This window comes from Lytechinus variegatus, chromosome 1, assembly GCF_018143015.1.
Source record: "Lytechinus variegatus isolate NC3 chromosome 1, Lvar_3.0, whole genome shotgun sequence".
NCBI lineage: Eukaryota > Metazoa > Echinodermata > Echinoidea > Temnopleuroida > Toxopneustidae > Lytechinus > Lytechinus variegatus.
The window spans coordinates 23,083,141-23,155,229 of record NC_054740.1 but is presented as its reverse complement, the minus strand read 5'-3'; the positions used below and the strand labels follow the sequence as shown (position 1 = coordinate 23,155,229).

The window sequence follows — 72,089 nt, the reverse complement described above, 5'->3', positions numbered from 1 at the left end:
AAAACATTTTCCTCATATTTCCAATAAGTGGGATAATAGCAATGTAAACGAATGTGATGTGATTTTTTTAAAAGATTGAAATAAAAACAACATAATGATTTGCACACGTCAGCAACCTAATCGCTCTCATATCTCGCTATATTTGTGAAGAGCTCAACTAACCAGTTACATTTTGCCTTATCTTTCTCATCAAATCTTATTGTATGAACTGTCATGTATTATGTAACCTATTTCTTATATGCAATGAGAGCTCTGATTTTAATCAGTCTGTCACTGCATTGAATTAGTCATAACATTTGTGAAGTGGAATAATTGGTGAAATGGCTTGATATTCCTTCAAACGCTTGTCTTCTGAGAATGAATTAGGCTTTAGCAAAACGATACACAGTATGAGGCCTATATTAGGCGGGTTTACCTTGGTGTTCAAAGGTTGCCAATAGCAACCGTCTACTCCTTTGGATGCGGTCTTCATTTGGGTCATAAGCCCCAGGCCTCTGTTTCGTCTTGTCTTTGAGCGGGGGAGGGGGGGGGGGGATGGGAAAGAAGGGGGGGGGGGGTGGAGCGAGTCAGAGTAGTCCGCATGATAGATTTTTTTTTATACGTGTTTCCTTTCAAAAGAGGAATATAGAAATAAATGCGTTTACTGCTCTTAACATCTTTTAACATTTTCATTTTTTCATTATTTTATTTACCACTCCCATACCTTCTAATATAAAAATTCTTTCCTCACTCCTACAATTCTGTCGTACTAGTTCCTGCCTTATGCCTAAAAAGCTGATTTGATTTTAACACTTAAAAATCAAATCAGCTTTGTGACATTGTTACGTATAGAAATGATGCATATCGCATTAATTGTTTTACAAGAAAGGTGGAAACGACCATACACAAATGATTTATGACACTTTATTGAAACCATTACAAAATTTAGTTCTTTTCAATTTTAATCCCGATGAAAGATAGTTAGATAGATAGATAGATATATAGTTAAAATGGTTTATTAAAGATAATCGCAGTCAAAGGCCGAATAGCGATCAATTTTACAAACATGCAAATTCCATATAAAGTTCTCATACAAAGTATCGTAATATTTTCTCAAATGATACACAAACCTATTATGTAAACTATGTGATCTTAGAAAAAAGTGTCAGTGGAGAAAAAGAAAAATGCAGTGGTAGGTGAGCGAAAAGAAAGAAGGAAACTAGACAAATGTAAATGGAAGTTGTGAAGGTGTAAGGGAATAAATGGAGAGAATGGAAAAGAGAGGAGAGAAAGGGAGGAGAAACCAGGAGGAAAAGAGGAGAAAAGAACAGATCACGTTCATCACATCTTGACATGTACATGTACACACCATATCCTATCACTTAGAGATGTTAGCAGGAAAATTGCAGTGAGGTTTAAAAACAGTAAAAACGTTCAATATATTAACATAGAAAATTAGTAAAATGATGATAGCAAACGATGTAATTAAACTGCGGAATCGTCCACATACCAGTGTTGTAGTCAAGGCTCAAACCTCCAAGGCCAAGGCCAAGGCTTTAATACCCAAGGCCAAGGCTTCAATAACCAAGGCTGAGGCCAAGGCATGGAAACCCAAGGCCAAGGCCAAGGCCAAGGCCTGAAAACTTCAAGGCCAAGGCCAAGGCCAAGGCCAAGGCATTTCAATTGTACAATATATGGAAAAAAAATTAGACAACAATGCTTAGGCGGCATACATGACACACAGGACCAAATGTATAAAAGGTGTGAGCGAGCAAAATTTTTTACCCTTGTACATTTAAAACGAAAATAATTTCATGATAGATCATGTAGATTTAGACATAAAATTAAAATAAATATGTAGTTACCTTTGTACATTTAATTATTGTTCTAGGCGATTCACATTGCAATAATTATTATTACCAAGGTGATCTGATCCTGGCATGCCCATTCTCAACATATGTCTTTCTCCTCTACCTGGGACAGGGGAGGCAGAATGTTTTTTTTTTTTGGGGGGGGGGGTCAAAGCCAAAAATGCACTTACAGTATAAGTCAAAATGAGAATTTTGGTGCAGTTCAGTAAAGCTTTTTTAAGTGATTTCTAATTGATAAGACAGATATTTTGATTTAGGCTTTAATTTCCCGCTATAGAAGCATAGCGAGCAAGTGGTTTTGAAAAAAAAATCAATTTTGAAGTTGTAAAACTCGATTTTGGGTCAATTATGGTGCTAATCACTGTTAAAAGGGCATCCTTGCGAGATGTTGTAATAAGATGTAATAAGAAATGAAATTTAATTATTTCGAGCTGTTTTTGTAATCATGAAAAGGTGTGCATCTTACTAAACAAATTAACGCGAGCACAAAACACAAGCTGAAATTTTTACTGACCAGAAAAGGAAGCTATTCTGGATTGCATTTAGTGACTCATAAACAGGATACATAACTCACCAATCAAATAATGCGAGCGCAAAGCGCGAGCTCAAAAATTTGTAATATTCCGACCTAAAAACTAGACATACTAAGCATTTTTTTGTGTAAATTGAATGCGAACCTTACTTAACAATAATTTATGCAAGCACAATCCAAAATTTGTTGATTTTGAAACCTAAAATTTTGCTCTGTATGCCATGCTTGGCCCCTCAAAATTTTTGGCTCATCATGCCATTGATGCCATAGCCCATTTGGAAATGACGAAATTGAAGTTTGTGTTCAAGTTTACCGAATCTTTTCAGAATATCATTAAAACTTAAAACATTCTTGTTGGTCAAAGAAAATAATACAAGGAAAACCTAATGGAATAGAAATCAACCTTGTTATCATTCTTTAGAGTAAGCTATTTTTAAAGTATGAAAATTGTTGTCAAAATTGCAGTCAGATCTGTCAGAATTATTCCTGTCATAAAATCACTATAATCAGTGGCGTACCATTGGTCACGGCATTTGGGGGGCACCAGTAAAAACTTGGAATTGCCTAGTGAGCGCGCGAAGCGCGCCCAGTTGCCAGGTGACCTAATAGAGATATTTTTATAAGGACAGTGCCAATAAACGGACATGTATCTCACTAGTCAAATAATGCGAGCGCGAAGTGCGAGCTTAAAATTTTTGATATTAAAACCTAAAAAGGGACATTACAATCGATCTTTTGTAATCATGATACGTACCTGTCTCGCTAAATAATGCGAGCGCGAAGCGCGAACTGAGATTTTTGTAAATATTGACCCCAAACAGGAAGATTTTAAGGACTATATTTTAGGAATCTTATCTATTAAGATTATACACATCTCACCATAGTCATCTAATTGGAGTGCCAATAAGTGCTTGCTGATTTTGTTAGAATTACATCTAAACATGCACATAAAGCACTTGTAATCATGATTAACATACCCATCTCACTAATCAAATCTTGCGAGCGCGAAGCGCGAGCTGAAAATTTCAGAAATTCAGACCTGAAGAGGGGCATTTTAAGGCTTGTTTGTAGGAATTCAAGAAGACCTTACGTAGTTCACTAACCAAATGATGCGAGCGCGAAGCGCGAGCTGAAATTTTTTGATATTTAGATCAGAAAACAGACAAAGGGACATTTTAAGGACTCATTCTAGGAATTGATGGAGAGCAGACATCTTTCACCAATCCACTACTGCGAACGTAAGCACGGACAGGAAATCTTTTATATTAAGACCTGAAAATGGGACAATCACTTAAAGTATTCATGAAAAAGAAGCATACTATTGTACATGTAAAAGAATAACTCGAAGTGCGAGGAAATATATTTGGTAGTTTGGTGTATATTGACTTGAAAACGGGAGGTTTTAGTATAACAGGATTATATATCTCGGTAAACAGACAATGGGAGCACCAGGAACAATGAAGGCATATGCCCTGAGCAAATTATGTTTCATTTATATGAAAAAAAAATGTTTCTTATGTAATGTAACATATCATAATTATAACATTATAATGAACATTAATGTCTTCTTACCCACTACGTTTCTCTTCCTTTCTCCCCCTTTTCCTCCTTTTTTTAGTCAGCCGATGGGGGGGGGGGGCATGTGCCCCCATGCCCCCCTGTAGTTACGCCACTGACTATAATCCTAATCATAATTATTATCATTATTATTGATATTGTCATTATCCTTATTAATCATGATTACACATATTACCAATAAATAATATTAATTTTCATCACTTCTCTTTGTTACATAATTATGTGATGATAATTGCAATTGATGGCACTGCAAAGTACACTTACTGCTTCTGCTGCTGCTGACTGGTAGTATTTAGTGTCATTAGATGTACAGAACAATTGAAACATTTATAATTACTTGTATAAAACAAATGAAAGTACAAAATACAAAATGCCTTGAAAAAGCCTTGAAAATGCCTTGAAAATGCCTTGAAATTTCAAGGCTCAAAATCCTCAAGGCCAAGGCCAAGGCCCTCTCAAGGCCAAGGCTTGAATGTTCAAGGCCAAGGCTTTGAAAAAATAGGCCTTAAGGCGCCTTAAGGCCAAGGCCGAGCATCAAGGCACTACAACACTGCCACATACAAAGTAAAAAAATAGATTTATTACATGTTATTCAAGAGATTAACAAAGTATGGAAGAGAGCTACATTTTGGAAACGTTTAGTTTTGCATTTATTTTGTTGATATTTCAACTGTGATCTTAAAACATAATTACAGTGCTGAGAGGTAAACTATTTGCAAATTGTGGATGCTTGGCAAGAGAACTCGCAAAGTCAATGCATAACTGTTTTTGTCTTGCCTCATCACGCATAGATGAGCTAGAATTGTTTTGAATTTATCAAAATCAAGTTGACTGTTCAAAATTTGTAAGCGTACGACGACAGAGCCTCAATGGGGCGTCTCTTTAACGTTTATTGTGCTAATTTCCTTCACTAATCTCTGATTGAGTGGAGGAGTAGGCCTATAGTCAAAGCGCAACAGTTTCCCCGTGAAGTCTCATGTTTTATTGTTTTAGTATGTCATGCGAATCGGGTATTTTCTCAAATGAAAGAGAATATTTCACGATTAATATCAGTGACAACTGAAAAATCAAAACATTCTGTAAAATTATTATTGTAATAATATTCGCGAGGTACGCGAGGTATAATCCAGGCCATGTCAGTTCAATTTCACTTCATCACATTCAGCACGGGCCGTGACCATTTCCGAGAAAACCCCCATCCTTTTACCATATGTATGGTTTATAGAGATTAATCGGTTTCCATGGAAATTGATGTTGGCGCGAGCCGAATGTCCAATTAATATGAAGCTCGCCTTTCCAGCGCACGCTTCTATATTGTAATTGCATCCCCTGGAAAGGATAAACAATATTTAATGAAAGGGAGACATTTTTTCCGTCTTTCTTTCTTTCTCTCTTTCTTTCTTTCTTTCTTTCTTTCTGTCTGTCTGTCTTTTTTTTTCTTTCTTTCTTTCTGTCTGTCTTTTTTTTCTTTCTTTTTTCTTTCTTTCTTTCTTTCGTTCGTTCGTTCGTTCGTCCGTCCGTCCGTCCGTCCTTCCGTTCGTTCGTTCGTCCGTCCTTTCTTTCTTTCTTTCTTTCTTCCTTATTTTTTATCATAAAACTACTACTGCTACTACTACTACTACTACTACTACTGCTGCTGCTGCTGCTGCTGCTGCTACTACTACTACTACTACTACATCATTACTATCACTTCCTTAATTTTTTGTTCGTTGAATATCCGAATAAAAGCACAATGATACATTTCAAAATCACTATCATCTTAGCTGGCAAATTGACAAATGTGACAATTACAATAAATATCATGTTTTAATCAACCCAGTGTTCTTCTTGATGCTTTATAACTGTTTTATTAGTATTATTATTATTCACATTCTTCAAGGGAATCAAACCTAAACATTGAATTGTACAGTGCACCCCCCTAAAAAATTTCTTATTTCCCAGTGATATTTCCCAACATAGGCAAATGTTTTATGGTATTTTTTTTCTACATTATCATAAAATCATTCTTTGTTTTAGCTTCATAATATGATATGGAGAGCTTTTACATACCATGAGCAAGACAAGTTTGAATTAATAATGCTAAAAGCAAGTCGCGCAGAAAAATGGGTCGATATTGCGTAGGAAAATGGCTTGTAGTGATCGAGAGTGGATTCAGATTCACCAGATAAGAGAGTTTCTGCGCAAGTTGTTTCTCACATGCCTCAGTATTTACTGTTATTCAGTCGTACCACTGGCATAATTCCGGTCTGGGCAGTGGCGGGATCTGATAGCAATATATTGACCTGAAAATTCAAACATTTTGGGACACCCTCACACCAAGGGCTATAACCATGCATATTAATACCACCTTTCACTTAAAGGCCTAGAACGATTTTTGTCTCGCCTGCATAGCAGAGCGAGACTATATTAGCGCCGCTTTTCTGACGGCGGCGGCGACGGTGGCGTCAACACCAAATCTTACCATGGGTTTAAGTTTTTTTTTAATTACACCATATGAATCTAGTTCATGAAACTTGGACATCAGGGTGATAAAGTATTAATGAACATCCTGCCTTGGTTTCAGGTCATATGATCAAGGTCAAAGGTCATCTAGGGTTAATGAACTTAGACCATGTTGGGGGCATCAATATCAAAATCTTAACCTAAGGTTAAGTTTTTGAAATGTAAAAAGTATAAGGTTTCCAGTTTCAGGTCACATGAACAAGGTCAAAGGTCATTTAGGGTAAATGAACTTTGGTCATGTTTGGGGTATTTGTTGAATTTCCATCGTAAATTAAAAACTTTGAAAACTACATCAATTACAATAACTTATAAGAAAAAACAAGACAATAATACAATACTCTCAAGAGATCTATTTAAGCGTCCACTGCATGGAAAGCCTTTTAATGACGTGTAGTTTGCCCGATATATATAGAACACCTTTAAGCATAGAAAGCACATACACAATAATTATATAATTTTTCTCTCATTTTGTACATTAAATATTGCACAGATAATTGCATGGAAAAACAATGCACCTGTATTAATACAGTATTCAAAGAAAAGTAAAGCATAAAGCAATAATGATACAATGATAACTCAATACAATTATACATACAGTAATTTTCAGGATTTCAACTTGTGTTATCGAGTGTGTACTGCATTGAAGAAACACATGTAAGGGAGTGCACATTCTTCTGATACACACTGTTCATTTCTAAATTTCATTTTTATATTTCATTTCTACATGGCAAGTAGACATAACAAGAATTACTTCTGACTGAAAAATCAGACTCTGAGACTACGTCAATAATGATAAATAACATGAATAACGCTTTGCTTTTATTCAAACATTTGAATCTTACAAAAGTTAAAGGACAAATCCACCCCAACAAAAAGTTGATTTGAATAAAAAGAGAAAGATCCAACACGCATAAAACTGAAAATTTCATCAAAATCGAATGTAAAATAAGAAAGTTATGATATTTTTAAAGTTTCGCTTATTTTCACAAAACAGTTATATGCACATACCGGTTGGTATGCAAATGAGGGAACTGATGACATCACTCACTATTTTTTGTATTTTATTATATGAAATATTCTAATTTTCTCCGCACTGTCCTGTGGAACAAAGTTTTATTTCTCCCTGGACATGTGGAATTACCATCAGGGGCGTAGATAGCGGGGGGATGCATCCCCCCAGAATTTTAGGTGGGGGGATGGTGTGTACAATCATCCCCCCCAGGTTTCTGTGGGGGAAGAAGCAAAACTATACAGTAATAAAGCAATGAATGCTAGTTAAAATCAATCAATAATAATAGCAGTAATAATCATAACGTACAGCAATGACAAACATGATCAAAATTGGACTTTTATTCAGAGTCAATCATCTTATATGCATTTACAACTTGCAAGTTTTAAGTAATAACAACTGTCTTGCGTCGTCATATACATTTAAGGATCGTTATTCAGAGTTTCACCAAGTACATTTCCTTATAATAATTATGTATTTGCAAAGGAGATAAGTTCAAAATATTTCATTACAGATTTAAGAAAGTGTCGCTTAATCACTCCCTTTCAGAGCAATTGCTTTCATAACACATTAACACTGTTCAAACGAATTAATAAGAAATTACCTATACACATACACTGACCCTTTTCCCTGCTGGCCATGTCCTCAACCCCTACTTTGCAAAGGAAAGGTGAAAATTTTCAGTCTCTAAGGAGCGAATTAGTAAATGAATGATTTTGGATTTTTTTTCACTCAATATTCACTCTTTCATATATTCACTCCTTAAAGAGTGAACTATTTCACTAATTTTTTCAGAGTACTTTGCGCTTTTCAAAGAAGGTAGAATCATCCAATATATAGACATGCCTTAATTCACGAAGGCAGATTGAATCAATCCATGGATAAGATTAATTTATGGTCTAAGATCACAGAACAAGCCTAACTCGACCCTCAGCGTGTTCATTGTCGGACCTTTGACAAAAAACATAATCATCTCGCGCATTTACGCGATAAAAATTTGACTAATTTCTAGACAAGATTCAATTCAACCTTGTGAATTTCGGTCAATGTAATGACGTAAAATTGTCCAAGCATGTCTATATATATATATATATATATATATATATATATATATATAAGTATGACCCAGCTAGGGATCATCCCCCCAGGTCTAAGGACCTGTCTACGCCACTGATTACCATTCTTTAACATTTTATGGTTCAGTCAAGTTGGTCTTTATTTCCAAATCTGCAAAAATTGAAATATTGTATAATTCAAACAATAAAAAACAAAAGAAATAGTGATATCATCGATTCTCACATTTGCATGTGACTTAATTGTGCATGTAACTATTTTGTGAAAAAAAGGAAACTTTAAAATGTCACAACTTTCTTATTTTACATCCGATTTTGATGAAATTTTCTGCACTATGCTAGTCTGATTGTTCTCTATTTATTCAAATCGGCATTTTCCTGGGGTGGACTGGACCTTTAAGAATCCATACATGCTCACACTTGTATGGATTCTATTGAGTTTGACCACTGAACAGAATTAGTACCCTCTTGTGCTCTCATTGATGCTATTTTTCTTTTAAACCGCTTCTTTGACAACCAATCTTGTATATTGATTTATTGTATGTATAAAAACTACATATATTGAGATCGTATTCTGAAATGTCCATCCCATTTCACAATAAAGAACGTTTTACCCCAGATTCAAGAAAAATAACCCCATAAGGGACCAGGACCCCATCTTACAAAGAGTTACAACTGATCCAATCAACCTCAGCTGTATGGATATCCATCCATGTCATAATTTCTTTTCTACAGGAACTTTGCAGTACATTGTAAATTAAAGCCTGTGTATAGCTTTGGTAAAGGGTCAATAATGTGATTGATAATCGAATATCATCTAATATGACAGTCTTACTGAAGCGTAGAGACCGTTAGATATTTTTCCAACTGCACTTCTCTGAGAAAATTTCAAATATTCAAATCTTGGATATATAGCGCCCTCTGTCGGCGATGCTTATTTTAAATTAAAAAAATGGGCATTCAAGCACTTATCTTATAAATTTAGTGATTAGATATCCAAAAGTTACAAAGAACATATCTTGAAAGTTTCAGCCCATTCCATGATTTGGAATATGATTTAATTGAAAGACAAAAACACACAGATATTTTAATTTGATCGGGTGACCCGATCAAGTTAAATTTCCATGTAAAATCGCAAAATTTATCCTGTAAAACACATTTTCATTTCATATCCTCCACATCATAACTGTTATAGGGCATATCCATTCATATTAGCTAGCAATGAATTGGAATAGTGATAGGTGCATTTTGGTGGATTTACCAAAACTATACACAAGCTGTAAGAGGAGCACACTGAATTGTAAAAAAACAACAAATGTATGAATAATACATCATATCTAGAAATATTTTGAATAAACACACATTTTAGATGTTGACGTTACTGGCTTTCCATAGGTGTGATTGATCGGATCAATCACTATTGTTTGTCAGACAGGGACCTGGCCTTTAAATGAGAGTTTTAGAGTAGATTTTACCCACATATATAATACCACATCATTAACGCTATAAATGTTTTGTTGTAATCTTTGTACCTGACAATTGAGTTATATTTTGGAAATGATCTTTAGTACCAAAACTAAACAAGAGTGTCACAAAGGCGAGCACATAATATGCCCGCCTGTAACATGGAAAATGGAGTTATTGGTTAAGCAAGAGAAGTGGAAGGTGGCGACTTCACCTTTGACCTTCTGACCTCAAAATCAATAGGCTTCCTGGGATCCAGGCTAGTATCATACACACCAAAATATATGAGCCTAGGTTAAAGTTAAACTGAAGTTATTGTGTTTACAAGGACTGCAGAAGGGTAAGATGAAAATATGTCACTGTGACCTTGACCTTTTGACCTCAAAATCAATAGGCTTCCTGGGAACCATGCTAGTATCATACACATCAAATTATATGAGCCTAGGTTAAGTCAAACTGAAGTTATCGCGTTACAAGGAAAAGTTAACGGACGGACAGATGGATGGACACCGAGCGTGACACCATTATACATGTACATCCTGTCTCGGTATAAAAACAGTAGTCTCTGTATAAGTGAACATTCCATAATAAAGTCCAATAATCAACCAACTCCAGCATTACAATGTATTTCAGACCAGAATATGCAAATAAGTTATGTTTCACTAACATTAAAGGTCAAGTTGACTCCAGAAAAATGTTTGATTTGTATCAATAGAAAAAAAATCAAATATCAAAAGGTCATGAAAATTGGATGTAAAATAAGAAATTCATGACATTTTGAAGATTTATTTTTCACAAAACGGTTATATGCACAATTCAGTGACATGAAAACGAGATAGTCAATGGTGTCCCTCACTCACAATTAATTTTGTTTGGATTTTGATTTTCATTGATATGATATTAAGGGCCAACTTGACAGAACCATGTACTGTTAAAACAATGGTAATTCCACATGTTAGGAAATAAACTTTGTGTCACAGGACAATAGGGAGAAAATTAGAATATTTTATATAATGAAATAAAAACGAAATAGTGAGTGGGTGACGCATTCAGTCCCCTTGTTTGCACACCCACCAGGATATGCATGTAACTCTGCTGTGAAATTAAGCATAACTTAAAACAATTCAGAACTGTTTTTTCTTATATCCGATTTTGATGAAATTGTCAGTATTATGCTTGTTTGATTTTTCTCTTTTTATTCAAATCAACTTTTTGTTGGAGTGGACTTGTCCTTTGAATTTGAACATGTTCCTATGGTCCCGAGAGATTGGACTTATGGGCAGAGTTGTACATACTGAACATAAAAAGGACACCTTGGAGTGATTTTGGCCAATTTGGAATTGATTTATGCCCATAATTAATAAATAGCAAGTCAAATTTCTCACATTCTAATAACAAACATGTAGTGACTATACACTAAATATAAGCGCACCAACATGCATTTGAATACATTTTACCATCTCTTCTAATTCATGTTGATTCTAAGTTTATGAGTTATGAATTTAGAATAAATAGCAGTACTGCGTAATTCTAAAGAAACGTTTCTACAATCATACCAATCACCTAAAGGACCTGTCAAATCGTTCCGTGCAACCCATGCGGGTGATTGCCCGCAACTCACCTGCAACAAGGTTTTAAGCATGTTCAAAACATTTCTGCATGGAAATCAGACTTACGTGCGCTTCTGCGGGCAACTGCGTGTGAGTCACGTGCGAGATACTGTCAATGCAGGCGTCCTGCGGGTAGCAAACATACTGTAGTTACCTGCATATCACACGCAACGCTTGCATGGAAGGATATGAGAGTGCCTTGATAATTCAATGTATATGTAACAGTATTAGATCTTAGGCCAGCTAAGACAAAGTCAATATACAGTGCGTCCCAGAAAAAAGAAACCAGGATTCCCATGCCTTTTTTTCTTCAAAGGCAAATCAATTAAAATATCTCATTTACATCATCATACAATTTAATAATTCCTCTACATTTTGATAACTAATGTGAGACAACACTTTACGCATTAAAGAGCAAGACGAGTCTGAAATTTTAATGTCAAATTCAGATTGCGCAGAAAAATCAGACTAGATTGGTTCGTGATAAGACGACCGTGCTTATTACACGATTGGCTCATTAGTATTTCTTTTGTATTCTTTGTTCAGTTTCTCTCACAGATCCCTGAAATGAGAGTGGATTCAGATGCGAACGTAGGTTTCTGCGCAAATTGTGTCTGATATGCCTGAATATATATCGTTTGTAATCTCTCATGTGTGAACGATTTGCTATGCTGTCGGTCTCAAATTAAAGGGGAATCCAGCCTTGGCCATAAAATGGTGTGTTGGGAAGGAGAAAAATAAATTACACAGAATGGTGAAAGTTTAAAAGAAATCGGACAAGCAATAAGGAAGTTATTGCTGTTTTAAAATTGAGATCACTAATACTTTGTAGATTTCAAATTGGCAACTGGGTAAGTAAATTATGACAAGGGGCAAGGACAACTTTCCCATAGGCCATGTACTTTATTATCAGGGATTTTTGGTTTTATCCTAAGTACCCATTCCCCTGGGGCAGTAATCTAAATATGTTTTATGTCCTCATGAAAGAAAAATATAATTTGAAATAAAACTTTTGGGAAAAATGACAATTTAGCCATAATATGTATTGGAGTACATGGAAGAGTAGTCCTTGCCTTACATCACTATGACATCCCATATGTGGCCAATTTGAAGTCTCCATGGGTATAGTGATTACCAATATTTACAACTTTTAAAAATTCTTAACTTTCTTGTTGTTTGTCCAATATTGTTCAAACTTTCACCTATCAAATTGTCTGATTTTTCTTTTCCTTATGAAAACAAGTTTTTATTTGGGTTAGATTCCCCTTTAAAAATGAGATTCCACTCTTACCATAAGTATACATACTTATGGTTGTAGGAACATATTCAATAATTGTGAAATCTATCTCTGAAACAGGTTTCTTTTTTTGTAGGACGCACTGTATACACATGGAGGTATATGATAGCCAGTTTCACCAATTCACAAGTAATGAATGACATACTTTTCTGTACCTAATGGAATTCAATAATAAAAAAAAGGAAAACTGAGCATGAATGAGAAGTATGCTCAGATAAAGTAGTGTAATGATATAAAAAAGTTATCATTGATACTGCATGGTAACTATAGTATACATGTAACTTTGTTATCATCACCAAATGAATAATTTTACACAATACTATTAAAGGGGAAGACCACCCCCAGAAAAAAAGTAGAGTTGAATAAAAAGAGAAAAATCACCCAAGCACAATGATTAAAAACGGATGGAGCCACCTTCTAAATTTTGCTTGTCTGCTGTGTCCTTTATGCATACGTTTTGTGTCCATCAGTCAGTCGGACCAGGCCTTTCAATGAAAAAGTTACGACATTTTGAAATTTTGCTTATTTTCATAAAGCAGTTATGCAAATGACAGACTCAATGATGTCACCCACCCAATCACTCACTATATCTTTTGTATTGTATTGTAAAGGTTTCACTATTTCATTCTTTTACAGATTTGACAATGATTAAGGCGATTTAATTGAATCATAAGAGGTTCAACTGTGGTAATTCACCATGGTTAGGGAGGAATCACACTTTGTTTCAAATCATATTCAGGTAAATATCAAAACATTTAAAATATATAATAATAGTAATAATAATGTGACTTATAAAGCGCCAAATCCACTCTGTAGATTGCTCAAGGCACATAAAGGGCTACGAGTTAAATAAAAAAGTTTTTAGAAGATTTTGAAAGTTTCGATAGCGGTAAATTTTTTATATGTCTCCAAGAAGGCTATTCCACAAAGTTGGGCATGCAAAAGCAAATGATCTTTCCCCCCAAGTTTTTGAAACTTTTGGAATAACAAGGAAGCCAGAAGTGGATGAGCACAAAGACCTGCTTGGTCTGTAGTAATTGTTAAATGAAAGACTGTATTGTGGTGCTGATGCAAGAATACTATGAAAAGCAAGCAACAAAATCTTAAAGATAATCTGATTTTTGATAGAGAGCCAGTGCAGCGAATTCAAGATGGATCATTTATTTCTATAATTGAGATACATCCCTTTAACTATTGCTATTCATGAATAACTAACTGAAGACAATAACACACACGAAATTCCTTGTGCGGTGTCCCGGCCATCTCCCTGACCCGAGCATTACGCCCTCTTTTCACTTTGTGTCTTAACCGAGTAAAGACATTCAAAGCTAAGTCTCTCTCCAACATTAGAATTTTAATGCTTGGAGACTTTCTTAATTGGCGTTCTTGTTTTCTATATGGATCATTTTGTTGTTATATCAATCTGAGTCTAGGTTTAGCACACTAGCGCAAGTTTTCGTGTAGACCTTTTTGGTCTTCTACATTTGAGCTTGTTTTACTGTCACACGCCGCTTATACATCAAAATACAAAAAGAAATAGTGCATATGGGTGACATCATCAGCCCCCTCATTTGCATACCAACCAGGGTTTGCATAACACGGTTTTGTGAAATTAAGCCAAACTTTAAAAACATCATTGCTGTCTTATTGAACATCCATTTTGATGAAATTTCAGCAATAAGCTTATTTGATTTTTCTCTTTTTTTTATGCAATTGAAATTTTTGTTTGGTGGAACAAATCCCTCATGACCAAAACTCAAATCTACAGAAGTAGATCCTTTATTGGAAGCAAGAGAAAAATGAAATCTTTACTCATCACAACCAAACCTATCATAATAATGTAACAGTTAATTCAGAGCCTGTTTTGTTTAAGTAAATACTGTAGGAACTCGGCACTGCAGCTTTCTGCTGCATTAACTCCAAGCTGGTATAAACCAAATAGGATACATTTTACATCTAAGTTGAGCAGTCATAGTGGCTGAATTTATTACTCTCTTGCACCCATTTGGTCAAAGTGGAGATAATGGCAGAACAGGGATTTGAACCCACAAACTCACAAACAAGAGTCAAATGCCTTAACCACTAGATCATAAGAACCCTGTATTAAAGATATAATCTACAGCAAATTCAGAAAAAATGTCTTTTAACTGTTAATGACAATAATAATGATCCGCTTTTATAAAGGGCTGAATATACATCGGAACGACATCCCCAAGCACTTTAGAGATAATCAGTCATCGGATTCTGGCATGCCCACATACAATGCATGCACCTTCTCCACCCCCTGGGGAGCATTCCAACAAGAGTTCCAAGACTCAATTGCTAGGCATACTATATAGGCTTTTGCATCCTCCCGGGTACCCATTTAACACCTGGGTGGAGAGTGGCAAATTGTGGATTGACGCCTTGCCAAAGGACACTAGGCCGGGGTGGGATTCGTACACATGACCCTCTGATTACAAGGTGAGAGTCAGAACCGCTACACCACGATGCTTCCACATGATCCTTATTAACCAATCATTCCTGGTTTTCCAAATAAACAAAACAAAACAGAAGTACTGCTCAAACATTAATACTGGATTGGGCTTTAAAGGAAGTACTCACAAAATATAACAGAAGAAAAGAGAATTTTGAGATCACACACATAGATAATCTTGTACATTTCATAGACATCTTGTATATCTAAAAGTTGCGTGACACTTCAGACAGGACTAGACATCTTGTCCTCTTAGAAGTAGTGCCACACATATAGCCCTTCAGATATTTTAGGTAGTCTACCTTCAAGTCACCTCACACCTTACGATTGGTCTGACTGTGACTCAATATTTGGAATTATACGTAAAAATTTATGTGAATATTGATATATGGAACATCTGTTTGAAGTTGTAAAATTATTGTAAGAATACTTATGTTAAAATTTGTGATGATGCTACTATCCTATACTAGAATAAAATTGAAAATCAAGTCTTCATGATGTCATAGCAATTGTACGATTGGCTATGATTTGAAACCAATTTGGTCTTTACTCCAAAATAATGGACAGCAATCTTCTAAAATTGCTATATAGTATTCTTACGGTTAATTTGAATCTTGTACACATTTTCAGAAAATAAGAAAAACACCATTTTGTTCCAAAATCAGATCGTGGACCAATCTAAGGTGTGCTGTGGCCTCTCGAAGATATGCTAGATGGGTTTCATCCACTTTTACAGAGGTTGCTGATAAGGTCCTTGGAACGGACAATATTTCCTTTAGTTAAAAATGAGTTTCATTCAACATCCCAAGTTGGTCACAGACTGTCAACTCGCTAGTTCGCTCTTCGAACAGAAAATGATCAATGAATGGCACATAAGTTTCATGCGATACCAAAGATAGCAAGAACAAATTGTGGAACAGAAAGTACTCGCTATAGTTGAAATTGAATACTAGTAATTCGAGACTAAGGACAAAATCACAATTGTCACAAGTCTGCCCTTAGAAAGAACTTGCTATGATTCCATTGCAAATGAGTTGAGAGTAACATTGAAATAGCAAGAATGAATTGACGATTGGCCACACTACTCTGCCCTTCAAGCAGAAAGTACTAGCTTCAGTAAAAAAAATTGATCTATCAGTAATTGCAAATATGCAATCAATTACAAGTACATCTCATGGAACAACCTAAAAGATAATAAGAACATTCTTTACCTACTTTCTTTGTGCTTTGTGAGAAATAAATCAATGCATTTTATGTTTAAAGGTACTTCAAATGGGTCCTTTATCAAATATATCACAATCTATATTTGCATATACTATATACAGCAGACATCGAATATAATTGGTAATTTGTAAATTCCCCAAAATATGTACGTCTGAACCTCTATATGTTCCGACAATAAAACTGAAATTTGTATGCTGTCAAATTGCCATGAGGGGAACACAGAGAAAGTTTTATATCAGGCCATATTTGCCAAAAACTTGGAAAAATGTAACTTCATATTATCTGTTGTGTCAGAGGTACTATATGTAGCCGAGTATCAATGAAAACTTGGTGAGTTGCTCTTTAATATTCTGATGAAAATGATTTGAGTTGTAGTATTGACGATCTCTGAATAAAAGCCCTCTAAATCAGCTTAACTTTTGTTTATACATGTAGACACTGGATAGGCAATACAAAGATTGTTTTCAGAATATGTGTAGATGCTTTTAAACATTTATTTATAAAAGTCTCAAAATTGCCAAAAAGTGAGTTAAGTCCATCTGAAGGTGTCATTGATAACTAGATACCAAAATAACTACGACCATAATGCCCTTCTATTAGTAAAATGTGGCTCAGAGGCAAGAAGGCAGATACAATATTTGATTAAATATATGACACCTGTTGCATGTCAAAGGTGTGTGATATATCTAATTTCTAGTGTACATATCCACACGTCAGTGAAATTTTCATGACGGCATACATGTGCATGAATGGTATCAGAGTGCATATACAGTGTGTACATATACACAAAACAAGCACACGCACAAAGCTGTATTCAGTTTTAATACAGTGTCTTCAATGAAAAAATGATAATCCTCAGTTTCATTTTTTTTTCTTTTGGAATGCTCGAGACAAAATTTAGAAATACTTTTCACTCTTCACCTACTCCGACTGAGCTTAACAACAAACCAGACTTGCCAAAGCTACATGTATAGCTGTTTTTTTTTTCTATGCATGGCATAAGCATGATTATAGAGAACAGAATACATTTCCTGACATACATGAAAAGTGGTAAAACACATATCCTTTTCCTTCTTTTCATGGACTTGTTGGATCCTTGCAAGTAAGCGCATTGTTAGTGTTTAGGGGCCTGTTTCATCCAACTTGTTATAACAACAAATTTGAAGTAACAGTTAAAAGCTACTGAAATCCTTCAACCTAATTGGCTGATGGTAACCTGCTGCAGAACTTATGCATTTGTTATTAATAAGTCTTCATGGCACAGGACCCAAAGCATGGATGACTAGGGAGTTGTAGGGAATGGTACCTTCATACTACAGCAATTAAGAGAAAGAAATGTGTGTACCTAGATGTATGTTCAAAGGTTATATTCAAACCTCAAGTTTCCATTGCAGTGATGAAGGAATGTATGCCTGAACAAAAAAAAAGGTGTCTCTTGTCCTTTTTTTTCTGGGGGGGGGGGGGAAGAGCCTCACATCCCACTGAATTGAAAAAAAAAATGAGTGTAGCTGCTAAGCTCTGTCATGCAATGTTGAGAAGAGCCTCCAGTTTATGCAGAAATATTCACAACCTAGCATATCAGCCGATTCATGATTTTGTGCGAGCTTCATTACAGTAGATTGTGGGGGTTTTGCAGACTCCATTCTCGTTACTAAGCAATGGACGTACCAATGACACTCACTGCAAGGTCTTGAGCTGCTGAATACAGGATGAACAGGGGCAGCCACAGCATTTCACAGCGTCTCGTTGCAATGCTGGATGCCGGCGCAGTAGTGCAGCATGAGGTTGGCCAGCGTCTGCATGCGCTCCTCGCTCTGAGCGAGGGCACCCTCCAGCGCCTGCTTCTGCTTGCGGCGCCTGGACATCTGGACTTCCTTGGCGAGCTGGAGCTGGCGGTCCGCCTCCTCGTCGATCTCTGTCTGGAGCTTCTCAATCTGTAGAGGGTCATGGATAGAACAACAGAGGAGATGTAATGGGCAACATCAGAGTTGAGTTCTACAAAGATTGAAGGCTGACTAATAATTGCACTAATTCACACATTGCGTATTGTATTCATGATGCATCTTCACCTTGGTTTAGTAGATAAGAGATGCGCACTACGACATATCAATCAATGAAAATCAGTGAAATTCTGCGAACATTAGCACAAGTTTATGAAAGCTTGAAGTTTAGTCAGACTTTATAGCCTATATTCTGAAGTTGGGTTTAATTTAAACTCAGGTTCATAGTTATGGTTCAAGTATGGATAGCCAATTGTAACATAAATCACTAATAGTAGAGATATCATATTTCAGCAAATTTGGCTCTCAAATCATTCATAATTGTAGGAAGTATAAATAGATGATTGTCTTTACCATTGATGAATCAGAAAAGAGTAAAGTTAACAAAAAAAAACATACAACTCAATAAAAATTTTGACACTTTTGGCTACCCATAATTTTAGCACAGAGTTAGACCATGGTCTAAGGCCTGGTCACACCGTTGTTGGAGCGGTCGTGGAGAGAAAAACTCATCACCGCTCGCTACCGTTCACCACCGTTTAACCAAAGTTGGCCTCCGTTAAGGCAACGCCGAATACGCTCGGCCACCGCTGATGGTCCCTCCTACCGCTCCGAAAGTTTTGAGCTGCTCAAAATATTGCGAGTGGTGAGGAGCGGGCAATTTTCCGCTCCAGCAAAGTTGACTACCGCTCTAACAACACCCAGTCAAAGTGAACGCTTGGGTCAGCTAGGCCAACGCAGAAATCTTGAACGCTGGACAACAGCTCGTTCGCCAGCATTGCCCGGCCGGTGATTAAACGGTTCACAAACTTTGGTGGAGCGGTTGTAAGCGTTTTTGAATGGTGCATTCATCCATTCATTGTTAAATAATAGCAATGAAGGGATGTACTTTTGTCTACCAGAGTAATTGTGGCGAGTACAATGAGTAGCTGCATAAATAGTACACTCTCTTTGTCATCATGATCATAGTGTTAAACCCCCTCGAGCCGACGCCCGCATGCGCAGAACTCTGTTCTATCAACGCTCGAGTCACCGCTAAACCAACGCTCGCGACCGCTCGCCACCGTTAAACCAACGCTAAAGCTACGCTGGCTTCAGCAGTGCACCGCTAAGGCAATGCCCATGTTTTTGATGTTTTCCCCAATTTTGTGAGCGGTGACGAGTGTTGTCGAAATTCGACCCTCTCTCCCTACCGCTCCACGACCGCTCCAACAACGCTCGAGCGGTGTGACCAGGCCTTTAAACCTGACTTCAGAATACGGGCCTATATCAACAGCCACCCCCCTGATGTGACACATTATTTTGGAAGGCTAACAGCTTTCTCCTCAATACAATGTAGCTGATGTTATGTTATGTTCAAAGTGGCCTTAAATTTTGTGATGTCTCAAACTGATAATCTCAAATTTGGGTGCAAGTATAAGAAACATTCATATGCTCACTACTATCCTCCTGCATGTACTTAAAAATGTGTTGCTATATCAGGTGAGTGTTTCATAGAGCTGTCCGTAACTTACAAGCGACGATCGACTTTATGAGCGATGACTGGTGATCCTTTCCTGTGGTATTAACAGCATACACATATTTTCATCGGTGTTGATGTGGTCCTTAAGAAGCGCTCACCAGTCGTGCGTAAAGTTGCTAATAACTTACAAACAGCTTTATGAAACACCCGCCCGAACCTTTTACTTTTCCTATAACTCACACTTGTGGAGGTCCATATTATCCCTGTTCCCATTTAATTTTCTAAATAACATTATTACAATTATGATAACCCGGTTCTCCCTGCAGAAATAGTTGCAATCAAACGCAACTAGACTTTCAACCAAAGAAATACATGTATTAGGAACTTGCACTTGATTGTTTGGTGGCACATAAATCCAATTTTATTCTGTAACAAGCGTGAGTTGAGTTATAAAAACAAACGTACCATTGCCTCTAGTTTTTCTTTCCTCTCATTGACTGGAGAATCAATGAATAGCTCACGACCCATCTAAAAATAAAGAAAAACGGTACGTATAAGATGTTAATTATCAAAATAAAGCATGACTGAACATTTATTTGCGGCTAGATGATACTGGATAATTCTATTGGTCCATGAATGCTTAGGTACAAAGTTTTATCTTCCAATGTCTTTCAACATATCAAAATAAACCTTGGAAAACAATTTTAAAAATTACATACCGATACATGTCTCATATCAACTGTCCACATGTATTGAACGTAAACAAGTTTTCACAGATTTAAGGGGGGGGGGAAGTGTTATTATAGTTGTAGTGAAAGAGTGGAATTTTAAAAAGCCTTTACAGGACAAGTCCACCCCAACAAAAAGATGATTTGATTAGAAATAGAAAATTCAAACGAGAATAACACTGAAAATTTCATCAAAATCAGATCTGAAAGAAGAAAGTTATGACATTTTAAAGTTTTGTCTAAATTTCATAAAACAGTTATATACAAACCCTAGTTAGTAAGCAAATGAGGGACGATGACATCACCCACTCACTATTTCTTTTGTATTAAATCATATGAAATATTTGAATTTTCTCCTAATTGTCATGCGGAAAAAGTTTTATTCCTCCCTGATCATGTGGAAATCTATTGCTTCAACAGTTTGTGGTCAAACAAGATGGTCTTTAATTGTCATAACTGTAAAAAATGAAATATTGTTTAATTCAAACAATAAAAACAAAAGAAAAAGTGAGTGAGTGACATCAACTCTCTCATTTGCATATCACTGAGTTGAGCATAGAACTGTTTCGTGAAAAATAAGGGGCTCTTTAAAATGTCATAACTTTCTTATTTTTAATCGGATTTTGATGAAGTTTTTAGAATTATTGTTTGATTTTCTCTATTTATTCAAATCAATTTTTTTCTGGGGTGGACTTGACCTTTAATACTTGGATTGGAATTATGCAATAATTACTAATTACTGCTTTTAAACAATACTGCCCTACATGTCAATGGAGGCATAACGAGCAGAATGTATATAAGGACAATAACAATATCCAAACATTTATATACTGCTTAATACAATGATTCAAATTGCTGCTTATATTACCTCAGAATAATGTCAGGTATATGGTTGACATATTCAAAGATAAAGTTACAAAACGTACTCAGTTATGGTCAAATTAAATAGTGCAATATACCAAATCCATTATTAACGGTTATAAGGTCACCAGGACCTAACTCAATTATATGAATATTTTATTTTATTTGATTTATTTTTTTTCTTCTGCATTCATAATATTTGTATAACAAACATGATATATCGGTATTTGATCTTGGTATGAATCGTACAAAATATTTAACGTCATTCTAAACAAATATGATCTACTACCAACAAAGAAAATCCACCATTTACAATTTGCAGGAGGATTGTCATTATCAGCAGATTGCTTGAAAACAGTGACAGCTACATACATGTAATAATTAATTTTGGAACAAAAATGCAAATTAGTGCAGTGCAAACCTCTCTGACCGCCGTCATGACCATCGCATCAGTATCATCCACTCTGTTTCCTTCCGCAGCGTTCAACTGCCTCAGACGCCTCTTGAGCTTGCTCAGTCTCCTCACCATCGCCTCGACATCCTCCTCCTCCTCGTCCTCTTCTTCGGATTCATGGGGCGAGGGGGCAGGGGACGGACTGGGGGACGGGTGGGGTGTGCCCCTGCGGCCGGCCGCGCCCGCCAGAGACTGGGCGGCGGCCTCCAGCTGCCGCGTCTGGCTGAGTTCTCTGGTGGGGGAGGATTGGTCAGTACGGCGAGCAGCCCGGTTCCTAGCAACACAAAATAGGTATACAGTTGAGCTTTGATAGCCACACCCTTCTTGTTCCTAGAATATGAAACTAGAATGTATACATTCTTGTATTCCGAAAGGATGTGAAAGCCTATGTAGTATGCCTAGCAACTGAGTCTTGGAACTCTTGTTGGAATGCTCCCAAGAAAGTGAAGAAGGTGCATACATTGTATGCAGGCATGCAAGAATCCAATGATCGGGGTAATAATATATCTATCTGTAAAGCGCTTTAGAGACATTGTTCCAATGTGTTAAGCACTATAGAAATGCGGAATATTATTAATATTTTTCCTTGAGAACAGGTAATGGTCAAGAAATATAAAGAGTAAATGATATAAATATTGAATTTTCTCTCAGATTGACCAATCAGATTACAGAATTCATGAACACAGGCTAAGGGATAAATACAGAATCTTGTGTCAACAAAGTGCACAAGATGAAGATCAAAGATGCCCATATATATCTTATTTTTGATCTATTATGTATTCCCCTCATGTACACAGCAGTTTATTGCATCAGGGCTTCAGACTTAACATCGCTTTTATATTAAGCAAAAGAGGTGTAATCTGTCTTGCCACATCTGAACACAATCAAAACGTAGCTGAGCTGTGAAGCATCCTATTTAAGCCAGGGGATTTTTTCATCAATATTTTCCTATTTTAAGCTAAGCAAAGTTTTAAATACCTAATTTTAATAAATCATAAACAACCGATTATAGAGTAATGATCGATTAAACGTAAATTTATTAATTATCATTATCCAATGCTAATTAAGCTTTAGTGTTACGCATGACAGATTTTTCTCCATTATTTTCAACTAAACTTTTTGTTGGAATGGTTTCAGCATATTGGTATTAAAATCATCAACAATAATCAAAAGAACAAACATCTCGCAGCGGTGGCATTGTCTTACCTATCACACGGGATGCTGGCCTGCGTTTTCTCTGAACATTTCTTGTGGCATATCAGTTTACAAACAAGGCACTGCAGGGCATACTTTGTCCATACCTAAATCATACGAGAGTAACATACCCACAATGCATTGCAAACATGCTTGTAATAGGTCACACATGCACGTATTCTGGTTGGCTGTCTCTCACAAAGAGTTTAAAAGGGGAACTTTACCCTGATGATAAGTTAGTTTGAAACAGAGGGTCGTGGGTTCAAATCCCAGCCATGGCGTAATTTCCATCAGCAAGGAATTCATCCACAGTGTGCTGCACTCGACCCAGGTGAGGCAAATGGGTACCGACAGGAAGTAATTCCTCAAAAAAGCTGTGTGCACCTGAATAGGTAGCCTAGCTTAGCCGGGTAATAATAATAGCAGGGCCTGCTGGGAGTACAGTTTTTGGAACTGAAGTGGCTACCCTGGGTAAATACATGTATACCGTTAGTATAATTATCATTATTATCATTATTAGTTCTAATAAGAGTAGAAAATTCAGAGAACAATATTGGTGAGGTTTGATCAAAGTCTATCAAAGAATAAGGAAGTATAGAATTTTTCAAAAGTTATCATTTTATGACATCACAGACCATATGTAGCAACTCCTCAAACAAATCCAACAAACCAACTTATTGTCAGATGAATTTCCCCTTTAATCTCACAAACCAACTTATTGTCCTGGTGAATTTTCCTTTAATCTAACAAACCAACTTATAGTCCGGGTGAATTTCCCCTTTGATCTAACAAACCAACTTGTTGTCCGGGTGAATTTCCCCTTTGATCTAACAAACCAACTTATTGTCCGGGTGAATTTTTCCTTTGATCTAACAAACCAACTTATTGTCAGATGAAATTCTCCTTTAATCTAACAAACCAACTTATTGTCCGGGTGAATTTCCCCTTTGATCTAACAAACCAACTTATTGTCCGGTGAATTTCTTCTTTAATCCATCAAACCCAGCTTATTGTCCGGGTGAATTTCTCCTTTAATCCATCAAACCCAACTTATTGTCCGGGTGAATTTCCCCTTTGATCTAACAAACCAACTTATTGTCCGGGTGAATTTCCCCTTTGATCTAACAAACCAACTTATTGTCCGGGTGAATTTCCCTTTGATCTAACAAACCAACTTATTGTCCGGGTGAATTTCCCCTTTGATCTAACAAACCAACTTATTGTCTGGGTGAATTTCTCCTTTGATCTAACAAACCAACTTATTGTCCTGGTGAATTTTCCCTTTAATCTAAGAAACCAACTTATTGTCCAGTAGAATTTTCCCTTTAATCTAACAAACCAACTTTTTGTCTGGGTGAATTTCCATCTTAAGTATGACTTTACTTCACTTTTTAATGTGACCAGCCATACTCTATTTTTCTTAAAAAAATACTAAATTAGCAAAAGAATATAATGATAGAAATTTGTTTATGAACAAAATTAACATTTTACTAATGAATAACAACAGCACAGCTTTTATATGAATATATAAGAGCTCTTTTTACTTAATTCTACCATGGATATACTTCTCTGTCAGAGTAGTACATGTAGGTCCATTATTCTACATAGCATTTTTTTTAACTATTGTTCTTAATTTTGATTTGAAGATATTCAATGATGGAGAGCTTCTTATGTCTATATGCTTACAAAATGTTTTAGAAGAGGATTCCTAATGCTCAAAAGGCTACACACATGAAAAATGCAATCTCAAAATGCAAGAAATTTCTCCAATTCTACTAAATGAAGTAATTTGCATGAAAACAAGGAGAAAAATTACATACATGTAATAGTAGAAACTTGCTCACTGTCTATATTCTATTTTGTGAAAAAGGAAAGAAAATACACATCACAATGCAGAGTTTTTTTTAATCATCACAGAAGTAGCTTACCTTTTTGCCACAAAAGTCACATCGTGTGGGCGAGGAGAACTGTGTGCCTACCAATTTATGAGGCTGCCCAACTGGGCCATGGAGACTAGAAGTATGGCATTGGGGAAAAGTTGTTTTGAAGGGAGGAAGGGCATTGTGATCGTATCCGAATTGCGGATGAATGAAGGGAGAGTAAGAGAGAGAACGAAGAGTGGGGTGAAAACATAAAGAGAGGGGGTGGGGTGGAAGGAGGATAGAGAGGAAGACAGTGAGGACAAAAGGAAAAGACACACACACACACACACACACACAGAAAGAGAGAGACACACAGACAGAAAGAAAGATAAAAAGGAAGGAAGGAAGGAAAGAAAGGAAAGAAAGAAAGAAAGAAAGAAAGAAAGAAAGAAAGAGAAATTGGAGAGGGGAAGGGAAAGAGGGATGGGTTATAAAAATAAATCAAAGGGGGAGGGGATGGCAAAGAATGAATGAGGAAAAGGATAGGAGAAAGAGAGAGTCATAAACATAAATAGAGGAAGAGAGATAGGGAAATGGGAAGAGTAAGAAAGAAGATTTAGAAATCAATTGAAAGGGGTTGGTACGGCAAAGGGAGAAAGAATGACAACAGGAGGGAGAGAGAAAGGGAGGAAGAGAGATAAAGCAAAAGAGAAATTGGGGTGGAAAGGGAGAGAAAGAGGTGTCATAAATAAATTGAAAGGAGAGTGATATAGCACAGGGAGAAAGAATGATGAAAGAGAGACATACACAGAAATAGAGGGAGAGAGAGTGGGGAAGGGAAAGAGAGGGGTGATAAATTACAGGGGAAGTGATGGTAAAGGAGAAAGAATGATAATAAGAGAGAGAATAAATTTGAGGGGAAAGTAAGTAATGGGACAGATAAGAAATAAATCGAAAGGGGAGGGGGGGGGGGATGAAGCCAGAAAGAAGCACAGAAGAAGAGGGGGAGAGATAGATAGAAAAGGTGGAGCTGTATCTGGAGCAAGATGGATGGTGAGGGAGGGATGAGAAAGATGGAGGAGGTAAGAGAGCGAAGGGTTAGTTGGGAGGAGAAAACAAGATACGGAAGAATATCAAGGGGTGGAAGAGAATGATAGGAGAGGCAGGAGCGGCGTATGGAATGGTGTCGATGGGAGTTAAGGCAAGGCAGGAGAAGAATAATATCCATGAGAAAATGGAAATAAAAAGGGAGAAAAGAAGACAAAAAATGATATCAGTGCATCTAATATGAAGACATTCAATGGAGAATGCAAATATATATGCAATAAGTATTGCAGGGAATGCTGATGCATATCAATCATAGGTCTACTCAGCATGTCACTTTATGAGTCTACATGTACGATTCGTCAAATACATGCTGCCAGGTATCTACCAATCATGAAAGGCACATTCATAAATGTCAATGAAATTCAAGAATGTATTTTCTCATAGCATTGCGAAACAGTATACATGCGATACCCTCAGAAGTCAAAGAAATTCTAACCGAGAAAATAAAAATGTTAAAATAAAATACACATTTCTTTCTAAATTTCAGCACATTATATTTCACAATGTACATGTAGTAATCTCTTCCATTTCAAAATCTGGTTAAAAAAAGAGTTGCTTCAGTTGCATGATTAGAAAATGTAGTTCCACTGAGTTAGTGTCTTTTATATGCTAAAATAATTTCATTTCCATTGCACAACTTGATATTCGTGGCATAATGAGGAAATATTTTTGTGTTACATTTTGGAAAAAAAAAATAAGAATGAACAAAGCAAGTGAGCTGTTTAAAATCAATGCATTTCAATAACTTTTGGGGCAGGTTTAAATTTCAAATTAGCTGAATATTTTCAAGAAATTCTCATAAAAATCATGATGAAATTTTTTTATGCAACCCTCCCACTCGAGCCCAAAAGTTCATGCGTGACAAACTGGCTTTATCTTGTATTTCATTTTGAATTTAACACTTCATACATGAATTTCCCATATGTTCTAAATCTAAATACATGTACCTGACATGCAATAACAGACTTGACCATTCATAAACTGAATGTGGCATGTCCCAAGATGTAATTCAAATGAAAAGATGAGTAAATATTTGTTGTGCCAAATGCCATATGTATTATACATCTACATAATATGAATAGAAAAGAAAAGATAAAAAATTAAGTGAATGAGAGAGCGAAGGGGAGGAAGAGAGATAAAAAGGGAGAGAGAGAAGGGAGAGAGAAAAGCAAAGAGAAATGGTGGAGAGAGAAATAGAGACAATGACAGAAAGAGATACCGAGCCCAGTGCCTAGGATATATTGCACATAACTTTTTAACCTCAAGCCTGTATTATAGATATTGAACTGCAGTTAAAGCTTTTCCATTAAATGCACATCCCAAAGATTTGAATTATCCAAGCCCATCTGCAACATTCTAATTGAATGCCTTACCTCAAATCTTCTGGTCTTGTGATCTTCTTAACCCCGACCGGCTTGCCTTTCTCCTCCACACTGACCTTGGGCTTACCCTTGGTGTCGTACGGAGAGAAATCTGGACGCTCAACACCGCCCTCTTTGGTGGGTTTTGGGGGATCCTCGAACGGAGAATGATGGAAGAAGAGGGAGATGTCTCCGTAGCTGAGGGTGCTGTCGAACCCTGGGTGGGTGAAGAGATGCATCTGGGAAGTGATTCTCCTACAATAGAAGAATAAAACCATTTCAAAGAAAAATAATGCTAATAATAATGATAATCAGAAGAAGAAAAGAAGAATATCAAAATAATAATGATGATGAAATAATAATAGTGATATTAATAATATAAATAGTACTACTACTTCTACTATTTGAGTGACTGTTCTGGCTTGAACAGTAGTTCTAGATGTCCCCCTGAAAGAGTGCGGACACACTGAAGTGTAAAATCCATTTATAGACTCACACTACTGTAGTCAAAATGTCCCCCTCCTAACGGTCATACCTAGATGATTCCAGATTCGCTCCCCCCTGGACCACTAAGACTACAAAGTACTCACGTTGCGCCTCCTCTCTGTTCTGGCGGCTGCAGCTTGAACAGTTCCAGGTGTTCCCCTGATAGAGTGCTGACACACTGAAGCGCAACGTCCATGAGACACACACTGGTGTAACCTATCAACATGTCGCGCTCCCCAACAGCCATGCCAAGACGATTCCAAATACACGCATTCAGGAAGTTATCATTCTCACCCACCTGGAAGGTGAAAGTCTCGTCCCATTCAGGATTCTGAAAGAGAGAGAATATGATCATTGACATTGATCAGTGGGTCATCTAAGTAATTCTTTCTTCTATTGATTCAATGACTTGTTGGTTGTAATGGACTTGGGAACCTATTAATGCAGATCCAATCATCTAAGTAATTTCAATCAATACCAAGTCGGTATGGTTGCACAAACCAGTTCTGTACCATTTTCATTGGGACCCAGTTTCATTTTGTGGCACACTATATTACCCAGCCTTAGCTTGAGCTACTTTTTCCTTTAAATGTAGATAATGAATTTGATAGTCAAAACTTTTTGTACCCTAAACATCTACTAGACAAATGGATGCGTTGCATAATTTTCCCCTAAATTTGGTTAGTGAACTTACAGCTTCTGCAGCCACAAGACATGTTTCCTGCATGTCATCCATTGGAGGAGCAGCTTCAGATCCTGATGGAGCAATGGACACAGAAGGGCCAACAGAACCTGAATCCACATCCTCCATCTGAGAGGTTAGACTGGACACACTGATTGCATCAAGGTCTATATCAGGTATCTTAACGGCTTCTGATTTCATTATCGGTATGGCTGATGTAGGGTCCTCCTTTGGTCTCTCGACCTTGGGTGTAGGGTGAATGGTCTCCTTAATGACTCTCTTCAAGTTCCGTAGCCTGTCTTCATTGTCTAGCTGCGTGGACAACTGCTTGACGGTCTCATAATCCAGACAGGACGATAGGCGCCTACCATCCGCTGTCGTCGGTTGCTTGTTCTTGCGCTGCACGACGGGGGAATCCAGACTCGGGACTTGGAGCCGTTGGGCAGTAGAACTTGGCTGCGATGTATCAGCTTCGTCGTCATCCTTTATGCCAAGTTCGTTCATGATGTTGACGTTGATGAAGTCCTCGTAGTCATTGTCTGCTGTAGTGTCTTGAACTGATCGTAGGTCGGGTTGATCGTAAGCTGCTGATGAGGCTGGTAGGTTCTCCATCTGGTTCATCGGCCTCTGAACTTTGATGACAAACCTGGATTACAAGGGATCTCAAACATTTTAATAGGACAACAATATAGAGCTTTACACAACCTACAGCACTCACCAACAAAGACACAAACGTTGTAAGGCACTGTAATAGAGAAAGCAGTGATTAATAAAAAATGTTGCAATGGCCAACCAAGATCACTGTTGCATGTGTATATTGCTAACATTCCCACTGTAAACCAATCAAAATCATTGTTTAAAATTTAGAATTGATCACCATTCTTCTCTAGCAATTTAAACAGGGAGACAAAATTAATTGTAATAATTCAATTCACTAAAGTTGTAGTTGAATCACTACACAAGTAACATACTTTTCCTTTGCTTGTTTGACGACCTTTGCTGCTTGACGTGCAGATGTGACTTTTATTCCGTCAATGCTTACTACGACATCTCCCTGACAGACAGAAGAAACAATACCACAAAGAGATAAATCAATGAGTTAATATAATTTATCTTATCTATTGTCTGAGATTGTCGGAGAGCAAAATCCTTGTTTTCTCCAATAAAATTCAGAGTTCAGAAAAAAATACACAAATACACTGCACAAAATAGCTCATTGAAATTGAGGACATATATTTCTAATGATGCATATTTAAAGCCATTATACTGATGGAATGTTCCATAAAGAGTTGAAAAAAGTAGATGATTAATGATAAAATTTGCCCTTTTACATACGAATGTCTCCAAGCGCTTTTATACAATTCTTTACAGGTCAACAGATTAAGCCTTGCCTACACACAAATATATAACCTTCCCTCACTCCCTGGGAAGCATTCCAGCAAAATTTTTCAAACTCAATTGCCAGGCATACTGTATTGCAAGAAGGCCAGCTAAAGGCTGAAGGCTTGGAACAGCCTTTATGTTGCATAAATGTTGCATACCATCATCATGACTATCATTAATTTCATGTAAAATGTTAAAGGGATATGAGCTTATAATATTGAACCAAACTAAAGAGACATTATTGCCGCCAGACCCACAGAAAGTTGAAGATTCATCAAGTTCTAAAATAGTGAAAACAAAATTAATTTCATCCAAAGTCACATAAGGCTATCCCTCGTTGAATAGATCTCTCTCTCTCACCTTTATTTATGCAAAATCTTGCACTATCGCACTCATGCCTATTCACTATTTGTACAAAGCTGTCAGTAAGTTACCTCAGGCTCTGGTGACCATTTTTGTGCTAAATTATACATGTACATTCCCATGCAGCTGCTTACTTAGCTTTTAAAGTCAATTTCCAGTTGTGCATAAAGTCCTCGTAACTTTATGAATGCCACCCAGTTCATTTACCAAACTAACCTTTCTCAGTTGGGTCTGGGCGACCGTGGAATCGGGGCTAATAGTTGCCACAATGACCTCCTTGTTGTATATTCCCCTGCTGAACGTTACTCCGACGTTCTTGACGTTTCCTTTAGGGATTTCGATCTCTAACGAATCACCATGGAAACGTTGTTCTATGTCTTCGTGTGTCCACGCGTGGTCATCTAGGAGAGGAAAAACAATGGTACAGGATGGGTATTGTGATCAATTGGTGTATTTCATGATACATTTGTGCAAGTTGTTTCCATATTTAGACATCACTCCTTCGTATTTATTCTGATAAATTTGGTCGATCATAGTTTACTCAATATCATGCACTAATACCCCCATTACATAAACTAAGGGGGTACACCACCAATGCAACATAAAACTTAGCAAGGAAGTGGCACAGATATAGCATGCACAGGGAAATTTTTTACAAAGAAGTTGGAGCTGTGTCCCAGTCATTTTGTGGAGCGTTGTGGCCCAGTGGATTAGTCTTCTGACTTTGGAACAGAGGGTCGTGGGTTCGAATCCCAGCCATGGCGTACATGTAATTTCCTTCAGCAAGAAAGTCATCCACATTGTGCTGCACTCAACCCAGGTGAGGTGAATGGGTACCCGGTAGGAAGAAATTCCTTGAATGCTTGAGCGCCCAGGCAGCTCAGCTAAAGCCGGGGTAATAATAATAGCAGGGCCCGCTGGTAAAACAGTTTTTGAAACTGAAGTGGCCACCCTGGGTAAACATACCTATATTATTATTATTGTTTTTTTCTTTTACTGAATTTCAATAATGCTGCGGGAACATCATCAACTTCATCAAGGTGCCTTCATCAACATGTGTTTCTATGAAAGTGATTACAAACCTCATTCAAAACACTAAACTTTCACAAAGAGTTATTAGGAATAAATCAAAGTCATGCTCAAAGACAAACATACACATGAATGGTTTCTTAGCCATAACCTGAGCATGATCTGACCAATGCGGTGGTATGTTACACACAATAGGGCATTAAGAACGGCTTCAATGGGGTGTTGCAATTGATCGCAAGTCTGTTTTAGGTCTGCAAATGTACAATAGATGGAAAATCTGCTTCTTGCATCAACAAGTAATAATTGATTTAGCAAAGTTGCATCTGACATTTGCAATCAATTGCAAATATTTTCTTGCAACACCCCCTACACCACACTTTGTGAAACACCTCTACAATGTAGGTGTATGTTGAAATGTAATCTTACCAAGACATAGAGTAATGTACAGCTCAGAGTTTGTTGTTTCTTTACTTATAGGGAGACGACTGCATTCTATGACGGTGACCTGCATACGCCCAATCGTGATCTTTGAATCGTGGACCCTGAAGTCGTTGTCGGAAGGTGGAACAGGCTTTGGAAAGAACGGTTTGCTGCGAATCTTGTAGGCGGGTAGGGTGTGTTTCTTGCGCATTGTTTTACGAAGCTGAAATTTGGAGAGAGACAGAACAGAATCAATAGTAAGTCAAGATTTTTTTCTTTCTTAAACTTCCAACCATCTGAAGTTAAAGTAAAGCAGACAGTAAGTTTTGTCTCGCCTGTACGAAGTTCGGCAGAGACCTAATAATCACTTTTTCTGTACACAGCTTACAAAAGTTTTATGAAAGACCACAATGGTATCCTGATTACCTGATTTAAGATGAGGGATCCAAGTTGATGCACTGTACGACCTTCAAAATGAGTCTCAATGTCAAATTCCAACTCTGGTTCCTGTAGCAGAAGAAAACAAAATGAATTAAGATTATACCTATCAACTGTGTAGTTAACAAAGTTTGGTTTTATGCTTGACTTGCGATCAATTGCAAGATTTATAATAGACTTATCAAACTAAGTATTCCTTGCAACAGCAGAGCTACCAAGTCTAACCCATCCTGCTTGAGACTCGTGCATTTAGGGGCGGTGTCATGATCTTATGCATCAGGAAAACCAACAGAGTAGCATTATTTGCTAGACCACGAACAAGCCTACAACCTTCCCATGAGCCATCTAGCAAAAAAGCAAAATATGATCACTAAAGTATGCACAAGATTGTACCATTTAGAGCTGAAAATTAAAGAAGCTCCCTACACCCATCTTCCACATCCCCCGCCTCAGTTGTTCATCTACCCAGCAAACAAGAATTTTCACAAGTTCTGCGTGCGGGACGCGTGCAATTTACTGTCGACTTGCGGGCATTGCGTGTGATCTGCATGCGAGGCATGTGCAAGCTTCAGTGCAAGTTGCGGGCGACATGCGTGCCCTGCATGTTATCTACTGCCAACTAAACTTGCGTGTAAAATGCATGCAAGGTGCTAACATTGGGAAAAATAAACATTTCTCAATTAATTCCCTTGAGTAAACATGCCTCGTGATACAATAGCCAGTCGAATCGATACCTTCCTATAGGTAAACGAATGGGAGGCCGCAGAGAACAACGAAATTATAAATTCCGACGAAGATGAATCAGAAAAATGTTGAAAAGCAAGACTGTCGAACAGAATCAGCGATAAGGCATTCAAGGATGACCTCGTGGAGTGGCCATTGCGAGAAAGACAGGGCATGTGGGCCGACAAGGCAAAAGTGTTTGACAGAACTGGTAATTCATAGATTTACAGGGACATTTACTTGTTCCTACAAAAAATATATATATATACATATATTTCCATGTTGCTTTATTTAGATCCTTTTTAGAAATAGTACAACCAAGAAAGAAAAAGAGAAAAGGAAAGAAAAGAAAAGAAAACGAAAGGGCTAGAAGTGAAATACTGTATGACATTATTTTCTGAATATTATGATAAAATCTAAAACTCTATAACAAACTTGGATTTTTGCAATAAAAATGTTGAAATTTTTGCTCGATCGTTTTGCTCGCTCACAACTTCATATTAATTTTACGCGAAAATGCCATATCGAGCCCGATGAAATTGTTCGGCTCACTACTCCACTGCGCCGAATTGTGGGTATGTTTTTATTTTGAGAAGTAATTACAACTAAGAACATAAAAAAGGAAGAGGGATGACTCTCCCAGTCTGTTGGAGGTGACCTGCCAGTAATCCACTGCCCAGACTCAGGTCCTTCATTTGCAAAGACAGATCTTGGAGCCAAAAAACAAGAGGGCATCATACTTAGAATACTTTAAATCCATAGTGAAAGACATCAACGTAGATGAATGGGATGAGTACCACCAGCTTACAGTTGAACAAGAATTCAAGTGGTGGAAATCCGCTAGGCAGAGAAGGCAACAGCAACAGTCTGCAGCCTTTCAAACAACACGTAACGAGTCTGAGCAGTACCAGCAAGAACCCTGGCAATGCCAGCACAGCGGCACCAGCTCATAGCGGAGCCAGAACCAGGACTACACGACAGCATGCAACCAGCAATTGTACCAGCAGCCATAGATGTTCTCTTTCTTCCGTGGTCCTAGCCCTAGGTCAGCTGCTGTAATGACGGCACCAAGTAAGAGCGCACAAAAGACCGAGACTCCGCTTTCCGCCAAAAGACTGTTGTCCAAGAACACATCGACAGCCAAGGTAGTGTCCAGGGCATTGTTTGCCCTTGACGAACAGGCAGCTATATCTTCAGAATCACCAAATCCCATCGTAAAGTGCGATCATGAGGGTACCGTGTAATATTCCATCGCCAATGCCTCAGGAAAGGCGGGCGAATGAAACTGAAGAAGTGTTTGTCGAGCCCGAGAGACTAAGATACGAAAAATTTCATCTTAATTGATAAATCATTAATCTAGCAATGTGATTTTTTTCATCACATTATGTCTTGATTGATGTTAAGGATTTTTTACCAGACAAACATAGGTGATGGGTTATTTAGATTTTTAAAGATATCAAAAAAGAGTTGCAATTATTTTTAGCTCTTCTGTCTTATGAGACCATATGACATAAACTCAAATATGCACTGTAATTGTTATGTTCAACTTTCATTGAAAATAATCTTATGATTGTTGGAATGGTCACTAAAGTTGTTTGTCATTTGTATTTAAGAACATCATCTACTTCAACAGTGCATGTTACGTATTCATTGGCATTGTTATACTTTGTTACCAATTGAAAATTATGATTTTTTAAATCACCTGTACGTGCATGATACCAAACTGTTTCTTGATTTGAGCCCCATCAGCCATTCTTTAGATGCCTTCTTTATCCGAAACCAGAATAACAACTAATTGAATGTACCCCTCTGAAGGACTTAATATACCTTGACCGTTCTTCATGCGGGTTCATTACGAGTGACTTCGGCGGATACGGGCTTCCTACCGGTGTTCTACGGGTGAGTTGCGGGCAATCACCCGCAACTCGCCCGTAAAACATTTTGAGCATGTTCAAATCTTTTCTGCGGCAACTCAGACTTGTAAGCGCTTCTGCGGGAAACATGCGTGTGAGATACATGCAAGATACTACCAAAGCGGGGTGATCTGCGGGTAGCAAAAATAGTTACCCACAAGGCTTGCACGGAACGATGTGACAGGGACTTCACACTTAAAGTTTCTTTTTACTTGGCATCTCTGCGACAGACTTGAGCTTAAGTTCATTCAATAGCAACTTTGCATATATTTGCAAAAAGAAAATAATTTCCTTCTGGCAGAAAGTTTTCCGTACCCTGTGGAAATGTATACTGTCCATATCTTGATGGCCACGGATGGAAAAGTACATTATTTATGGTCATCATGTGGTGTGTGTACGTGTAAACTAAAGACTCATTATCAACAAATTGTATGCAGTTTGAGATTTCAATGTGCAATGTCATTGTCCCTTGGGCTTGTATACCGTGACTCAAAAATTCACATTCAGAGTGTGAAACTAATAATACCTATAGTTCTTTAATTCTTGAGTTAATTAAAATGGATCTATTCAACAAGGAATGGGTTTTGAAAATACTTTTTAATTTTTTATTGAGCCAAGGATAGGCTTTGTGTGATTTTCAGGGGCAATCATGCAAATACAGATTGATCGTGCTCACTGTTCTGAGCTCATCATAAAATGTACTTGAGCCAGACAGACATTTAAAGGGCCTGCTTTTGGCAGGGCTTTTTCAAAATGTTAATTTGTTTTTCAAGATAAGCACATTGTATGGTCTTCATCCGTAATAATAAGTCAAAGAAAAGAACCCTATAACATACATCAGGGAACTAGTTCATCTCTTCCCTTTTATGCTGTTAAACTAACCTCATAGAATGAGAATGACCAGTGACTATATGGGTTTCGTGTAAACTCAAGTCTGGCCCTTCCTTTCAGTTTGGTGACTATCACCGAGACGTAAGCTGATGTTCCAAATACCAAGTCCACATCAACAGAAACGCGAAAGCCACCACCATAGTCTATGTCAACAGCTACATCAACGGTCTGTGGAAAATGGAGAAAGAGAAAAATGTGATCTTAATTTGAATACTATAGCTACTTAAGTATTTCCTCAATGCAATGATTGGAGATTTTCCAGGGCTCTGTTTGAGCATTTCAGGGGTGAAATAGCCCCGAGCCCCCATTACAACACTGGCAATTTCCCTCTGAAATAGAGTTTTGCAATTATGATCAGATTAGCAGCTGAATCAGTAATGATTTTGATTTTGAATCCTGGGGGCCCCAACACAACACTTACCAACGGTCGTAGAATATTTTTTTTTACGACTGATTGCACTGATTTACAATGTACAATTAATCATGAAAATCAAGCATATAATTAATCACTAGCCATTGTGTTACAGGATCCTGGACAATGTTACTTTATACAGCTTTCGAATGTCTGTTTATTACGTTCTATGCAAACAATTATTACCTCGGGCATATCGGTCCCCTCTGCAGTAGAAAATTTCATCAACGTCACACCGGTCAATGTAGGAAAAGTGGGCCCAAGGCAATAGTCCCTTACCTGTAAAAACAAATGGGGTAAACTAATCATACACCAATGCAATGCATTTCTTTTCTACAATGGCTCAGTCAAAATGTGCTATCTGAGTAGTGGAGATTGAAGACTTCCTCTTCATATCACTCCTAGAAACATAAATCCATGTAATCTAGGGGGGGGGGGGGTTATTTCACAAAGATTTATGTGTGAATTAGTGTCGCATTTCAATTCCTAGTTGCGTGTGGTGTAAAAGACATCACCACATTGGGCAGATCATGTGCACGGGATGTGCGCTACTGCGTATTGATCAATAAGAGTACACGTTTTTTTTACAAATTATGTGCTGATGTGCATTTAAGCATGACTGTAAGTCACTCTTTACTCTTCGGGAGTCACCTTCCCCCCTTTAAACTTTTACATTTAAATTTGATTTGAGCTGACTTTACAGGTAATTACATCGATCATGATATGTAATTAAGCAAACAAATAAATCGTATGATAATAATAATCAAAACATTAAATTCACCCGGGGTAGCCACTTCAATTCCAGGTCTCCCAGCGGCCCCTGCTATTAGTATTACCCTAGCTTTTAGCTCGGCTACCTAGGTGCTCAAGCATTTGTGGAATGGGTACCCCTTCACCTCACCAGGGTGAGTGCAGCCCAATGTGGGTAAATTTCTTGCTGAAGGAAAACACACCATGGCTAGGAATTGAACTCGCATCCCTCGGACTGAAAGATGAGTCAAAACCACTAGACCACATGATGCCCCCATTGTATGACTAATCACTATGCTTTCTGAAACAGGACAGATGATTGAAATATACACGACAGAAAAGCTAATGCCTTAAAGGGAAAGTTCATCATAACAAAAAGTTTATTGCATAAATAGCAGAAAAAATAAAACATTGAGGGTTTGAAGAGAATCCATCAAAGATATAAAATAACTTATTTGAATTTCAATTTGATTTGTGATGTCATGCAAGTTGCTTCCCATATTGTGTTGTAAAAACATTAATGAAATGCTATTTTCACAAAACTTGGTAAATGTTATTTTTTATTGTACATCAAATATATCAACAGACATATCACTTCAGACCTGCTCCTGAAAGAAAATATTTGTTCAATCATCATAAACCATTCAAAAATTGAAATATGTATACATTTCATATTAAATAAAATATGAGGCAATTGCTCGTATTTGACGTCATAAATCAAAAACTTCAAATTCTGATAACTTTCTCAATCTTTGATGGATATAACTCAAACCTTTACCAATATTTGATATTCTTTCTGATAATTTTACAACAAACTTTTTTTTTTCGGGTTGAACTTCCCCTTTAACTTACTGTGATCTGTTCCAGTATTTTCCCAGCAGTCTTGGCATTAAGAAGTTCCTCAAACTCGACGTTCATCTTCTTTATAATCCACCTACGAACGGGTAGAGTATCTTTGAGCTCGTTGAAGAGGAATGAAATCAGGGCATTGGCTGCATTGCAACTCTCCTTCTTGAACAGGATCGAGGAGGGGTCCTTCAACTCCTAAAACAAATCATTCATTAATAAAACTCTTAAGTATAATTTGAAATATCATGCAAGATACAAGGATATTAAGGACATGAAGAACAAAGCAAATATTATTATCATTTTATTTATAATTATTTAAAATTTACGCACCAGTATTGTGCTTTTCCAAGAAAGGCCCAATATACTTACAGCATGAAAAGGAAAATGCTACCATTACAAAAATGAAACCTTGCAATCCTAAAAGCTGGATTGGAAAATTTTTTTTTAAATGAGACAGATGGTGATTGCCCGAGAGACAGAGGTATCCACTTCCAATATTTGGAAGCAGTTCCGGTGTAAGCCTTAAGTTCAGTTTCCATGCGATTTTTATAAGCAAGACCCAGTCGGTCCCTGGAGGCTTGTGCATGTCTGCGAGGGGCGTATAGGGTCAAACAATCCTGTAGTGTACATGACTGTAGGGGAGACCGGGGTTAGTTGGAACATGGGGTAAGTTGAAACATTGTAATTTTCTTTAAAGCCTGTAAAATAAATCGATGCAATACTGCCCTCAATTTATTGCTATTAATAATACAACAGTGCTGAATCATTATTGTAATAAATTGAGGGAAGTATTGCATAAATTTATTTTACAGGCATTTAAGAAAAGTACAATGTTTCAACTTACCCCATGTTCCAACTAACCCCGGTCTCCCCTACTACATAAATATAGCACCTATTATGTCAAAAGATTCTTCCAGCAGATTTTGGATATTATATAATCACAGCTTCTAATAGCATCAGAAGCCTTTTTATAGTGTTAGCACATCAGGATGGTTTTTCATAAAGCTGTTCGTAATGTTACGCACAACTTTACGCACGACTGGAACATGTTCTTAGGCCATAAATCAATTACATAGGGATATCACATAGCACAAGAAAGGATCACCAGTCGTGCGTAAAGTCATTTGTATCTTACGAACAGCTTCATGAAACACCCACCAGGTAACTATTCACCTTTCTTCTTCACCTGGGGGCCTTTTCATAAAGCAGTTCGTAAGTGATGAGTGACTTTGAGAACGACTGGGGATCCTTTCCTGTGGTAAAGGATATCATTAAATGTTCATTGGTAATTACTTGGGGCACAAGAAAGGATCACCAGTCGTTCTTAAAGTCACTCTTAACTACTTATGAACAGCTTTATGAAACACCCACCTGGGTGAAATTCAATGCCACTTACCCCTACTTGCTTGACCCTGTCGTAGAGGTGCTTCCTTGGCACATCCTCCTTTGGTTGGCGTTTGATGTACCAGTAGAGCCACAGAGCCTGTATGGCCAGCATCAACACCCCACCAAAGAATACAGACAAGATGATGATGAAAAACATGTTGGTGAGGTGCTCTTCTTGGCTCACGGCATCTAATCTAGTATTAATTCCTCAAATCCTGAAGTAGAATACAAAACAAATTTACCACTACCAGTCAACCTACATACATTGGATGCATAATGATAAATAAATTCTTATAATTACTGAGCTCTATATGGCCAATATTCTAAACAGAGCTCATGAAGCCCTCTTTACCAAGTTCAGGTACAACAACCTCACTAAATATTTATGACACCTCCGAACCTGTCACAACTTCTTTCTTAATGACGAAGTGACATCACGTGGGTAGACTATGACATGCAAAATTGCCTAGAAATTTGAAAATTATAATCTTATGTAATCAATCATAGAAGTTGAAATTACATCCCAAAACAAATTGGAAATGCATTTAATAATCATTGTAATACAAATAAACTATAAAAACTATTGGTAAAACGCCACAAAACCATTCATTTTGAAATAGTAAAATAATTCAATCGATAAAGATTCTACCACGTCAGGCCATCCATAACAGGACTCTTATTTGTCGTTTTCAGACCCCTTTTAACATTTGGATAAATTCTATCTCTAATTCATGCATAGAATTTGTCAAATCGTAAGTTTTGGTATCAAAGATTTAAAAAAGAAATTGTTAAACTATATTTCGATGTTTGGAATCGCATAATACCGTATAGTTATCATTTTACAAAGAAAACTGTTATGGTTTACTTTTGTAAACTATTAAAATTGGACATCCCAGGGGTACCCATCTCAACGTCCACATGATTTTATAGTCATAAAATAAATTATTCATGATTCCATTTTCTCAGCAATTGAATGCTCCAGTGAGTCTTCATGGTCTAGGTATGTATGATGCATAGTTTACCTGTGCTATTATTTTTAAGAGATGTAATTCCCAATTGATCACAATATTTGCAATTTTGTTATAATTTTTCTTTTTGAAAATTATGCTATCACTAAGGCCTTAGGCTACGTCTCCTCTGCTCTTTTATTTACCGACCATATCGGCATCGGTATTCCAGTTAGGAAGCCTTTTGCGAAACAGTTTAAGTAAGATTGGAACTAACTCTGTGGTTGGTGGATAAACATATGACTAACTTGTCCAGGTGTTGAGATACAGGCCCCTGCCCCCTGCTCCCTGGGTTAGATCTAGTCTACTGTACTGTTGTTGTTGCACGCTCATGACGCTGCAACGGAATTTATTTTCTGAAACGGAAAAAGCAATTTCATTAAACGGAAAATCACTGTCCTTACATGCCCCGGCCCACCCAGAGCTAACTTTAAGGTTAGGTTTAGCGTGCGCTGACTTGATAATCGGAACCGTACAAATTATAGTCATAACCTTGTTCATCGAAACAGTGAGTCAGTACAGCCACCACCACTAACATGAGTTTCAACGTATGGGCACAGCCATTCACACAGTCGCAGAGTTTGTTCGATGACAAATTCCACGAAGATTGTAATTTAACCATCTTAAACCTACATCAAAAACTCATCTCATTATATAGATTGGCATTCTCGTGATCGAAGCCACTAGTGGACTCTTTCCCCCGGACACTTTTGGTATTCAAATCATGTCCTACCTTTCGAAATTGAAAGTCTTTTTTTCAGCAAACTAGCCGTCCATCCAGGGATATCGTGCGCTTACATTGTACGTCGTCGCGTCGCATCTGCTCGAGCTCTGCCCAATTCGTGTGCAACTGTCATGCGCAGACACAAGTCGTACACAAATACGGTACACACTACTAGTGATCACCCGATGCATTTGATGACGATTGGCCGGAGGCGGAGCCGGAGGCGGAGTTTGGAAATCTGTGACTTTGGGGGTGAAATATACCACGCGCATCAATTTCTTTCAAATTCTGTGGTTTATTTCGTTTTCCAACAGGTGGCTTGGATGTAATCTACTATGGGCTCAATCTATTTGGTCTCCTTCGAGGCCACTACTGTGTATAAACCTATGGTGTATTTTCCATAGACTTCTACACAATAGTGGCCTGGAAGGAGACCAAGTATAGTGAGCCGATATTTCCAAAAAGTTATTGTTCAAGCTATACTTGGTATCCTTCGAGGCCACTACTATGTATAAACCTATGGTATATTTTCCATAGACTTGTACACAATAGTGGCCTGGAAGGAGACCAAGTATAGTGAGCTGAAATTTCTTTAAAAAAATATTGTTCAAGCTATACTTGGTCTCCTTCGAGGCCACTACTGTGTATAAAACTATGGTGTATTTTCCATAGACTTCTACACAATAGTGGCCTGGAAGGAGACCAAGTATAGTGAGCCGATATTTCTAAAATCTTATTATTCAAGCTATTCTTGGTCTCCTTCGAGGCCACTACTGTGTATAGTTTAACGGTGTATCTTCCATAGACTTGTACACGATAGTGGCCTCGAAGGAGACCAAATAAAGACAGATTTATATTGTATTTCATCAAATATTTTTTATATTAAAGCGTTCTTTTAAAAAAAGATAAGTTGTATAATTGTGTTTATTTTTATTTTCAGGAATAGGTAACTGTCTGAAAGTGGCAGAGTGGTCTTGAAGAGGAGGGAAATGAGGGGTAGATGGAATATACAGGTTAATTACCTTAATTCCCCTGTATTAGCAGTGGACAGTGCGAACAGTCCACATTTATGTGGACTGTTCGCACTATCCACTGCTAATACAGGGGAGTGCATTATTTCGTGTGCACACGCTCACAATTTTTGCTATAAACGTGATCGTGAGTGCACACGGTACTCGGTGTCATCTCGCAGCTAATTTACCCTGCATGGGAGGCGGAGTCTGGAAATCCGTGCCTGCGCATTGGTGATCATAAGCGTATCGATTGGAAGAATGGGCCGCGGAGGCGGAGTCTAAAAATCCGTGCCGTGATGAAATTAGCGCATCTATGTCAAATTCTGTGGTTTATTTCGTTACTAAGCAACACATGTGGCTTTGATGTAATATACTTTTAAAAGTGAATCAGCTTTGAAAATAGTCTCATTCGAAGCCATATTAAACTCTTGACGTATTTTTCTTATAGACTTTTGGTTCGAACAGACAATCATCTGAATATTTTTAAGGATGCAGGAATAACCGTCTGAAATTAAGTGGCAGAGTGGTCTTAATTGAAGAGGAGGACTAAAGTGGACCTTCCTCATTTGATAGATTTAGGTTATCGTCAGATCTACTTCATTGTTTTACCTTTTTTCTTTAATAATTATTTTAACTAAATAAACTCAAGGGTATAATGAGTAGGCCAATAAACTCAAGGGTAATGAGTAGGCCCAATCTGTCGAAATACGCAGGTGACAACTTGGTTGATTTGATTACTTTTTATAACTTCATTTTATTTTCCAAATATCATGCAGTGCTAGAGGATTGCACTTCAAAACTGCGGACTAAATAAAGCCTACATGGCCCATGCACCTCACCAGCTGCAGCCCGTCTCGATCGAGAAAAATTACATGCTTAACGCTCGCTAGCGCTGTGCTGCAAAGTCACGGACAATGTAATAAAAACTGAAGGCGGAGACTCGGGCATGAGCAAAACTTTTCGCCAATATGCACGTATACATGCACGTTGCACTGCCGAGTGTGGCGCCTCCCATGTAGTGATATCTGCAATCTCATTGGCCAAAAGTACATACATCCACGGCGACGTGCGCAGAGAATTGAAATATACATGTTTGGTTGACTGGACTATAAATTCTTGAGTACTTACGCCATGTACCAATATCTTGCGCATGCCTTCTTTCGGCCAATGACATTACAAATAGGTCACTACATGGGAGGCGCCACTCGACGGTACTCGATCGTGATTGGCGAAAAGTTAGCGCACGCCCTATAGCTACAGATTCTGCCAATTGGACTGCACGCATGCAGTAAACGGCAAGCGTTTATCAATTTGAGAAGACGGGTTGTTGAGCTGCATGGGCCAGCGCCACTACGATAGGCTTTATTTCGTACGTCCGTACAATTACAATAACAAAGCAACCCAGTCGTCATTTGCGTATTTCGTATATTGGGCCTAATTCGGGGCCGGCCTTAAATCAAAATCCTTGAGTTTATTTAGTCAGAATAATAATGTTCATATATCAGGGAAGACCAATGCAAATAAATTTGCGAGCTTGCTGTGACAAAGCAATTGAGAATAGCGGCCTAATTATAATAGCGAACATAGTGAACTTCCATAGATCTATAAAACAAATGAGGACGATAACGTTAGATCTATTATGTTTTGCTTTATTAAGTACATTAAGTATGTTAAAAATAGAATTGAAGTTACATGTTATATACTTTCAACGTTGTGGAATCAAATACTTTGATAACTCCCCCGTACGGCAACTATCAAAGCTTTCAATTTGGGCAAAATGACTGTTTGAAATGTCGAGTACCCATGTTTCATTAATTTTCATTATTTTGATTACTATTAATTGTGGACAGCTCGAACTGTCCACTGTTAATACGGAGAAAATTGGAAATTAGGGTAATTAACCTGTATATTCCATCTACCCCTCATTTCCCTCCTCTTCAAGACCACTCTGCCACTTTCAGACAGTTAATACATTTCTTGAACAATAAACATAAAACACAATAAAACAAATTAATCTTTTTAAAAGAATGCTTTATATCAAAATATTTGATGAACACAAATCTGTCTTTACTTGGTCTCCTTCCAGGCCACTATTATGTACAAGTTTATGGAAAATACACCGTAGATTTATTCACAGTAGTGGCCTCGAAGGAGACCAAGTATAGCTTGAACATTTACATTTTGGAAACATGAGCTCTCTATACTTGGTCTCCTTCCAGGCCACTATTGTGTAAAAGTCTATAGGAAATACTTCATAGATTTATTCACAATAGTGGCCTCGAAGGAGACCAAGAATAGACAGCATTCATAAGAAATAATAGTTAATAATAGCATCTATTCTGTTAGTTTTGTGATAGACTTAATACTATTTTTTATACTATCGTTCATTCTATATTTGGTCTCCTTCCAAGCCACTACTGTGTACAAGTCTTTGCAGAGGGCTCCATAAAGTTGTACTCAATAGTGGCTTGGAAGGAGACCAAATATAGAACGACAACTAAGAGTCAAATTATTATCATTATATTTATTGATTTATCTTATCGAGGAGAGGGTCGGGGATTGTCGAATGAAATAACGTCCTACTCAGAAATTATTGTATCAATGGGAAAATACGTGTTGTAGCAAGGTCACTATTTCGGTTCGTCTGTGGGGGAAGTTTCGCATCGAGAACAAAAGATTTCTTTTGAAAATCATTGAAGCCGTCATTTCATTGAATCGGCCTGCAAATATTGGTAGGTGTTCGAAGAGGTCCTAAGTGGCTTATAACACGATATGGCCTATAGATTGCTATCCACATAATGCTTACATTTACATAAATTCTAGATATACTTACATTAATATATTTCCTTTTAAAAGAAGAGAGATAGATGATTGGTCCCGTGATTGATACCCCCTCCTTTTTTTTCCACTGTTTTCTCAACTTAGTCTCGGCAACCAGACTCTGGCTATTTCTAACTCTGAATGATTTGCGGTTGCGTTAATTGTTGCGATTTTTTTTGCAGATTAATAACAATTCAAGCGCAAGGGGCGAATCCTTGAATATTGACATTGTTCAAATCAATATGTCGTTACGAATACGCGAGACAAAAAATCTATAAATAAATGAAAAAAAAATAAATAAGAAAAAATATCTAAATTAATAAATGAATAAATATAATGGTTACACTTCGTAATTCCGAAGGTTCTTTATTCCGAAGGTTCATAATTCCGAAACACGTAAATTGCCTATACCTCGATGTTGTTAATCCGAAAACGTAAAAGGGTTCGTTAATCCGAACATTTGTGGCGTTATTCCCCCGGTTATCGTAATCCGACAACGAAATAATTAAAACAAGGGGGAGGAAAGGCCGGAGAAAGAAAGATAAACGTACCGTACAAAGAAGAAAAAAATTATTATATGTTATATTATATTATGTATGTTGTATTATTATATTATATTATATTATATTATATTATATTACATTATACTTGTGGTATATTATATCTTATTATATCATATTTTATTATATTCCATAACATTATATTATATTAGATTGAATTATCTTATATTATATCATATTATATTATAATATATCATATTACATTATATGATATGATATCTTACAGATCACATTTCCTTACGTTCTAGTACCTCCTCAAGACCTCTCCGTTCATCGTGTACAATGCAGTTAACTCCAGGACCTCGAACCTCTACAAAATATGGCGGACCGCGCTTTTTCTTCAATTGCCCCTTCCTAGCTTTTTAAGCTACCATCTTAAATTCATAATGCCAAGTCTGTGAATCAGTTCAAAACCCTACTCAAAACCTACCTGTTTAATGGATGATTCACAGTTGTGGGTCGGTCAATTGGAGGTGCACACCAGTTTCGAATTTTGATTATTACAATAGTTGTATTACATGTTCCATTATCCCCTGCCACTTTTTTTTTTTAAACCCAAGTACAAACCATAAACAGAACACAGTGTGCTTAGAAACAACAATATATAGTAAGCGCCTTATAAATGTTATGTATTATTATTTATTATTATTACATTATATCATATCATATCATATTGTAGTTATATTACATATATGATATATCATATTTCATATTTTATAACAAATATTTTCCCATAACTCTATGAAACATAAATTGCTTAGGGTCTATGTGATCATCAGGTACATGATCGCGTTATCTCTTTAATGAGGTAAATATCCCTGTTCAAGGGGATAAAATGGTGCTAAACCTTTTCGTTTCAAAGTCAATATATATGATTTCCTTATTTTAAGGTCAAGTCCACCTCAGAAAAATGTTGATTCGAATCAATAGAGAAAAATCAGACTAGCACAATGCTGAAAATTTCATCAAAATCGGATGTAAAATAAGAAAGTTATGACATTTCAAAGTTTCGTTTATTTTTAACAAAATAGTTATATGAACGAGTTAGTTTCATCCAAATGAGAGAGTCGATGATGTCACTCACTCACTATTTCTTTTGTTTTTTATTGTTTGAATTATACAATGTTGCAGTTTTTACGAATTTGACGATTAGAACCTCCATGCCTCCACAAAATGTTAAAATAATGGAATTCCACGTGTTCAGGGAGGAATGAAACTTCATTTCACATGTCAATGAAGAGAAAATCAAAATATTTCATATTTTATAATAAAATACAAAAGAAATAGTGAGTGATGTCATCAGTTCCCTCATTTGCATACCGACCGAGATGTGCATATGAATAACTGTTTTGTGAAATGAAGCGAAACTTTAAAATGTAATAACTTTCTTATTTTACATCTGATTTTGATGAAATTTTCAGTGTTATGGTTGTTGAATTTTTCTCTTTTTATTCAAATCAAGTTTTTGTTGGGGTGGACTTGTCCTTTAATTGCAATTCGAGTTTTTATTATGTACTGACGTAATTATTTGATGACTACTTTTATGATTGCCCCCTTTAAGACCACAAAGATTAGCAATTAATCGTACGCTTGATTTTTACGATTAATTGTACATTTTATAGTCAATGCAATCCGATAAAATAATGTTCTACGTTGCGGGCCCCTGAATATAAAATATTTCTGTCACGTTCGCATAAGCGGATTGGTGAGATATTTCTGCTCGACTTCATGAATTCCTAAAAACAGTCCTTAAAATGTCTCTTTTTCTGAGTATCAACATTTTTCAGCTCACGCTTCGTAAGTGCGTTATTTGATCAGTGATGTACACACATACTTTTAATGGCACGGTCCTTAAAATGTCTCTATTAGCTAGGTCAGTAAATATATATTGGCTTATCGATCGCACTTTGCGCGCCCACTATAAGTGACTCGGAATTTTTGCTGGTAGTGCTCCCAACTACCGTGACTGACGGCACGCCACTGTTTTAAACTTTTTATATTCCCCCTTGTTTTTTTATGAAACACGATTTCGGACACCATTCAGTCTTCCAACTACTGAAAAGTTTGTTCGCTGGCTTTGCTTTCTCACATTTGGTCAGCTACTTTGTAATTCAAAAGTAAATAGAAGTGATATTTTCCCTGATTGCTAAGAAACCTCCATCGTAATACTTGCTGAATGATCGAGAGCAAGCAACCAGAGGACCAACGCCTTAATGTCCTCTCCGGGTTTTTTTTTCACCATTAAAAGATCCATACAAAAAAAAAATTTGTGGTTGGTCTACATTAATAACAATGATAATAATTGGCATTTATATAGCGCCATCTATCTAGAAATATTCTATTCCTAGGCGCGTTGTTATTATTATTATTACCCCGGCTTTAGCTCGAGCTGCCGTTCAACGCTCAAGCATGCATTCAAGGAATTAATCCTGCTGGGTACCCATTCACCTCACCTGGGTTGAGTGCAGCACAATGTGGATGAATTTCTTGCTGAAGGAAATTACTCCATGGCTGGGATTCGAACTCACAAGGCCACTACCCTCTGTTTCAAAGTCAGAAGACGTATCCACTCCACTGGGCCACAAAGCTCCACATTGTTACTTTTATACAGGCGTACCCCGTAAACGTAGCCTTTAATGTGGGGGATACCTAAAAAATTTGAGTTTTTAGCCCTATATGTTGGTATTACCCCCCCCCCCCGGCCGTTGCTCGCGTTTACGCCACTGAATTCTTATACAGTGCGTATAAAAAAGGGACAGTTTTGAAAAGTCTATAAAAAAAATTGTTTCAAATTATTATATCTATATTTTGATGTTAATAGATGCACTAAGATCTTATCTTTGAAATGCCATTAAAAAATAATTTTGTTCATGCTTGAGCGAACACGGGATGTTTTTGTCGGGGGTTCAAAAAGAGGCTTGCGCCAAAATGGCAGAAATGAGAAATTTGATGATAAGACTTTTGGCTAATCAGCACACGTCCCTCTTGACCTTTTCATTATCTTTGCCATAATTTTCGAATTATGCTGTCAAATTTCATTTACAAATTTATTTATTTACCTGAATTATATTGTTTTTCATTTAAACTTCTTTTACCTTTGAATTTTCCTTCATAAGTAAGAAAAGAAGAGACTTTTTGTCAACCCAAGTAAGAAGATTTGCAATAATGGGGAGAATTTGTAATTATTCAAATCCTTTTATTATGTGAAACAAATTATGTTATGGTAACTTTAATAATTATTATGTGAAACAAATTATGTTATGGTACCTATAAAGACATGAATCCTATTGTCAAGGGGTTATTGAATCCTTCAAGTTTAATTATGTGCTTGAGAGGACAAACAGGAAAGGATTCATGTCTTTCAATGGCAATGGTGTATTGAGTCAATTTTGAAGGAGCAAGCTATGGCAGATCGGGTAAAATGTATTAAAAAGTTGTAGAGCGAGCAAGCAAAAAATTTCACTTTTTTATTTAAAAATAAAATTTTGTGATTTTGACATAATATTCAGAAAATGACATATTTCACTTTCTATGTTTTTTTGTTAATTTTCCATTCCACTTTTTTTCCTTGGTCATATTTTTAAAATTTTTTGGAAGGGGAGCACCCCGAGCCCCCACACCCCTCAGTATGCCACTGTTCAAAGGCACCATAACCTTTGTAGCACATAATGAAAGGATTTGAAAAAAAAACACTCTTTCCCATACTTTGGTTATAAAAAAAAATGTTCTTGCCTAAAGAAGGAATATTCAAAGCTAAAAGAGAACATATTAAAAAGGAACAACAACAGAACTATTCAAGCAAATAAGTAAATTTGGAAATGAATTTTGACCGCACAATTCGAAAATTATGGCAAAGATAATGAAAAGGTTAAGAGGAAGTCTGCTGATTAGCAAGAAGTTTGACCATCATATTTATCATTTATGCCATTTTGGCGCAAGCCTCCTTTTTTACCCCAGACAAAAACATTCCGTGTTCGCTCAAGCAAGAACATAACTAAATTATTTTAATGGCATTAGAAGGATAGGACTTCAGAGCACGTATTGACACCAAAATATAGAGATCATAATTTGAAACAAAAATTTTATAGACTTTTCAAATCTGTCCCGTTTTTCTTTTTTGATAATACGCACTGTATATAGGCCGACTGAACGTATTTTTTCTATTATACAATAACACCCCTCTTATTTTTTTTTCACTTTTCTTCCGGCATCCTGTAGTTTTTTCTTCCTCTCCTACTTTTTTTTTTAGTATTCTTTCTTTCTCCCCCTTTTTTGCACACTGACCAGTGGGTGGGGGGGGGGTGTCCTTTGCCGCCTGGACCTGCCCATGCAGCTAGACCAATGCATCTATTTCTGTTTTCTTCAGGATAACAGAAAAGCTAATTCGAGGAAACTACTAGTAGCTGACCTTTTTTTGGGGGGGGGGGTGGGCGGGGGCAAAAGATATTCCATCATAGTTTGTTTTGTGTTATGGGATCACCTGCCAAAAATGCCCACTAATATACGCCACGGCGGTGCCACCGATTGCCTTTGAATATCAATCAGTAATACTTTCCTTCCTCTTTCTCTCTTCAGCCTTTCATTATTTTCTCTTTGCCTTCATTTCGCTTCTCCATTTAACTCTTTTTCTTTCTTTCTTTTTTCATTTCTTTCCTTCCTTCATTATTTTCTTCCATCCCTTCCTAATTCCTTTCTTTCTTCCCTTCTTTGGCTTTCTTTCCTTTTTCATTTCTTCGTATCTATCTATCTATCTATCTATCTATCTATCTCTCTCTCTCTCTCTCTCTCTCTCTCTCTATCTATCTATCTATCTAATCTATCTATCTTTCTTTCTTTCTAATTCCTTCCTTTCTTCCTTCCCTCCTTCCTTCCTTCGCTTTAGCTATTTATTTTGCAAATCCAGTGGCACTATATAAAGGGGAATTCATTTCGGTGCCAAATGAGAAAAAGAACAACGACAGAACAGTAAAAAGTTTGAAAGAAATCAGACACGGGGTGAGAAAATCATGATTGTTTGAAAATAAGTTAATATCAATAATATGACAACAATGATCCTTCTCAAATGTTATGTAAGCAACGAAGATAATGATTTATTTACAATTACCGTAAGTTGATCAAACATCATTATGAAAAATGATAATATAATCATTAATTACACAAAATTTGGGACATTGGCGACCTTGTACAATCAAGTGTAAGAAAGAGTCTTTAAAAAAAATTAAAGTCAAGAATACCTAATCGATTGTGGATTTCTAACGTTATCCGATTATGATTTAGGTCTATACAGTGCGACCAAGAAAAAAAATATGAAGTTTCAAAGTTCTTCATAAATGACTCTACTCGAAACCACTGCAAAGCTTTGATTCAAGTTAATCTCTCTCATGAATAATTAGTAAATAATGGGTAAAAAATGATATCGGTAAATATAGAAGAGGAACATTCTGATTATATAAAGTGGATAAGATGGAATATTTTCACCGGCTGCCTGTCATACAGAGATATCAAGATAACGCTATATGCATGGCTAGCGTCAGCAAAACGGAAAGGTGCCTTTAAAAATTATATGCATATCAGTGAAATGCGTTTGATGAAACTATATGGATATGGTATTGTTGTTTAAAATGAATATTTCGGTTTCACCAAGCCTTTTCACTAATTTTATCACTAGGGCCTATATCAAAGGACAGATTTAGAAAGAAGACAAACAAATAGAGAATTCTCTTTGACATTATTTCAGGAACTTTCCATTATTTTTTTTTACCCTCCTCCAAGATGGCTTTAAATCATATACGTAAACCAAATGCATCATGTGGGTTGAAATAAATGAAAGAAATGAGACCCTAAGTTTGACGATGATGTGTCATAACCCCCCCCCCCATGAAAAAAATGAAAATAAATAAATTGTGGTTAAAACCAGGGGCCGCGGAACGGTTTTCATGGGGGGTGGGGGCTGACCGCTGACCATGCAAAATAAAATCATAATCATATGGTCATTTGTACGTTTTTTTAAAAGGTTTTTGAAAGGGGGGGGGGGCTGAGGCCCCCAGCCCCTCGCTTCTGCGGCCCCTAAAAACATCTATAGGCCTACTTATTTTGACGCCTTTGTTTAATTTTTTTTAGAAGTACCAAACCATGCACACACATTTTTCTTTATTTTCTGGGTCATCATGGTCATGTAACTGCATTTTCAGTAACTTACAGCTCATACTAACATTTATTGTTTTCCACTATAATCTCTTTCCGGGGGGGGGGGGGTATTATCTTACTTGCAATGTCACCCTGTATAGGATGTGTACCTTCTGTGTCTATTGTTTTTGTAACACCTAACGAGAAAATAGCATTTGGATAATCATCAAGACAGAATTCGTTCAAGGTGTTGTTTTATTACAGCTACAAGATAATCCGTTTTAATCCAACTATCGGAAATACAATATACCGCTTTAAAACGAAACAGAAATGATATTACTATACATTATATACCAGTCACGAACAAAACTCGTAATGGTAGATGAAATTGTACACGTATATAATACTAATAGGCATCAGACAAAATAATGCATTTGTGCAAAGTGATCACAAAATACAATGATAAGAGTATTAATAGAAGAAAATGCTTCAGCACAAAATCTGATTAAAAAAAAAATCATTGTTAGATAAACATAGATATAAAAATAGTTCTACAATAAAAACTGATAACTTATCATTAGGGGGAGGGGTATTAAAGAGGTCAAGTAAATATCAGGACCCCTTTTCATAAAAACTTCTTATGATCAGCCAATCAAATTAAAAAGATTTCAGTAGCTTTAAACGATTATTGCAATCTTTTAATCAGAAAAGTTATATGAAACAGGAGCCCTTGGTCAGAGGAGGTGCTACAGAGTCACTTCTCTCTGATAGGCAAAATCCAGAAAACATGAAGAGAAAGGGTAAAATATTTGGGAAGAAAATGGAAGGAAGAATGGTTGCAAAAAGAAAGGTTTTTGTTGTGTAACTTTATATTATCCGTCATTGAATCGAGAGAATCTCTTTTGAGTCGGTTCCCTCTTTCAAAGTCGTCGTCGTCGTAGTAATTGTAGTATTAGTAGAAGAAGTAGCGGTACCCTAGTGGTAATAATAGTAGAAGCAGAAGCAGCAACAGTACTAGTATCGTAGAAGTAGTAGTAGCAGCAGCAGCAGCAGGAATAACAGTTAACATAGGTCCTATAGAAGCAGTGGTGATTGTGGTAGGAGCAAGCATAGCAGCGTAGTATAATAGAGTTAGTAGAAGTGAAATGTAGTAGTAGTAGTAATAGTAGTAGTAGTAGAAGTAGTAGTAGTAATAGAGTAGTAGTAGAAGTAATTGTATATTATAATTAGTATTAATGTTATTACTATTGTAAATTGTTAATTGTTATTGATATTATTGTTCTCCTTCTTCTCATTATTATTATTACCACACATTGTACAATTCGATCACAACTAAAAGTGAATTAAATGGACTTTAATATATATCAATGTACTACGAATTAAAGAAGTATTGTTGAAGAATCACATTAATTTCTAAACACTACTTCGAGAATTTTTTGACAACCATTGCTTGATAACGATGATAACAGTTTAATATGGTTTTGATTATGTCTTGAAGATGGAGCTTTGTTCTGCGTTTGTATTAGTTGACAAAAACGATGCAATAAGTATATATTTATAAACGAGCACTGATGAATCGCATACAAATAATCATATCTGACAGATATCATAGAGAAATAGAGAAAACCAAGAAATAGTACTTAGATATAAAAAAACAACATGATGATAATTATAATTACATTTGCCTGGGGTAGCCACTACCAATGGCAAACTGCCAACTGACCCTGAATAACAGTACACAGTATGTTAATGTTACCCTTCTCTAATCTAACTGCAGAGGGCCTAAAGCAAGAAGGCAGAAGGTCCCACTTTTATAATCATTTGGTATGACTCGGCTGGGGATCGAATCCTTGACCTCCCGTTCATTATGCCGGCGCTCTACCACTGAGCCACCACCGAGCCAGATGTACAGTAACAAACTAAACATGTGATCGATCCCAGTCTCTTCTAAAACATATTGAAAGCGTTCATCGTACGCCTTTGGAAACCGTGCTCACCGAAGGATCTCTGGATAATTTCGATTTGAGTCCGAAAGCCTCTTTGAAAGCATCGAAATATCTTTTACAAAAGACCGTATAGATGATAGGATTGGAGAGAGAGTTGATGTATGTCAGCGTGCGTGCGATGTAGATATAGACCGTCAGCGTTTTGCCTGGGATGACGATGCCGCCGGTGATGAGGATGTTGATCATGACGAACAAGGAGATGAACTCGAAGGGCGAGAGGAATACGAAGAAGAGAACGCTGTTGACGACGAGCATGCGGACGGTCTGGTTGTGGATCTTCGCGTCCCGTTCGCTCCGGGATCCGTCGCCTTTTGTTTTCCCCAGAGAGTTGCTTAAACCCCTCAGGGTCTTGTGATGCAGGATGAAGTTGACGATGAGGGTGATGAAGAATGGGATGGTCTGCGCACCGCTGGTGTAGCTGTCAGCGACGAGCGAGAAAGGATTGCAATGGCTCGTCATCGTCGGCCAGTTCACGTACGGCTCGACGTCTGGCCACTCGTAGCAGACGTGCTCGTATTTGGCATAACTTGGGAGAAAGGTGCCAGAGACAAGGAACGCAGCCACCCAGGAGACGATGCATACATTTCTGGTGAATGCCCAGCGCTTCGACCCCTGAGCCTGGTGAAGCTTCAGCGGGTTGCACACCGCGTTGTACCGCTCGACGCTCACCGCGGTGATGAAGCACATCGAGGCATTGTAGGCTGCGCTGAGGAAGAGAAAGATCACCATGCATCCTTCGAGACCGAGTCCGGAATCGTCGTACGAAATCGGCGACGTCAGGATCTTGACGATCTTGTGGACGACGGCGAAGATGATGAACATCATATCCGCGCAGGCGAGGTTGACGAGGTACACGTTGGTGATCGTCTGCATGCTCTTGATGCGAAACACCACGTAGATAAAAGCGCAGTTGTCGAGGACGCCGACGATCATGACGATGGGCAGGAATATGGTGTTGAAACCCCATTCTGCAGAAGAGTAGGAATAGCCCTCGGCGCGCTCCTCGGACACATTCCTGATCATGCTGATATCAATGGTCTCGCAGTAGCCGAGCTCTTCTCCCTGATTATCGCTTATAATTCCGGGAAAATCCGTCATTTTCAAATTTTTGAATGAAGTCAGTATTGCGAAGAACAAAATGTATTTAGGCCTATCCCTGATGACAGAATTGACTTCGCAAATTTTCGTGAGGATGAGCAGCTCGACGATTAAATCGAGTGTTCAAAAGAATGTCGCTAGGTGAAGAGATTTTCACTCCAGGCCTATCAAGTACTCATTATAATGAAGTCAGGCAGGCATCTTGCATTCTGCTCATGCACCGATATCGTACAAATCCGTTTGATAATTTCATTTTGATTTTCATTTATACACATCTAAGAAATGTCATCGATCGAGAGAACAAATGAAATTGTCTAGTTGACTACGTGCATTATTTAAATATAGCTGCCACATTCATCGGTTTGGAGCACTTGATTCCGTGTAAAGCAAACAAAGAATAGATTATCTCGCATCAAACTCGATGGGTAAATATGGACTACATCACATATTCTGAGCGATTTTACGAATCATCGGTGCTGTTGAGGAAAAAAAGATCAAATGTAATTAAGTCGAATCCATTCCATATCACTTTATTTACATCTCAATATAAAAAAATAGATCTGAGATGATTAAACAGTAATAGTAGGCCTCTATACACAGCTCAGCACAAGTACTTGAAAGTATGCACCCTCATCATGATTTCTTCCCCAAAAAAACTAGCTGCCATTATATTTGTATATAAACACATCTATTTCTTTTCTTAAGATCATTTAGACAAAAAAAACTGTTGTAGGCTTTTTTCTTCAAAGTCATTGGTTGAACCAAATTTGTGATGTACTTGGCCTAAAATCCGAGCAAGGCGTTATCTCATTAGCGTTATTTTCGGTAATAATTTTTCTTAAATCTCAGTTTTTTGTAGATTGTGTTTATTCACCCTGTCCGTCGAATACAATGTATTAGAATTGGCAAAATTACCACATAAGATTATAACAAAACTTGAATACTGACAACAAACAACAACTTAAAAAAACACAAAAGATTGTAAAGTTCAATTCAAATTTAATTCTAAATTAAGGTTCGTAACTTTTCTTTCGAACAGAAAATACACGATGCAAAATCATTGCATATAATAACCTTCGATGGTATATATAGCAGCTAATGGAAACGATGATTGTTAAGAATAATAATTACAATAATGAGGATGATTACGATGTTAATGTTAATAATTACAACAATGTCGATAATTATGATAATACTGTTGTTGCCACTGCTAATATTTATTACCATTATAATCATCACTATCACTATTATAACAACTACAATCATAAATCTTTTTAATAATAATTTAAATTAATTAAAAATAAGTTTATGTAAGTAGGTATTAAACGAACGAGATCAACTCACCATTTCTTAATCCAGTAAAAGTGAAGTGATGCAATCAAGCGACCACTCTTCGACTTAAATACCCATGGAACATACCCCGCCCAATCGAATGTCACGTCAAACAGTTCCTTAGTTTGACCGCGGAAGATGAGCTTTTACAAGATGGTTTCTTTCCGCCCATCTTCGAAGAATAGATACCGATGCTCAAGAATCTATTGATACGCTTTCTCCACGACGGTCAATAAAACAGCGTTTTGAAAAGACAAAAATCAATGCTCATCCGACGTCAAGTCTATAATTCCGTCAGTGTAGCGTGAAATATTTTTATTGCGATTATTTTCTTTGCGGTCATCTGGCATCGCTTTCTGCTTTCCCACACACTTAATTTATATTCTATTCTTAATCCTTAGATTCATTGTATTGCAGGCGTTATATATAATTACAAGTACATTGGCAATTAAGCCTTTCGCTGCGTATTGCTTCGGTAATTATTTGTGTCGGGGTATTTCCACATGAACAAGATGATCTCACCTCAAACATGTCAAATATTAATTAAATACTTTCTTACGATTAAGCAGTATAATTATTTGTTTAATTAGGATGATATTTCTGTTAATAGCATGGACCTATTTGTAATACGCCCATGCATGGTTATTAGTTATGGAACCTCTATTTCGTCTTCAATTTTTTTGTTCTCCATGGACTGATATTCAGCTACGAGATTTGCACTAATAATAGACCCAACATCAATCACCCCTTAATGTTAACTCTTGATGTGTTTGTTTTATGATTTTTCTAAAAAAATATCATGAATGGATAAGCTATGATATATCTGCAGTACAATGTAGTACTAAATGTGTGTGTGTGTGTGTGTGGGGGGGGGGGGGGGCTATAAGATTCTGAGCAAAAGCTATAATATAGATAATTCATTGCGCTTGTGTCAGACCGGAAACCGGCATGAAATGTTTTGACTTATATACGTTTATCCGATTAGATGATGATGATAATGACGTTGATGATGATGATCATGATGATAATGATGATGATAATGATGATGATGATGATAATGATGATGATGATAATGATGATGATAATGATGATAATGATGATGATGATGATAATGATGATGATGATGATGATGATGATGATAATGATGATGATGATGTTAATGATGATGATAATGATGATGATGATGGTGATGATGATGATGATGGTGGTGATGATGATGATACCAATGAATTATGTTTCTAGTTCTGAATATAAAGATCATTTAATATTACGAAGCCCGTACAGATAATGTATATTATCGGTGTAACACATTTTTATTTCATTTTTTAAGACTTGAGTATTCAATCATTGTGTGGAAATTCTGCATTACCATGGTTAATACCAAAACGTGGAGCGTTGTGGCCCAGTGGATAAGTCTTCTGACTTTGAAACAGAGGGTCATGGGTTCAAATCCCAGCCATGGCGTAATTTCCTTCAGCAAGAAATTTATCCACACTGTGCTGCACTCGACCCAGGTGAGGTGAATGGGTACCCGGCAGGATTAATTCCTTGAATGCATGAGCGCTGAGAGGCAGCTCAAGCTAAAGCCGGGGTAATAATAATGATTACAACGCACCTCGGAATAGAATATTTCTAGATAGATGGCGCTATATAAATACCTACATGTATTATTATCAGTATAGAATATCATATTATGAAATTACAGTACTGTCATGACTACGGCGGAAAACTAGCAAAAATTACAAAAAGTCAGGTAATAAGGTAAATGCTATATTTCATCATTATTTGAATATTTTCAATCACATACTGTAATTGTGTATGACGATACGGAGCTATCTAGGAGAACAGGTCCATTTGGATTGAATATAATTTAAATAGAGGCGCCCTTGTTGAAATTCGACTTTGATATAAATGAATGGAATAAATAAACTTCTAAAATGTTGTTAATGCCATCACTTTGCTCATTATTTGGAATGTACCCGAATTCCACCAGTCATTCTCTTATTCAACATTTTTAGTATACACTTTATAAACATTTTCGATGTAATTCAACTGCAGAAATCAACGGTTAGCCATACGCGTAAAGGCTTGTTGGTGTCCGGATGTAGATGGATTCCTGGTTAATTCGAGAGAATTAAGGGGATAGTATTACTGGCTAATGACGTAATGACCAATATATTCTTACTGACCAATCATTATGTTGTAATCATTTTTTGTTATAATTAAGATTTATAGCATCGCTATAGTATATTATTGACAGTGTTGTCAGTATGATGACGAAGGTTGTGGTTATGATGATGATGATGCTGCTGCTGCTGATAATGATGATGAAAATAATGATGATGATGATGATACTGATAATGATGATGCTGATAATGATGATGATGATAATGATGATTATGATGATGGTGGTGATGATAATGATAATGATGATAATGATTATAATACTAATGATAATGATGATGATGATGATGATGATGATGATAATGATGATGATGATGATGATGATGATGATGATGATAATGATGATGATGATGATGATAACAATGTTGATGATGATGATACTGATGATGATGATGCTGATAATGATGATTATGATGATGGTGATGATGATAATGGTAATGATGATAATGATTATAATGCTAATGATAATGATGATGATGATGATAATGCTATTGATGATGATTATGATGATGATGACAATGATGATAATGATGATGGTAATGATGATAGGGGTAATGATGATGATGATAGTGCTAATGATGATAGTGATGGTGGTGATGATGATAGGGGTAATGATGATAATAATGATGATAGTGCTAATGATGATGATGATGATAATGATGATGACGATGATGATAATGTTGATGGTGATGATGATATTGATGATGGTGAAGATGTTGACGATGGTATGCTCCATTTTATAATTTATGTCGGCTACTCAACAGTGATGAAATCAAAGAAAAAAGATCAGTTGAGCAGTAGTCCTACAGTAAATATCATTTTCATGCTTTCGTCAGTGTAGCCATTAGGGTTTTAAAATTGAACAGCAAGTCTACCTTAATTTGCCCGGTGCTGTAAATTCCTATGGCATTAATTTATATCATTTCCTATACACATTTTTCAACAACTCTCGTGATGTGTATGTTTTATACATGTATTGATTAACTTAGAATTAACCAATTAACAAGCTTGTTTCGGTTTATGCGCTTTAGATTATTGGATCTGAATCACTGACGTAAATCCGGTCTGAGCCGTTGGGGGGGGGGGGGGGAGAGGGGTGGACGATAGCAATATATTGACCTGAAAATTAAAAAATTGGGGAACATCCCCCACCAGGGTATACGGAGGTATATATAACCGTGGATATGATGCTACCATCTTTCAGTTGAAGGCCTGTGATCATTTTTTTTCGATGGCTATGTTGTAGCAGATTTGTTGTGATATGAAGTAATGACTTACAGTTAATATCAATATGCGAGCGAGCGAAGCGAGGAAGCGATTTTTAAAATAGTGTTGAAGACAGAATGGCATCCAAAAACATCTTTCAAGTGGTGTGTAATTATTGGATAAATGCAAGTGAGCGTTGTGAGTGAGCCTTGAAAAAGCTGCTTCAGTCGTTTAAAATGATAATATGCATGTATTACAGAGGATGATAAGGGCAAATTATTATCAATAACGTCAACTTTTAGAAGGAAATGATTAAACAGTCCAGATTTTGTTCACTGAAATTCATTTTCTCCTGGTTAAAGATGGGATGAGAATGAAGAAAATGGGATTATATGATCGGGAATAATGGTGCTTATGGAATGATTATAGGCCACCACTGACCACAATATAAACTTCAAAAAACGTGGAAATGGCAAAACGATGCAAATGAAAATGAAAACATTGCAGAAAGGAAAGCTTTATATTGGGAGATGATGCAACATTCAAAATTCATTTAGCGAAATTCGTATTTGAAATATCTATTAGAGGATACATTAAATTAAATCAATGTGATTTCAAGTCTCTATAAACGGATGATATTGTACAGTATATGGAAATTATTGCTGTCCTAATTTGCCAATGTGTGTACTATCGGCATTGATTTGACCAATGTTAGTAACTCATCCTACACTTAACGTTGAGTATAATGTTGAAGATGCTTCACTGGCGGATCGGGGGGGGGGGTGGCGCTCAGCCGGCCCGTGCCACCCCCTGTGAGAGGCAAAATTAAAATTTTGTAATGTAAAAATGCCGTTAAATAAGATTTTGGTACATTAAAGATGAATCCACGAGTTACCAGTATTGTTAATATATTTTCTGTCTTGAAAAGTGTGTGTGTGTGGGGGGGGGGAGATATATATCTCCATCCCCCGAGATTTACGCCCGTGCTCTCAATAGAGTGATCCATCGAAATATTTTTTTTGTTAGCATTGGCTTTTTTATTCTTTATTTTTGTACCCTGTACAGTTAAAAAACAATACACAGTAGAAAGCATTGTTTAAGAATTGTTATACAACGCTCTTTACTTTATGAACCCTACAGTAGTTGTTTGACGGAAAACAATTTTTTTTGCGTAATCTTCAATTAATTAAATATGGTTGTTTAAACTACTAAAGCAGCTTTTGTATAATGTTTATATGGCAAACAACGTTGTATAAAATTTAACCCGTGTTTTTACTATGTACCATTTATGTTATATCTTCCTATATTTTCACAATTATCAAGGATGAAGCCAATCTCCCTTTGCTTCAGGTTCATTATACTGTAGCTGGATGTCAAATGCAAAAGCAAAACTTCGGAGACGCAGTTAATGTCGCCTATTCAATTGCATCTTGAAAAGATGCCGGATTTGACCTATATAAATACAGCATTGTATAGTTGTATTTTCCCGTTAATATTTGTTATAAATTCTATTGCTGGATATTTACGTCAGTAGGGCATCTGGGGAATTAATATACTTTTAGAATGCATCCGAAGCATCTGTCCTATTGAAGGCTTGATCGTAGTCGATCAAATTTAGTAATTCAGGCGACCAGGCTAAATATCAATACAATCGTTAAAATCAACAATCGGCCTTGGCTGGCATCGGAAGTGAAGGCAATTCAGTGTATAGGGAGATCGGAGTGATAGATGCTTGGTTTTTGATAGTCACTTTGGCATTATTGGAACTCGGGATTGGGGTCCTCCACCCCTCTGAAAATGAATAAGTAAGACGAGCTAGTTAACAAATGAACAAAGAAATAAATAAATACATGAATAAAAAAATCAAGCAATAAAAAAAGATGCAAGCGAGAACTTATAAAACAATAATATTGATGGTATTTATTTTCCAAGACTGTTCGCAGCATGAGCTGAATGTTACAGAGCTTTTACACAGTGACGTACAGTGGGTCGCGACATTGGGGTCCACCAGCTAAAATTTTATGTTACTTAGTAGGCGAGCAAAGCGCGCTCATTTGAGTGTTCTGACCTAATAGATAATGCGAGCGCGAAGCGCGAGTTGATTTTTATTTTTAATTCAGACCCACGTGCCCCCCGTAGTTATGCCGCTGATTTTATATACACACAAAAAATAATTTCCCCTAAATCAAATTTATCTAACTTTTGAACGGAATAATTTTAAGATATGATATTTCGTAGGTGGTTTTCTACACTCATAAGCAACTCCTGTTGAAAAATGAGATTAATCGGTTGAGTCATGCATGAGTAATTAAAGATTGAATTAAAAATGACAATTTTTGTAAGCCACAAGAGTCGTTTTTCAGATTGTGTAAAAACAAACTTTGGCAGGGCTGTTTTAGATGAATATTTTCCAATGTTCACAACAAACATGAAATAAAAACAACAACATATTGATTTAAAAAAAAAAAATACATTTCGAAACATTCAACAACAAAAAAGCAACCCCGGGGGTGGGACCGGGAATTAATCTAGACACAGAAAGCCAATCAGTTCATTCAATTCACTTTCAGTTAAACAAGATACATCCCTTTCATCCCTTATTGTAATGAGTTCCCTAATTTGCTCAACCTTGCGATCCACATTGGTTAAGTTGCACTGAACCTTATTCCACTGCCTATTTACCTGTCTAGGGTCATTTACTATTCAAGTATTTGATATTCCCTCCAAGCACATGCAGAGAATGAACAAAACTGACAATTTTTTTCTTTTTATATATGATACTATAAAGTTATCAGCATTATGAGATGACAAGACAAAATTTCCGAAAAGTCTAGGCATATTTTATGAAACCACAAATTTGTGCACAAGTTTAATGTGCCATCATACTATTTATATATTTTTTTTACTCTATAAAACTCTCTCGTATCTTTTTTTTTCAATATTATGTATATCGATGATACTACTAAATATCCTGACTACATATTCTTATTGCATTCCAAATATTTTTATCATTTTTTGGGCCGTCCAGAAGGTTTTAGTAATGTTAAAAACATTCGAGGGGTATTTTCGAACGGTGTTCGATGTCGATTTAAATTAATGACCACTGGTACGTGGCCGAACAATAGTCCTTTACAATATTCCACTGACTTGATTTGAAATTATTTAATTCTTTTCATTCGAGTGTGCTCATAATAAAATAATTTTCTTTTCTCCAAAAAATTAGTAAACTTCAAGATCTGAATTTAGATCTTACTTTCGTTCCTAATGTGTGTAAGCACAAATTGAAACAAAGAAATCTCATAACCTGAACCGAAATCTTTGAAGGTACCATACCTTTTCGACAATCGAGCTAACTTTAGTTTATCTAGGCCGCGCCGACCATACCAACGAGAGTTGACGATTATTTCAGTCAAAAATGAATACTCACCAACAAACTCAGAGAAGATCGAACACAGAAAATGATCCTGGAAATGAAGATCATGATCATAAACACGATGGGAAAGGTTGTTGCTCTGGTAACAAAGCTCAGCCGAAGCCGATGGATATTTTTCAAGCTGTGAAGTCGGGGTAAGAACAATATATTTAAGTGTATATTATGTATGGTCACAGGAATGGTCGCTGGGCCTAGTGTCTCTCTTCGGTCCCACGCGTCTGATATTCTGCTGGCCCGATTCTCTATTTCAATTTCAGCTCTGCAGCTCTGTTTGTTTGTTATGTGTTTGCTTGTGTAGAGGAGTGTTTGATTCCATTTTTATTTTGATGTTAAGGTGCATGAAAACAAAAGAAACCGCTGAGAAACTCAGAAGTCACTCATCGTCACAAATAAATGAACAGTCATGACAGTGTCAGTGAGTCACTGTCAATATATTGTCATTTTATTTTGACCTTCCTTGACCTTGGCTTGGACCTTGCCCCACATTTCAATTCAAGGCACTACCATTCCTAGTAGTGAGGTCCAAACATTACATGTATAGACCTCAGTCATAGGGGAAATAAGTGATAAAACCAGTTAGACTTGGCCGTTCTAATATTTTCGTTTATTTGCAACCAAGGACTTTGGCAAATGTACGCCTTAATTGCAAAATTGGATGGTAACAATTTTGGTATAAAGTAGTTCTAAACATCATAAGTAAACTTTAAGACGTTTAAGATTTAATAGATTGAGGTCAAACTTACATTTTCAGTCTTTTTACTTGAATTCTTGGTGGGCGTTCCAAACGCTGTGAGGACTGATCAACTCCGATGGTACTGGTCAGGTGATCGGTTTATCTTTTTGTCAGACGTTCATAATTTATAGTACAATATATCAATCTTCCGTACCTGTATCTTGATTTTAAAGCATCAGTATTGCAGAGAAAAGTCATTATAGATTGGAATCAGTGGCAGATCTGGGGTGAGCATTTCTGGCCCTTCCACCTTTTGAGATTCATAGTCAATATTTGGATGTAAAAAAAAAAAGTCGTTCACACAAAGTTATGTGCCCCCTCCCCTCCCTTATAAGAATCACAGCAATATGTGTAATGGGCATATTTTGTTCATATTCTTTGCTATTTTTGGTCTTTTCTTTTTTGATTCTCAAATTTGTTTTACTTTGAACAATATGACTTTCTATATTTAGTGACAAACTTTTTTATGGGGGGGGGGGGGTGGGGGCTTGCCAAATATAACGCGGGACAAGGTGACCTTCTTTTTTTAGTGACGACCTTTTTTTTTATTTGTCAAATTTTACGCGAGACAAAATGACCTTCGATCATTTTTTTTTTCCAATTTCTTTTTCACCCACAGTAGGGTGTTTTATTCAATAAACAATCAGTTTACATGTACATCTGCTTTCACAAGTAATATGGCTTCAGTTTACATTTGTTTTTAGTCAATGTACAAAAATAATCAGATAGTGAGTGTTTAACAGTATTACAACATAAGCTGATAATACAGTCTTATAAAATAAATCATTTACGGTACCAAAAGCAAAAAACATAGCTTTAATTTATGTAGAGAACGAGAGAAAAAGATGCAAAATTGTACCTTGCAAACTGTTGAAAATCTTTTAATAAAATTTGACCAACACTTTTCAAAAGATGCTTGCTGCATATTTTCACATGAAATAGCTTTTTCGTACCTTCGATCATTATTAGTTAAACCTTTATCTTTTTTTTTGGGGGGGGGGTAGGGGGCTCCTTTGTATTCAGATGTAGCTGCCGTTGCTCTGTTTAGCAGTGGTAGGATAGCTGATATAGCTTTCTTGTTTTCATTTGATTATTTTTCAGGTATTTGATGAGAGTGCAGGAGCTGTTGGAGCAAGAAGGGCCTAGTATTTTCACAGAGCAAGATGATAAAGGTCATACACCGGTCCACTGGGCTTGCCTTGGTGGACTCACAAACATCGTCAGGATCATGGTCCAGTGTAAAGTCCCATTGGGTAAGAGTGCATGTAGGAGCGTATCATGGCTGCCGTGTGAAAACCTCATTTGGATGATATTCTGATAGCCGTGATAAAATCCTAGTCTGCAGGCACAAACCCTTGGTTTTCCCAATTCTCATAGTACATATTATGCAGAGTCTGAACCATTGAGACTAGATTTGCTGTGTACTGTGGCTGGCTTGTATTTGACACACAGAGAGGCTATGTAGTCTAGTCTTCACCCTAGACATGGTTTTTGTTAAAGGTCAAGTCCACCTCAGAAAAATGTTGATTTGAATCAATAGAGAAAAATCAGACAAACACAATGCTGAAAATTTCATCAAAATCGGATGTAAAATAAGGAAGTTATGACATTTCAAAGTTTCGCTTATTTTCTAACAAAATAGTTATATGAACGAGCCGGTTACATCCAAATGAGAGAGTCGATGATGTCATTTACTCACTATTTCTTTTGTTTTGTATTGTTTGAATTACACAATATTTCAATTTTTATGAATTTGATGATTAGGACCTCCTTGCCTGAAGGGAGGAATAAAACTTCATTTCACATGACAATGACAAGAAAATCAAAATATTTCATATTTCATATAATAAAATACAAAAGAAATAGTGAGTGATGTCATCAGTTCCCTCATTTGCATACCGACCGAGATGTGCATATAACTGTTTTGTGAAATGAAGCAAAACTTTAAAATGTCATAAATTTCTTATTTTACATCCGATTTTGATGAAATTTTCGTGTTATGCTTGTTGAATTTTTCTCTTTTTATTCAAATCAAGTTTTTGTTGGGGTGGACTTGTCCTTTAAAGTGTCAAATTTGAGTCTGTGCTTACAGACTATTAAAACCCTGGGTAAACTTGGACCAAACTTTCATGAAATGCCAATTGTCATCTCATTCCCCAAGTAAACTTTACCCTAATCTTGCAGCAAAATGTCACCAAAGAATGATTCCCATTTTTAAACGAGAATAATAGGATATCAAAATATAATGACTTTGATTAATTGAGTGGTACTTTATCTTTGTCATGAATACAAATATGTATTGTAATGCCCAGCATTCCATAGAAGTGGGGTTTAAAGTTATAGTGTATACTGCATATTTACTTGTTGCCCCTAAAAAGTAGCCCTTAAAATGAAAGAAATAGCCCCCCCCCTCCTAAATAAATAAAAATTGTTTCCTATCCTGATTAAATGAACCAGTTCACAAAGACCACTTGTGCACTGATATCCTTCTCTGACTTTGGTGGTCTTCATCGATACATGTAGGTTTCACTGTATCCAACGAACTTGACCCTTCCACATATGGCTCCAAATGAAGATTTACAAACTGTTCTCTGTTCTACAGATACCCAGAGCAAGAATGAACTTGGTGCTAGACCGATCCACTGGGCATGTGTGAATGGCCACATAGCAGTGGTAGATATTCTTCTCCAGGCTGGTGTAAATATAGATACTGTAGATAATAAGGTATGTACAATCTATACTTCCCTCTGTCAAAGTGTAGGCATAGGTGCCAATTTGCCATGAATAAGCCATTCCTCTTATTGTCATGTTTGGCCCTTTTTTGCTATGAATAAGGCAATTAGTTTTTCAAATCTTTTGTTACATTCATGCAGTATTTGCTATAATTATATATTAAGCATTAATCTGTAAAGTGAGAATGCATAGATTGCTCTAACCCCATGCTACATGTTTTTGATGTATATATTCCTAACAGAAACCTTGTTGAAAAGGTTGTCATCTCTGAACATTTTGATTTGGGTTAGGGTAGATACCTTAGTTTTCTATTTTCTTAAATGCCAATCTTGTTGAATTACATTGAATTCTGTGCTCTTAGGTGAGTCTGGAAAAGCAAAATTTTTTGGTAAAAGAGAAAAGTTTATAAAATCTTAAGTTTTCATGCAGATAGAACAACGTTTTCTTGTAGGTACATGTAGAATCATCAAAACACACATTTCATGCTAAATCTCAGTGTTTAATTTGTTGGATTTTATTGAAATTCATTATCTGATCATTAACACAATCTGCATTTTATTATAAAAAAAAACCCCTCCATGTGAGCAACATTTGCCTAAGGTGAATATCCCCACAACAGCAATCACCCTCTGCATTTCATAATTAGTTTGTGGTCACGAGAGGAATAATTTCCCTTGTGGGTCACAACTTTTCTGTGATCAATGTGGATAGTACATGGAAGAATTCATCAGTTGAATTTTTAGTGAGATGCCAGGAAAACTATAGCAGGTATATAATCTTTTTACAGGAGAAACACTGATAAATGCATGTTATTGGGACCTCTATTTTTTTTTACCAAACTCTTGGGATTAATCTGATGGAGCGATGTCACAATAAGGGTGAAATCTGCATGAATGCAATAGAAATAATAGTATTTAATGGCAACAGAAGCAAGAGAACAATTATGAACCATTTGATGGAGCATTTCAAACTTTAACCTAATATTTTAACTTGCCTTTTTCCTCAGGGCTGTTCACCTCTGATCATAGCTTGCCAGTACGGCCAGACACAGCTCTCTGGTTACCTCATGGGTAAAGGGGCAAGGCTTCAACTCACAGACAGAGAAGGGGACAATGCATTGCATTGGGCTGCATTTAAAGGTAATCATCACCTAGTTAATAATTATATTGGGTGGCTCAGAATGGAATACCAGAAATATTCCAAGAGTTTTGGCAAATATTCCACGAATTGCAGGTCAGTGGAATATTGGCCCTAACGAGTCGAATATTTCTGGTATTCCATGAAAGAAAGCCATCCAATGTAATTATTATCATCTATCCCACCCCTGGTAATCAAAAAGCGGGAGAAATTTGATTGAACTCGTCTTTTTACTGATCACCTAATGACATCATCACTTTATAAGATTGAATTTGGTCGTTGACGTGCGACTTGCATGTAATCCGTTATTACATCATCAAGCATGGCCGTGCTTTATGCTGCGCACTGCATTCCTTTCATTGTTGTAAGCGTTGTATATTTCACGCATTCGCGCCTGCGCACCATACTGTTGAATATGCTCTCATATTCAATAGCAAATTTTGTACAGGAGCCTATGGGATATTCTTCCGATTTTGGCCATTCTAGGGATATGCTCTGATACTGCACAGGCAATTGATGCATAACAAAATGCGCATTTTTAATGTATGGCTAAAACGCTCTATATAGATGACAATTCCATTTATTGCATCCATAAGCAAGGAATCAATATAATCCAGTTTCCATGTAAGAGCTTTTCATGTAAAAAATTGTCCATGTAATTTTCACTCCTTAAACAGGGTTCTTCATCTTAAAAGGATATTCAAAGATGATGATACAATATAATATGATATATACCGTATGGGCACCAGTATTCAACCTGGCATAATTCAAAGATTTTGACATATTCCCCCAAATATTTAGAAATAGGGAATTTATTTTAATTTCATACCTTTGTTATTTCCAGGGTAATCTGTTGTCGGTATTTTCTTTATCAATCTGTCGACTGTGCGCGCGGAGGATCGAATTATGCGGCGATGGCCTTTTGCATTGAATGGCACTAGTATTCAACCTAGTGAGGATAGATAGCGAATCTTAAAATGGTTTAGATCGCTAAATTAGATATAGATCTCTGTAAGTCTCTAGCTTTGATTAATTCCCTGTTTGGTCTCATCTCAAATGGTCTAGTCCATAGTCGGATGGGACAAGGGCAGATTGAGATACAGGGCCATCTTTCATTGCTAGGTTGAATACTAGTGCCAACGGATTGAATACTAGTGCCAAAAACCATTGCCGTATAATTCGATCGCCTGCGCACACAGTTGACGGGTTGAAGAAAAAAGTAACAGAAAAAGAATAACCAGCATTTGACCTTGGAAATAAAACAGGTCTGAAATTCAGTTAAATTTTATATTTCTTTATATTTGAGGAAACTCTCCAAACGGGTTGAATACTAGTGCCCTTACGGTATTATATAATATGTATCATACATATTGTATTAAAAATTTGCATGTATGTTATATTTACTTGCAGAAATACACATATTTGTACGAGAAGATATCCAATATTAAAAAATAATGTCCAACAAACTGAAACTAATTTTCAATCAGTTGCAAGCCAATTTGGGGACTGAAAATAAATCATTAGTTTGGGAAGTAATATTAAATATGCACTGGAAAGCTGGTCTGCTTGTTACACAAAGAAGTATTCATTATTTTATTTGTTTACATTAGTTACTGTACAGTTGATTTATTAGTAGTGAATTAGTAATAGAAATTGGCAGTTGATCGCTAATATTTACTAACATCCCCCTAAGTATATATGAGGAGCAAAATACTTTTCCAGTTTACATCCTGCAATCCAATACATGTTGAAGTATACATTTATTACCATTTATGCCATGAAATTATTTTTATTTGCTGTGTTACTCTTTTTTTTTTAATTTCTCTTGTTTCATCTAATTCGTAGGTTTCTGCGAGCTGACGAGATTACTCATTTATTCTGGATTCAACCCAAGACAAAAGGATAACTATGGTCAGGTAAGCCGGAATTCATGGGAGCGTTTCATGAAAGGACTTGTTGGACTTTTATCTGACAAGTCCTGTTTTGTCTGACAGTTGCCATAGTAATAATAATAATAATATGCAACATTTATATAGCGCTTAATAAAAATGTTTCTAAGCGCTCCTCAGCCAATCAAACCAAGGAAAGTCGTTCTTAGAGTTGCTTGTAACTTACAAATAGCTTTATGAAGCACCCATCAGGTCCCTTAAACACAAAATTTATGATTGATTATAAGGCTGGTTTGATCGCATTGATCGTTATGTGCGATCAATGGTACAAATTAGTGATATGCTCAATCATAAAGCCTCATGTTAGTGTGCCCAGGGGACCGCAACACAAAACTGAGCAATGATCCTGTAGCACTTTTCTACAATCGAATACATTGACTGCAATGTACATTCTATCGTGAAAATCAAGCGTGCAATTAATCGTTAACCTTTGTGTTGACAGGACGGTGGTCATTGTTCAACAATGAGGCCGTTCTCATTACGCTTTCTAAAACTAGTTTACTGGAAGCCGATTCAGGAAACCAGTTTGGAAGATCACTTTGCTCGCGCTCCCACTTGATAACATGAAAGTGGTTTTCTAGATCACTTCAAGTAAAGCGCTCTTGTTGCTATGGAAACGCTCTCAGTGGGATGATACGTTTTGCGCGAAATCCGAAACTACAGCATAGGCATTCTACACCTGTCGTGTGGAGTAGCGCGGTCAAAATGTGCGAAGATCGCTTCCGGAAGAACGGTTGTGTCCTCACTTACGTTAAAACCAGTTTAACAAGGCAAAGCGATCTTGAAAACTACATTGCGAGGTTGTTTTCCAAACTGGTTTGGAAGATCGCTTCCAGGACCGCTTCCACCGTTCTCACTACGTGGTGAACTAGTTTCCACTAAACTAGTTTCAGGAACTTAGTGAGAACAGCCTCAATGCTTGTTTCTAATAACAGGTGCTAGGTATAGAACTGCAACCAACTCTATGATTTTAGTATTTTTTTCTCAGAAGCTTGTAATGTGCCAAATCATGTGCTTTGATTCTCAAGTGAAGAATAAAAAAAAAATTAAAACCCAAACAGAGGCATACATGTACGCATAGCAGAGAGAAAAAAAAATCAAGGTTGTATTACAACCATAATTGTTACAGATCTAGATCTTGTATAATTTCCCTTAATGGAATGAACTTTTAAAACAAAATAAGCAGTGATGTAGAGTCAATGAAAAAATAAAAAAGGGACAAGATATGCTTATATATCATGAATTTGCTCATGCTTGTAATATTTCCTCCTTGCATTATCACCAGACATACTACATGTATGAATAATGTTACAAATCCAGACAAGCATATTATAATTTGTGTTGAAAACTTGTTTAAACTAATGATTATTCCCTAAACAGTACACAGAGATCTCTAGCTTTAACTGGATGCTATTTTGATGATTATAATGGGATTAATCTACCTGTGCAAATATTGGGCTAATCTCATGTGGGGGCATTGTGGTCTAGTGGTAACGACTCTCGTCTCTTAATCAGAAGGACGTGGGTTCGAATCCCAGCCATGGCATGTTTTCCTTCAGTAAGAAATTTACCAAGTCACATTGTGCAGCACTCAACCCAGGTGAGGTGAAATGGTTACCCGACAGGATTAATTCCTTGAATGCACCAAGTGCCTTTAGCAGTTGGAGCTATAGGCGGGGTTATACATGTATATAGTGCGCCATGGAATAGGCCACTAGATAAATCAGTGCCTCATAAATGCTATGACTAACATAAAAAAAACCAATCCTCTGTTTACAATAGACAACACACAATTTGATGAACCTGATGGATACTATCAAACAACATAGACCTTGTTTATTTAGTCCTCAGTGGAGGATAAATCTCGTTATGTAATCATACATGTACAGTGTAAGCCAAATAAACAGATTTCTGTGACATGATTATGCCTCTAATGTTATATAACATTCATGTACGTAGAATGTAACTTCAGGTTAAAAAGTCAGAGGTCATTTAGGGTCAATCTTTCAAAATACAGCTTTTAGGATCACTGAATAAGTTCCTTATTCCCAGAGGTTGGCAGGTCTGGACTTCTAACCCTACAAGGCCTGGGGGGGGGGGGGAGGCGGCGGATTCCGCCCCCTCTACATTTTCCACAATAAATCCGCAGCGCGAAATTTTTTAACTGCACCGCTCGCTAACTTTTTACTTCAACATCTCTCACAACTTTTGAGACCAAATTTGCGATGCCCGGATACGCGGTTATGAAATCACACAACATTATGTAAGTGCATTTCAGACCCTATACTGCTCGAAAATGTGAATTCATACATGTACAAATCCAATGCAAATTGTGTATTTAGCCAAAATTCATAAATGTATCATTATTTCTACTTTTACTGATTAAATTTTGTTTTGCTTGTGATCAAAATTAAGTCTGCAACAATTTCCCACAAATTAAATTTGCAACAATTTAAACAAAAAGTCGAAAAGCAAAGAAATGCATAAGAAATAAAAAAAACAATAAAATGCATAAGAAAAAAATTGTGATACCAAATTCTTTTGAAGTACATTTGATCGGGATCCTACAAAGAGTCTGTGAATAAAAACATAGCAGTTTTGAGGCCGTATGATAGTTGATTAGAGCAAATGTTTTATTTCACTCATAGATTAGCCTAAT

At 36.7% G+C, this 72,089-nt stretch overlaps 3 protein-coding genes across 3 annotated transcripts in view; 1 reads left to right on the top strand and 2 right to left on the bottom strand.

The window, feature by feature from the left end:
* Nucleotides 1-17,503: 17,503 nt before the first annotated feature.
* Nucleotides 17,504-45,016, bottom strand: LOC121409499 (PDZ domain-containing protein 8-like). Its single transcript, XM_041601421.1, has 17 exons — nucleotides 44,947-45,016; nucleotides 39,380-39,584; nucleotides 37,987-38,178; nucleotides 36,571-36,663; nucleotides 35,964-36,140; nucleotides 32,434-32,514; nucleotides 32,014-32,230; nucleotides 30,775-30,959; nucleotides 29,784-29,866; nucleotides 28,825-29,458; nucleotides 28,235-28,461; nucleotides 27,657-27,899; nucleotides 25,243-25,327; nucleotides 23,327-23,421; nucleotides 22,088-22,394; nucleotides 20,543-20,605; nucleotides 17,504-18,549 (listed from the first exon to the last, which is right to left on the bottom strand). Exons 2-17 carry the CDS (start codon nucleotides 39,524-39,526, stop codon nucleotides 18,349-18,351), a joined length of 3,030 nt encoding a protein of 1,009 aa, XP_041457355.1. The 5' UTR covers nucleotides 39,527-39,584; nucleotides 44,947-45,016; the 3' UTR covers nucleotides 17,504-18,348.
* Nucleotides 45,017-52,895: 7,879 nt separating this feature from the next.
* On the bottom strand, nucleotides 52,896-55,109 carry LOC121406242 (thyrotropin-releasing hormone receptor-like). Its single transcript, XM_041597264.1, has one exon. The coding sequence runs from the start codon at nucleotides 54,721-54,723 to the stop codon at nucleotides 53,587-53,589; it is 1,137 nt and encodes a 378-aa protein (XP_041453198.1). The 5' UTR covers nucleotides 54,724-55,109; the 3' UTR covers nucleotides 52,896-53,586.
* A 7,751-nt stretch (nucleotides 55,110-62,860) lies between these two features.
* Nucleotides 62,861-72,089, top strand: part of LOC121409487 (probable protein S-acyltransferase 23) — an 18,766-nt gene continuing 9,537 nt past the window's right edge. Inside the window, exons 1-5 of the mRNA XM_041601410.1 lie at nucleotides 62,861-63,012; nucleotides 64,713-64,864; nucleotides 66,214-66,335; nucleotides 67,351-67,483; nucleotides 69,327-69,397. Of these exons, the coding sequence (XP_041457344.1) occupies nucleotides 62,861-63,012; nucleotides 64,713-64,864; nucleotides 66,214-66,335; nucleotides 67,351-67,483; nucleotides 69,327-69,397 (630 nt within the window). The remainder of the gene's footprint in view (nucleotides 63,013-64,712; nucleotides 64,865-66,213; nucleotides 66,336-67,350; nucleotides 67,484-69,326; nucleotides 69,398-72,089) is intronic.

Coding starts and splice junctions, on each gene's coding strand:
- LOC121409499 (XM_041601421.1), bottom strand. CDS start 39,526: ATGTTTTTCATCATCATCTTGTCTGTATTCTTTGGTGGGGTGTTGATG. Junction 36,141..36,570: donor AGGGGACCGATATGCCCGAG/GTAATAATTGTT, acceptor CATTTTCCACAG/ACCGTTGATGTAGCTGTTGA. Junction 25,328..27,656: donor ACAAGACCAGAAGATTTGAG/GTAAGGCATTCA, acceptor CCATACTTCTAG/TCTCCATGGCCCAGTTGGGC.
- LOC121406242 (XM_041597264.1), bottom strand. CDS start 54,723: ATGACGGATTTTCCCGGAATTATAAGCGATAATCAGGGAGAAGAGCTC.